The 65,405-nt window shown below is 40.4% G+C and overlaps 1 protein-coding gene across 2 annotated transcripts; it reads left to right on the forward strand.

The window, feature by feature from the left end:
• The first annotated feature begins 17,936 nt into the window (after positions 1–17,936).
• USP32 (ubiquitin specific peptidase 32) lies at positions 17,937–60,585 on the forward strand. 2 transcript variants are annotated; one of them, XM_033518874.1, is made up of 33 exons: positions 17,937–18,107; positions 21,699–21,804; positions 22,317–22,435; positions 25,330–25,489; positions 32,788–32,919; positions 34,241–34,348; positions 35,105–35,220; positions 35,604–35,666; positions 37,217–37,300; positions 39,599–39,660; positions 39,770–39,872; positions 41,180–41,372; positions 42,459–42,634; positions 43,347–43,487; positions 45,155–45,314; positions 47,495–47,649; positions 47,906–47,987; positions 48,468–48,542; positions 49,033–49,171; positions 49,429–49,534; positions 49,934–50,107; positions 50,588–50,762; positions 51,357–51,508; positions 52,083–52,194; positions 52,396–52,607; positions 52,939–53,123; positions 53,480–53,566; positions 54,489–54,609; positions 55,286–55,477; positions 56,025–56,316; positions 56,744–57,147; positions 57,447–57,539; positions 58,202–60,585. In XM_033518874.1, the coding sequence occupies exons 1-33, from the start codon at positions 17,952–17,954 to the stop codon at positions 58,373–58,375; spliced, it is 4,809 nt and encodes a 1,602-aa protein (XP_033374765.1). In that variant the 5' UTR covers positions 17,937–17,951; the 3' UTR covers positions 58,376–60,585. The 2 variants fall into 2 exon arrangements, with proteins under 2 accessions (XP_033374765.1, XP_033374767.1); XM_033518876.1 differs by having other exon boundaries at positions 45,155–45,272.
• Positions 60,586–65,405: the final 4,820 nt, after the last annotated feature.

A 65,405-nucleotide genomic window follows, 5' to 3' on the forward strand; every position in this document is an offset into this window, starting at 1 on the left:
ATGTATATTCCAAAGTTCCTAAAGAAGAAAAAAGAAGTGTTGTGAATTTTAAAGTTAAACAGTCACACTGCTTCAAAATCAAGGAAGTTGATTTGGGTGCTTCATAATTAATAAGATTGATTTCTTCTTAATAAGAAATTGTTTCTGTGCAGTGAATACAATACTTGCCTTTGTTATTTTTTTTTGGATGTTTTTCTTCTCTATATGAGACCTTCAATACTGTTTTTCTGTAGGAGACGAGAAAGGTTGTTTTAGGCACTCTGTTATAAATTGGTGTTTTGCTAAATAACTATGTTGTTTACTTAACCAGTGAATCACTGTATGTATAAAACAGTCCAGTTATCAAAACATTATTTTTTAGACCATTCTTACTTCTACAGAACCTTGTTGGTACTTGTGGCGTTTCTGTGGATGCAAACAGAGATAATGGACAAACTTAAACATTAAGAAAAGAAAGCCAAATATATTAATCTCCAATTAGATCAACCTTCTCTAATGTTGTTTCCTGGTTGTTAAATGTCGAGAAAGTTTTGTATTAGGTGCTATTTGTACAAATTTTTCAACTGGGAATTCTTCATGAGTGATCAGTAGTGGTTACCTGTACTTGTGGTAATCATTCAGAATGCTGTGATCATATTTTTGAGTCACCCATTTGAATTTCAGTTGTTCAGAAAAATGCTGCTTCTGTCAGCTTCAGAAAATAGGGCTGACTTTTAAGCAAATTCGTTTATTGCAATTCCATTTTGGTAGTAGCCAAAGGTTGTGAAGGTGAGGGGGGTTGTGGTTAAAGGCTCACAATATAAATAACTGTAGCTAAAATGTAACTTCTGTTCAAGGAGATGAAAGTGCCAGTGCAGGCTGGTGCTGATGGCCTTTTCCACCCTTGAACAGGAGACAGTCCTGCTGTTTTATTTTCCTCCTTTTCCTTGGCACAGGCAGCTGACACTGCTGTGGTGACGTGGCTGTGTGGATGGGTGAAGTTGTCCTGTGTCCACCAGTGCAGGTCACAGGAGTCTCATCAGCCTCCCTGAGATCTGGGTCTGCCTCTGCAGCCTGACTGTGGAAAGCAAGGGATGCTATTTTGGACATCTCTTTTTATGAATTTCGCCAATTGTGGTCATCTTATTTATAGTAGCCAGAGGCACAAAGTAGTATTGCTGTGGAAAAGGTATGAGAAGTGAGGAGAGCTATTCCTGACCCCACAGACCTCCTTCCGAGGATGGATTCTTTGTGAGGAGATGAAATCCTTGGGCAGGTCATTAGAGGTGAAGTCAGAAGTGCTTTGTTCCAAACTGAGCATAAAATTGTCAGTTATTTTATCAAACTAAATTTGTGGTGGCATGAACTGGTACTGTGGCTCTTGAGCTCGTTGCTCTTTTCTTAGGCCTAAACTCCAGCAGCAATTTTCTTCCTAGAGCAGTGCTGCAAATCAGCCAGTGTCCTGTTTTGGTGGATTTTCCAATGTTTGTCTCTGATTTCCCACTCCTCTCCTACCACTGTGTCCATCAGGCTGTCTGGGTGCTCTGGCCTTGCCAAGGAGTTGGTGCTCTAAAGCCTGCTTTATCTCCTGCTTCCAGTCTTGACACCCAATTCCTCAAAGAGCTGTCTTTGGGCCTGTAAAACTTTATAAGAAGAACTTTTTATCACTATTGTATTAGCTCCAGCACAGCAGCTCCTGCACTGTCCTGTGTTGTTTATGGAATATTTTCATAAGTATTCTAGGAAAGAGATTCCTGTGTGATATTGGTGGCTGGTTTATTTCAGATCCCTATGGACTGTATTTTCCAGTGGCTGTTAATGTGTTCTGCTTCAGTAACTTTGAGAGGATAAACATAGACTGAGCATAAATTTATGTAGGTACTTGTGAATTATGAAATTGTAGAATCTGTAGTCAAAGTTTCTGCGGATGCTACTTAGAGCAGGTGTAATTCAGGCCATTTCCACCTGAATTATCTATGCTAAATATTGACTCAGGGAACCATTTAAAATAAATGCTGGTGAATAGTCATTGATCTGTCAAATTTGGGCCAGAGAGGAAGGCAGAGTTTTCCTTCTGCTCAAAGCAAGGTAAAATTTTTGTTTCATGAGTGCAGGGTGGAAGAAGGGGAGCTGCCACAACATCAGCACGGTCAGTGAGCGTAGAATTTGGAGAAATGAGTGACTGCTGATAAATCCATTTAATTGTGTTTGGTCCTGTGCTCAGTGATCTCTGAGAAAAAGAACAAAATGAAATAGTGCTGCTGTTGGGAAAATGTACATATAGTTAAAATGCCAGCTAACAGCAAGGCAAAACTTGCAGGTGTATGAATTCCACAGGTTTTGCCTCTGGAGAGCTCATGGAATAGTGGTTTTTAAAGGCAGTTTTCTTCCCTGGTTATGTGTCCCTGAGATGGTACCAACTGGGGAACACCAAGCCCATCAAAGTAACAAAAACCCGCTCTAACCCACAAGGAGGTTGGTGAGTGTGTGCCAGTAATGACTAATGTTGTGTGATGGGCAGAGGATAAATCTTGCTAATGACCTTTTGTGTCTTGATTGAATTTGAAAAATAGCTACATTTGTTTTATTTAAATCAAGGCAAATATATCTAGTGTCTGATCATTAACATCCTCAAGCGTACAGATGTCATAAATCTGACAAAAGGATGATGGAAAACTTGTGCAAATATATAATCATCTAGTTGAGGCTGTCGATCTCAGCTTGGTGACAAATCCATGGACTCAGCCCTTGGGCCCATGGAAAACTGCTTTTTATTATTCCAGATTATGAAATTAACTTTTTAAATCCCAAACATCTTTTTAGGAAAAATGATCAGGGAGCCATTTTAGTGGCTTATTCTTTCTGTATTCCACGAAGGGGATTGTTCTGCTTTATTTTCTCTCACAGCTGAAAACCAGAGCTTGACCATGATAGCGAGGTGAAGGTTCTTCAGGATATGTTATTTTCTAAGGGTATAAACCTGTGCTTTTGTGAGCCTTGAGTTTCAGAGGCATGTGGTGAAAATGCCTAGAAGTCTCTCAGCCTTTTTTTTTTGAGCTATCAGAATGAATAGAATCCACTGTGGAGACAGTCTAGATTCTACAGTGAGGCTTGTTATGTCAGCCAGTATTTGATGGCTTCAGGGCTCTGTCATATGATGAAAGCAGGTATGAATGCAGAGCTTCACACTTCCTGTTTATAAAGCTGCAGAGCTGCAAGTGGCCGCTCAAATTCACAGAGCAGTAATTATTTCACAACTCTGGCATTCAGTTGTGGTGCTTGTTTGGGAGGGCACCTCAGTAGTCTCTGCTGAATGTGTATTTCAAAGGCAGGAGTGACTGCTGAAACTTCCATGAACTGATGAGAAGATGTTTCTTAGAATCATGGACTGGTTTGGGTTGGAGGGGACCTCAAAGCTCATCTTGTCCCACGCCCCTGCCATGGACACTTTCCATGAGAAGGTTGCTCCAACCTGGCCTTGGACACTTCCAGGGATGGGGCAGCTTCTCTGAGCAACCAGTGCCAGGGCCTCACGACCCTCACAGGGAAGATTTTCTTCCTAATAGCCAATATAATCCACTCTCTGTCGGTGTGAAGCCATTCCCTCTTGTCCTGGCACTCCAGCCCCTTGTAAAAAGTTTCTCTCTGTGTTTCTTGTTTAGGTACTGCAGGGCACCCTAAAGCTTCTCTTCTCCAGGCTGAACAATCCCAATTCCCTCACCCATTGCTCCCAGCAGGGCTGCTTCATCCCTCATCCAATCATCCTGGTGCCTTCTCTGGACTCGCTCCAGCAGCTCCAAGTTCTTCTAGAGTTGCACCTCAGGGCTGGGGGCAGCTCTGCAGGTGGGATCTCACCTGAGGGGCAGAGGGGCAGAATCCCTCATTTGCTGCTGCCCACGCTGTGGGGTCAGCCCAGGACACAGGACATGTCCAGCCCCTCCCAGCAGCACTCCCAAACCCTTCTCCATACAGCTACACTTGATCTGTTGGAAGAGAGTCAGTTTTTAATCTGTAATTCTTCAGCTGCTAAATTGCAGCCACCACTTTCTCCTTTACCTCAGGTTCCAAGTTCAGGGAAGTGAGCCCAAGGGGTTTCAGCCTCTTGCTTAGAACTACCCAAATTATTTCCTATTGGAAATGAGGAACATTGGTGAAGTTAAGTCAGCTAACGGTAAATTTCCTTTCCTGAAATACCTTTTGTGGTTTTTAGAGGCTCTTTACCAGTGAAAACTTTCAAATTAGGGATGAATATTGCCTCCTTCTTAGGATGCTGTAAGTTCTGTGGTTCTGTGGGAGCTGATTGCATCCTTTTAGGAGGTTTTTGGTAATTCTTAGATGATCTAAGTTCCCAAGCACGGCAGAAACTTGGTGATTGCTCAAGTGTTGAATGTACAGAGAGTGATGCAAGTCAGAGAAAAGAGGATTTAAGAACATAGGTGTTTCATAAATAAGAAAAAGTTGATCATCTTAAAGGAGAAAACCCTCAAAAAGTTGAATTATGATTCAGTAAACATTGGGAATCCTCTGGTTTCTCACGTCTCAGGTGAATCATGTCTCTAAATACGAGCAGGCTCACAATATTAGCTGCAGTTTTGTCCTGTCAGCGTGTTACTGGAGATTCCAATCAAAGCAGTCAGGAAAGCTGCCAGGGGAGTTTAAATAGATATCATTCCAGCCATAGGGCTGGAGGTCACAGGATAAGCTGAACAAATCCTCATTTTGAGTGCTAAATATCTTGATATAAGTGAAAAGACCACTATCAGGGTATTCTATATGTAATACATTTTCTTATCTTGTTGTAGACTGAAACTGAGTCCTCAAAACATTTCTTTGGATTATAGATTTTATATATATGTATGTGTATATATATATGTAATAGACTATATGTCTATGTATCTCACAGGTCTTAAACCTTTATTTCTTGCATTTTAATCAATGACATCAGTTCTTTTATGGTTTCTAATCAGATTCTAGTTTTTCCTCCTGTAACATCAGGCTTTTTTTAAAATATACATGCTCAGAGAAAGTTGTTGAACTTTCATCCTTAGAGATTTCCAAGCTCTGCCTGGACAAAACCCTTCAGAAGCTGGTTTTGAGCTCAGCCTTGACCCAGTTTCAAGCACAAGGGTGAACCAAGTGACCTCCTGAGATACTTTCCAACCTGATAGATTCTATAAAATATTTCTGTTCAGGATGAATTTTGTAAAGTCTTGTTCTGATGAAGCCCTAAATCTACCTGACAGTATCCTACAGAAGAAAAAAAAAAAAAAGGACAAAAATAGAAACTAGGAAGTTGTTCAGTGTGAGATGAAGCATCTCTAATGAAACGTGAAAGTAAAAAAAAATAAGAGGGGACTACTTTGAATCCTGTTTACTTGACTTGTAACAGTTTCAGGCTTTCTGGCTGCTGGCACTGTGGTAGGAATGAGTAAAACAACCCTCACCCCTTTGCTCTGCTCAAGGGAACTCGGCCCACTGTCTCCTTTCATAAAATAAGTAAGGCATTCAGTTCTTTAGTACTCAAGAAAATGAAATCAGATTCAAAAATGGGCCTCTGAAGGGATGACAAGCCTGTGAGAATGAAAAAGAACATAGCATTAACAAGTAATGTGATGAGGTGAGGCATGAAGTGTCTATTGAATTCTGTAAATTAGGATTATTGTATGACTCCTGCTTTGAGGTAGGACTGGTTAGGATTTTTCTGTATTTAAAACACCAGGTGTTACTAATATCTGTCATTCAAAAAGTGTCACTATCTTCTGAAAATTGAGTGTATCCTTGGTTAGGTTGTGAAGCCATACATTGGTATAGATCATTTGGTATGTGGGAGGTTAAATGAGTCTTGAGCTCTTATGACATCTGTATGACTTCAGTTATTAATTATTATTAAAATAATCCTGCTCTGTTCCAAGAAGTTCCAAATACTGTGAGCATATGGAAAGCTGATGGAGGAAGGATAGGATGAGTGTGGCATTTTCAAATCACAGAGTTGTTTCTGTCCACTGACTTTAGTTATTTCCAAGCCTGATGTAAACCAGAACTGCCCAGTTGGGGGTTTCTAGGGTCTCCTACAGGCCTCTTTTAGGACTCTTCTTTGTCTGATGGGTTCCTAGTTTGAGTTTCTGTATAGAAAAGAAAGTTCTGTGGGTTAATTCTAATTAAGACTTTCAATTTTCAGTCATTTAAAAACAAGTTATTTCTTAATTTGTTCCATTCCTTGAAGCAGGTGCTTTTTCTATAAGTTGTACTTAGTCTGAATTATTGTGAATGTCCATGTGATATTTGCAGTATTGAAGAGCTACAAAAAGCATCTTTAACATTTAATTTTCATATGAAAAGGTCATTTACATAATGAGACAATGCAGCCTTTGGGCAAAGATGAATGTAGAAGAAAAATCCATTAAGGTAGATTCTGCCTAACAATTTGAAAGGGCCTAATTCACCAAACTTTGAATGCTGGATTATTTCTAGCACAAAATTCCCTGCTTGCCTAAAAAAAGTGGCAAAATCCTAATGCACATTTTCTTTTGTGATTTCTTCAGGGACACTGTACCTTTTTGTTAGTGATGACTCCATATCTCATAGGCTCTGTAGCTTTAATGTTTGCAGCTGAGCTGTGTAATAGTAGTTTTCATTTCTTTTTTTTTTTCCATAATGAATTTTAACACCTCTGAGAAATGGGGATTTTTATGGGGTTGTATTTACAACTGAGCAGGGCTGACCTGGCCCCTACAGGTGAGGCTTATTTGGAAAGTGCATCACTTTGAAATGCTGCCTTATTAAACTGATGTAAAATCTCTTCTGCATTTCTGATTTTTAATGGCTATAAACTGAGTTCAGATCTTGGTTTGACACTAAATTTGTCTGCATATGGGCTTTGTAGTAGTTCACCAAACCTGCTTAAAAACCGGTGCGAGTTAGTCTGATGTTAGTCTATGTTAAGGTATTAATTCATTAGAATGGCAATTAAAAGAAACTCCTTAATTATTTTAGCATATTACTGGCATGTGCCTAAATCCCAGAGATGTGAGACTCTTGGTTTAATAATCTAAAAGTTTACCAGAACCATTTTTCTTATAAAAATATGGTAACATTTGCAACAGGACCTTTATTTGGTGTAGAATAAAACGAGATGGCTGAGAAAGGTTTGGACAAGGGCTAATCAGGCAGTTTGTAGTGACCAGGGTTTATGTTCCACTGTATAAATGTTATTTAATGTGGGACTGGTGCAAGCCCTGAAATAGTTGCTCCCTGAGTCACTGGAGTGCTCAGCTGTCACAGGTAGGGTGACTTGGCAGATCCAGTGACATGCCCTGATCTCCAGGGTGCTTAAATCCTCCTTTTAACCAGTCACAGCCCAGGACAAGCCTCTCCCATCCCATGGAAATGTGGTTTGGAGGCGACCTGTGCTTCCCATGGGCTGTGTTTGGGGCAAAACAAGGTATTATTGGTGGTGGTGCTGAACTGCACAGGGACATGTGCACACCAAGGAGTTCTCTCCAAACCAGAGTTCCTGGGACAGGGATGCTCTTGAAAAACCAGCAGGGCCTTCTGGTGGGAAGCACTGAGATGGGCAGAAAGAACGTCTGGCTTTGTCAGACACTGCAGTTCTGACTTTTGGAGTGGTTTTAAATAGGCACTGAGACAGTCTGTACCTTAAAAAGAGATCTGACTTCCTCCTGGTCAGGCTGTGCTGCCACAGGCCCAGGCAGTGGGAGCTGCTCTGAGCCAGGCACTGCTTCCAGCCAGCAGCTACAAAGGCAAAAGGAATTGCTAACCTTTATTTTGATGATTTTTTTTTTAATGTCCAAATCCTTTGAAGCTGTTTCACTTAGTTTAGAGTCTGAATTGGGCCCACAAGCGATGAGAGGCAATGTCACCAGGCTGAAATAAGAGAGAATTGCATTCTATATAAAAATGTAGGCTTTATCCTTTCCAAATAAAACCTACTACAAGCCCTTTGGACTTCTTCCTCAAAACCAGTGATTTTATTCACATTGTATCTGTCTTTTTGTTAGCTGGTCTTTCAGTTGTCATCCGATCACATTTTAATTTCACATTAAGTATTTAATATAGAATGGATACTTATGTTTCTTTTGTGTTTTGAATGGATGTTCCTTATCTCAAATCTGGTGATAATGGCAGCGCTCAGGATTTGTGACAGACTCCAGAACTGAAATATTTTAACAGGAATTTCTGTCTAAGAAATAGATATTCTAAGGAATATCTGATCTAAGCTTGCCCTCTTCCAGTTTGAACCCATTGCTACCACTACAGTTCCTGATGAAGAGTCCTCCTCCAGCTTCCTTGTAAGCTCCCTTCAGATGCTGGAATTGTTTCAAGTGATTAATTTTACTCGATTAGTTTGCAAAATTTCTTCTTTTCAAATTCTGAGACCTTGAATGAAATAAAAAAGTGGAAGAAACACAGAGCCCTAAGCAGAACAGGAAGTACCAGATTGAATAAGTCTGTGGATGTGGGGGAAAAAGAACTGAAAGTATTGGGATAGTAATTATGAGAACTTGAGTTTTGCAGATTGAATTTGTTCTAAAAATGAACTTGAATGTGGCATCATGAATGTATTTTGGGCTGAAGAAGCACTTCTTTTCAATCCCTGTTTCTAGCTGTTAGGTGTTATCCAGAAGCAAAATCTTACTCTGGAAATTTCCTCGTCTTGTCAAGATTTCTTGCACGTTTTCCCTCATGATGTGATACAGTTAAATCCTGGATTTTAGTTTAAAAATTGAGAAAGTGGATTTGCACTTTGTACAGCTGAAGCAGGAGTGCTTTAGGATGAATGAGCAGCAGTTGGTGCAGTCAGGGCAGCCTGGATTTTGTGCCAGGATCTTAGGGAGGGTTGTTAGCAGTGGAAGAGTAGAGAAGTTTTTGGTCCCTGTTTTCCAATCCTGCAGCTAACAACATGATTTGTCTTTGCCAAAAGAATTATAATTGATCTTTTTGCCATTAACTAATTCCCCACTTTTTTTGTTGCCTGCAATTCAGTGTTGTCTTCTAATCACCTTGGTGAAAGAATTGTGGTGTAAATGTGTTGTGAGAACTAACGTTATTTTTAAAATAATGAGTAGATTGTGATGTTGATAGGGCAGAGCAGGAAGAAACCCCAACATGCACTAATTCCAGTGCAGAACACAGGATAAATATCTGCAGAGGCCACAGTGTTACAGAGATAGAGGTTGAAAAGCAGAATAGAAAATATTTGATAAATATAGAATCATAAAATGTTCATAATTTATTATGTAAATGTACTGCTGCTAATAGAGACTGTAATGTCCTTGAGGATATCTTGTGAGTCTCTCCAGGGATTCAGGGAGAGATTCCAGCTGCTGCCTCTGTTCAGGGCACTGGGGCTCTTTGGTGTAAAGTCATTCTGACACCTTTTCTGCTGCTGTGGAACAATGGGCAGTGTGTTTGTATGAATCTCTGGAATTGGAGCCATCCCATCCATCCGAGCTGCTCAGTGGCACTGGAATGACTGGGAGCTGCTTTCCCATGCAGCTGTTCCAGGGTGGATCTAAAGATGCTGTTTCATCCTTCCCCATGGAGAGCCTTAGGAATCATGTACATCTAATGCTGAATATCTTCAGTGAGAAATTCTGTAATGTAAAATTAGTATGGCATCTTTCAGGGTAATCCTAAATATGAATCCTGGGTTGTTAATTGAGGAATCTCTTAACAGGAGATGCAGCAGTGGAGATTTGAAATAGTAATGCTAATTGTTTCCTATTGTCTGTTAAAAAATAAAGCTCTGATTCAGTTCTTGGTGTTCTACCAAATATATGTAATGGGGTCCCAGAAATAAGCACATGGTGGTTTTTATTTTATTTCTTCACTCCCTAGTCTAGTGTCTGTATTTGTGATTTTGCTGGTATTTTTCAGCCTCTCACAGGTTGTATATCAAGCTTGTCATTATGTGTTTGTAACAGTGTGACAGGAGACAGAAATTTAGGATCTGACAGTAAAATATTCCCTTTACATCTGAGTTTGAGATGATATTTTAGACAGATGTGTCCCCAAGAGCTGGGAATAGGAAGGCTGGAAGCAGAGAGCCTTCTCTTGGCCATGTGAATACACACATGTGGAGTGGTTGTGCCAGAACACCTGACTTGCAAGTGAGTCATATTTTTCCTCTGACTTTAGAAATGAAGATGTAGCGATGTATAAATATTACTTGAATCTTTTATTCTTTGTGTCATAGTATGTAAGTACTGTGCTTTACTAGAGTTGGCTCTATTAGCTGCTAGAGGCCAACACTGGAGTGAATATTTGATCAAAACTATGCCAGCAATCCCAAATTAGAACGCCTTCCTTGCCTCTCATCCTCCCTGAAGGTGATGGGAAACTCTGCCTTCCTATGTAGAAGCTGTAGCTTCTGTTTAACTTTCAGGCTTAGACTATAATTTTTTATTTAAAGAACAATTCATATTACAGCTGCATTTAGTATCTTTGGCACTGTTGGGAGACAGGATATGAAATATTTGTTATATTACAATTTATTTTGTAGCACGGTCCTTATGTGGTGTTTGCATTTACATAGTTGGCAGTTGCCTTTCATTTTAACAGGGTGTTTATTTCTTGGAAATGAGTTCTATATTGTAATTTTGTGAATCTTAACAAGCGTAAATGTCTCAATGATTTTCATGGTGGCAATAAAACAGAAGCAGCTTTTTTGAAGCTGCTCTGCTCACCTATAACAACACAAACTTTCAGAGTGTTTGCCAGGAACACTGATGAAGGGACAGCTCAGAAAAGCAGGGTTTAGTTTCTAATCTAAACAGGACTAAATATTAATTCTAAATGCTGGAAAGATTGAGAGGTAAAACATTCACCTGGGAAATCTTGTGCAAACCACAACTATGAAGGTGCATCAGTGGAAAGGGAAAGCAAATATTGGGAATTTGGGTGAAGATGGGCATCCCAGACTCCTGATTAGTTTAGCCCATGTTATCTTTTGGAGGCTAGTTCAGGGTTCTCAGTGCTACTCTTCAAGATGATGTGTGTTCTCTTTAAAACCATTTGAAAACCATTTAAAACTTGTTCCCCTTTTGGCCCTTTTCCCAGCCAGCAGTGGACAGGGAAAGGTTCCCTGGGTGGGAAAGGTGACATCCTGGGTTGATCCAGGGCTAGGAATTGCTCCTGGAGAATGAGCTTACCAATTCTTTACTTGATAACAGGAACCACTTTTTGTCCCTAATACATCATATTGCAGTTTATTGTGCTTAAATTTGCAGTTGTAGAAATGGTAAAATAGATTTTACTGATCTGCAAAATGTTGTGAATTTTCAGATTTGCCCCTTGGCTCATATGGTTGGACCAGGATGCTCCTTTAATTCCTGAGGGTCTGAAATATGGCCAATAAGATTTCCATGCTCAGATAGTGGGAGTATTATTATTATTATTATTATTATTATTATTATTATTATTATTATTGTGTGGTTTGGTTTTTTTTCCACTGGCTGTTATGCATCAGTTCCTCTCCACACTGGTCTTACTGGGAGAGTTAATCCAAACGGCAACGTGCCCTGATGGAGATAGAGGGATAAAACAGACTGGGAATGCTGGCATTCTTTTGGGGACAGGACTGTGAGGAATAAGCTCTTTGAAGATTAAAAACATCACTTAAATGCTAAGTGTTCATGTTACAGAAAATTGGCAAATCCTATTGTAATGACTAAATCTCCTTGCACTCCCTGCACAGGAGATGTTAAACCTTTGATATGCACTGGGGGAAGGTCTGATAGAACCAGGGAAAGCTCCATCCACAGGATGAGCCACTGCTACCAAAACCAAGGAAAAAGTACAGCTGAATTGAATAATTCCTTTTTTTAAATACCCAAACCATGGTGGTGTTATCCTTAAATTCCTGTTATTGCTAAATCTTGTGTGAAGCCTTTATGGAGGTGCCCTGTGTAAATTGAGTAGAGCCATTTCTGATATTCCAGTTATGGAAGATTCCTTAGGAGTGGATTCATTTTTCCATTAGGGAAGGCAGGAATTTTTAGTCTGTGTTTTCTCCCCAAATATTCCCAAATGGATTCCTTTTTAGCAAGGATGTGTGGGTGTGAAGGTTGACTTTTTAGTCATAGCTGGTTCATTTATCTCAATTGTATTTTGCAGTTGGTTCCTCCAATTTGGGGTTGTTCCCAAACACTCTTTACTTTCACTTGCACATTTTACCTCTTTGAAGCTTTTTAGTAATTGCTTTGGTTCTTGACAACTTCATAACCACAGCCATTAAGTCACAATAAAGACTAATGAAAAAAGTAATAAAATTTCCATGTATAACTAGGATGAAGATTCCTAAGGGAAATATTGAGCGAGTGATTACAGGGAAGATAATTGTCTGGTTAGAGAATTATATGCCCTGTGAGTTTGATATTGAACCTCTAAAATTGTCACTTAAAAATCAAAATATTAGAATTATGAGAAAAACCTGAGCTGGAAGTGAGGAAGAACTTGAGACAGGTGAATTTTTCTTGCTTTCTGAAGGATGAGCAAGTTGTCAGTTTTATTAGAATTCAGGTTTGGTTATTTTTGGTAAAGAATAAATGCAGTGTTCTGCTGATGGCTGCAAATCATTGCTTGCTTTGTGTACTTGTGATGTGCAGGGCTGGTGAGACTTTTTTTAGTGCATTGACTTAGCAAGCTGCTTTTCACCTGTTAGTGACATTGGAAATTCAGATTTCAGGGTGTGTTTGGAGAGTATTGAGGGCATTTTGGTGCTTGTGTTTCTGGGGAAATACTTCAGTCAGTCAGATGAGCTGGAAAGATTCTTGACCCTTCACCTTGACTGACCTTTTTATCCTGGGTTTTCTCTTCCTGCTTATGCAATATTTTGTTTCCTGTTTTGACTTTCAGCATTGTTGATACCTCGTGGTTTTTCTCCCTTGGATGGGCTGGTTTGGGTTTTGTGCTGGGAACCTGTGAACCAGAATAAATCCTTTATTTTCACATGGTCATATGAAGTATTTCAGGCTTTTGGGACAAAGATCAGCTTTTTGGTGTGGTCACTGCTACTCCTCCTAATGGCAATGATGATTTGCATGGAGCTTTTGTGATTCTGGAGGTGTTTCTGTGTCCAATTAGTTCTACCTGATGTTAATTGGTCAGTTTATAGTAGCCAGGACAGATTAATTCCACCTTCCTCTCAGTTAAACGCTTGGAATTCTGCCCTTTTCACTGATTAAATCAGCTTTTTATAGTGCTTTTACACAATATCTTAGCTCATTTATCACACATCTGTCTGATGCAAGCTGGAATTTATATCCATTTCAGTGCTGAGACAAGACAGGGAGAGGTTAAGTGTCTCTTGCCTGGATGTCTCAGGCAGTATTAAGAGTTCAGATGCTTTTATTCATTCACCTTTGCTCCATCAGACAAGTGGCTGCTTTGGAAAGCTGCTTTTTTTTTTTTTTACATCAGGGTGCTTTCATTTTGAAGGGTGGGGGGAAAAGCCTAGTAAGGGAAGGTGTTTTTGTGGCTGGCCTGACTTTGCAAATAAATATTAAATAGGAATTTTAAACACGTTTATTGTGTTTGCTCTTGATGCATTTATCACAGGGAAGATATATAATAATTTTTTTCTAAGCTGTAATAACTCCACTAGGCTTGGCCAGCCACTCCTTTCAACCTTTAAGCAGAGACTGTAGTGTGTGGCAGTTCTTATATTCCTTATGTTCAATAGTTACATCATCAAAAATATCTATAATTAAGGAAGATTTTTAATTCCTTCATACAGTATTTGAATAAAACACTTTATTGAGGTAATTTTTGCAAACCTTAGCTCAGATGCAGAGGCCTCTGAGGAAGTACCACAGAATATGCAGTGCAGGTACTTTGAGTAGTGAGGAATTGGCTTTGATAAAACCATTTTCTCCTCTCTTTTTCCAATGCAGGACATGAACAAGTAAAAATATCAATATTACTTGTATTTAGCCATGCAGTTATATTTTTATGATGACTCTTAATAATTTTCACTAGCAGCCTGGTAACAGCAGAGCAGATTTTGCTGAGGCAGGTATTTGCTGCCCAGTTTTTGTTGTCAAAATTGTCCTTTCAGTGTGAGTTTTGGAGGGGACAAAGGTGGTGCCATACCCCAATCCCTACATTTCTCACAGGGTATTTTAGAACCTTCCCAGAAGGTGGGGGTGGGATTACAGGATCCTACAGGATGTGGAAAGGAAAAAAAAAAATCTCCAGTGAACAGAGATTCTAAAATGAATGGAGAATGTGGCAGCAGAACTTGCAAAGCTCCACTGGAAGGGTTGATTTCCTGCAGCTCAGTTTGAACACTTTTATAGGGGTGACAAAACAAGCTTTAAGTCTAGAGTTGGACTTGCATAATCTGAGTTTCAGATACAGTTTTAGTCCAAAATGAAAACTCCAGGATGGCTTGGTGACAAATACGAGAAAGCAGAGCAGAACCAGGTGGTTTCCAGCACGGGTCAGTTTTGGAAGGCACTACACATTCCATTACCTGGATAGATGGGAATTAAAACAAAAAACGTGGAATAGTACATCCATATAAACAGCCTGAAGTTTTAAGTAACACTAGGAAACTAAAAATACCCTCGGCAGTTGGTGAGCTGAAGGTTTGTTACAATTACTTTAAGCAGGGTGACATTTTTAGCTGAGGTTGCGTGGTTTCATTTAAACTTTATTAAACAAACTGGAGCTGGAATATTCCCTGGAGAGTTGGATGGAGCACTAATCTCCTGTAAAACTGTCTGCAGCTTTACTGGAAACCCTCCAGCTGAGGTGGCACAGGAGCTTTGTGTTAGCAAAGTTAACATACACACAGTGACAGCCTGGGACTTGGTGGCTTTTGGAAGCTGGCAGATAGATTTTTAAGAATTATCACATAATATCTAATTATTGAAACTTGGTTTTGTTACCTTGAATCAACCTCACAGTCAAAAGGCCACTTGTGTGGTCTGGGGGGTGAAAAGGATTTAAATGAGCAGCTCCAATTGAGTTGCTTTCCCTGCAATAATATTGAGGTTGTGCCACCTGTTATTGGCAGGTGGGATGTGAAGATGGTTTTTGCTGTGTTCACTACCACAAACTCATCCTGGGAAGTTGTCAGTGGCTGTTTTCCCTGTCAGGCTGTGAATACAGCCAGGGTGCACCCCTTCCTGTAGTGTCTGTCTCCTGTGTCTAATGACAGCAGCTCTTCTCAGAAGTGTTTGTAGACAACTGGCTCCTGGAAGTGTTTGGAGAATCTGTGCCTTTGGAAAAAGTGAATATTCCTAATGAAAGGATTTCAGTCAGTAGGAAACAGGTTTGTCAACTACACTGCTGTCTAAAGGCAGGGTGAAAAACCCCTCTGTGTTCTGTGATGCTTCCTGTGTGTTGGGCTTGTGGAATTGAGAGAAAAAAGGCAGCTTCTGGGGATGAGAGCGTTCTAATTTCTAATATTATTATAGAAATAGATGTATTGCTTCTAGAAATGTTCCTTTAATAATTGAAGACTTAGTTTTATTTCCTCTCAACACGCCATCATGTTCTATCTCTGTTGAATAATTGGTGCTTTGGTGTTGGGATTTTGTATTCAAATATTTTGCCTTCCAGACTCGTAGTAAACATTGATAATATCTTTGATTTATACTCTGCTCATTTCAGTTGTACTTTCATGTGCATGGATCTAAATGTATAATGAACTTATCTTGACAAAGCTTTGCAGATTATTTTAAATGGCCAGCATCAGTCATTTTAATGGCTCCTGGGGAAGGGATGGAAGTAATTACCTTTCCTGTTATTCCATGACCTTTTTCGTAGTTTATGCATGCAAACAATAATACTGAGTGGGCTCTGGCAATAATAACTTGCATTTTGAAATGTAACATGGGCTGGCAGTATCAACTTATCACTCCTGTTAAATACACTGATAGTGCAGGGGCTTTTTTAAGATCTTAGGAGTATTGCTTGACAAGTCTTCTTCCCAACCTTCTCTTCACCTTGGCTGGCACTCCAGTCTCCACTCTCATGGGTTATGGGAGATACCTTTATATATTGGTTTTTCCTACTCCTGAGCACTGCCTGGAGTGACTCTGGGCAGTCAGGGCTGCTGTAAGCATCAGCTTAGCAAATGCTGTGTTTGTATAGAAACTTCTGCCAAAAAACCTCAAACCAGATTGGATTAAATGGTGGGGAGATCAAAAAATTAACAGAGAGGGAGAAGAAACCAAAGCACAGAGTTTATTTTTGTTAAAGATACATGTGTATGTGCAGGTATATAAAAACTGCAATAAATGAGAATATTTTCATTCCAGAACTGTTGTTTGGTTTAGTCTAGGATCCAAGTTGTTTGCTTTGCTTTGCCAAAATTACAAAGCCAGTAGCTTCCCCTTTCCATGATCCCAGCACTCATTAAATGTGGGGAGTTGGCCCTGCTGGCTGAAGATTTGTTGTGTTTAAAGGTGATAGGAGGTGAAGCACTTCTCTTCATTTCCTCCTTGTTGGAGTGTTCATTAAAACATCACCTGTAAAGGCACACAGTGACTCTGGGTAGATGTTAATGTGGAATAATGGAATTTAAACACCTTGTAAGCCAGGTAACAGTGTGAGACCAGCATTCTTCTGCCATGTAATTAAAGCAGGCTCGTTTTAGTAAAACAAGATATGTGCTAATGATAATCACCACTGTGCTAATTGATAGCTTTGGTGTGTGTGGGTCACACTTGAGGTTTATCTCTTAAATACTTTGTTTTTGATTTTTTTTTTTTCCTTTATGGTTAGAAGTACCCAGTCTCTGTAATGAAATTGGAGAAGAAACATAACCCAATTTCTGTTTTTACACAATTGTTCAGTGGAGCTAACATCTGTTTCAGTGTTGACTCGGATTAAAATTAGGGAGGAATGTTTTAATGTGATTTACTTTTAAGGATTGATTTTTGCTTTTGATGAATGAATTAACTGAAAAGTAGACATTTTACTGAGTGCTGGATTAAGCCCTTAAGTGCTCTGTTTTATTTTGGCTGACAAAAAGCTCAACAAGCCTTTGGCCATGGCAGTGTTGTTTCTGTCTGGCTTGTGATAGCAGGGTAAGGAAAATGCCTTGCTATAAATACAGTGACCCAGCTCCTGTGTGCAGCATCATTTCCCTGGGCTTCTGCATGGTAAATTGCTTTTTCTGCACCACTCAGGAACTTCCAGGGGATCCTGTGCCATTCCCTGCAGCTTGGCTTTAGACAGAGGGCTTGTTTTGTTCCACGAGATCCTTCCCATCTTAAACACTTTCTTAGAAAGTTGCTCTGTGCTTGTAAAATCTGAGTGCAGCACTGCTTTCCAGGGAGCTCCCAGGCCAGGATGAGTGGAATGTCATCACATTTTCCACCTTTACAGTTGTGAACAAGTTTGTACAGGTGTAGCTGGCAAGCAGATTTTGCCTGTGCAAGGGAATCTTGGGTGAAGAATTACATGTAGTCCAACATTTTATTCCTATTAAGTCAAACCTCACTGCACTGTCTCATGAAGTTGTAGTGGTGATAAAGTATTTTATTTGTTTTAGTACAGAAAAGCAGACTGATTCATAGATGAAACAGCTTGAAAGATGCTGTTGGAGCTGCTCTTAATAATAATCACCATTGTTAGTTGCAGATAATTTCCCTGGCTTACATGCAATGCAAAATTGATCATAAAGCAGCCTTATTTTCCTTTGTGTGACAAGAATGGTGCTGAATTTAGAACAAATTACAATCCACTATTGTAGTTAGAAAACTTAGGCAGTGAGCTGTTGTTCACATTGATGGTAACCACGGGTCTGCTTCCCTTCTCTCTTTTCAAGCAAGATGAGATGATTAGATCTCATTTTCCCCAGTCACGTTTTCCCACTCTTTAGGGGAAATCATGCATTTAATTTCTTTGTGTCTTCTTATTGTAAAGGTAAACCTAAGGAGCAGAGGATTTTGAGATTCCTTAAGCTATTACCTGTCTGTAATGTCTTTATTGACCAAATGTGTTTTTTCTTTCCTCTGTTCTCAGTTACAGACATAGAACTGAAGAGGCTCAAAGATGCTTTCAAGAGAACTTGTGGCCTCTCCTATTACATGACTCAGCAGTGCTTCATCAGGGAAGTTCTGGGTGATGGGGTCCCTCCCAAAGTTGCCGAGGTGAGCTGTGAATTGCTGTTTTCCTGGGAAGCCAAAAGCAGTGGATCAGGGGCAGCTGGATGCTGCTGTACTCACACAAATGTTTATGGGGTTGGTTGAATTGCTTCCCATTTTTTAGTGCAACATCACAATGCACATTCTCTGCCTGAAAATGGTTTTCCAGACTTGGATCGTGGCTGCTCAGGGATGTGCTGGGCTCAGAGCTACTCCCAACCCTATTCATTCCTGACTTTGAAGTAAACCCAAATATCCACATGTAAATTTGGGCAGTTAAAAGGTTGGGAATTTGTAACAAGACCATAATAACAGATTTTATTTACTCCAGAGATGCACTTGCCGTTGATTTCTTTGAGATTCCATTGGCTGTTACTTTGTTTTCTAAAGATGAATCTTTATAAGCTCTTAAAAATAAATTTGTTCATAATCAATGTATAAATGAGCTGAAAAATACCCAGAATCAACATTTACTACATGGATATAAACATATATCCATATGTATACATCTAAAAAAAATAGTAATACCATCCCACACACTTGCATGTTTACAAAGTTCTTTTCTTTTATAAAGTTACCCCTTTCTTGAGAGAGATACCAAAATATTATTGGTAGTGAGACAAAGATGAGGCAGACCTTTCAAATGATCTCTTGCTCCATGTCATTTCTAGTCACAGCTTCTATTTTTGGCATCCTCAGAGCTGTTGACCTCAGAGGCAGGGTGCAAGTCTCCCAGTTTTATTTAGATAATGTGAGTGCTGAAGTGTTGCATTGCTGAAGATTTTACACTCTGGCAGAGTTCCTTTTCCTGAGCTAAATCTTTCCTCATTCTTTTTTTTTCCCCCTGTTTCTCCTAAGTGTTGGCAAAGAGAATGATACTACTTTACCTCTGTAAACAGTTGGCTTTTCATGTGGGTGTTTAAGGCTTAGCAGGAAAATTTGCAGTGGAAAAGGAGGGGTCTGATTTGCCCAGAGCTTAAATTCTGTCTTCAGTATGAATTTTTGGGTGTTTTCTGGATGCTTTGAGCGTTGGTAACCCTGATGATTAAACAAAAAGTGTATCTTTCACAATGTATGATTGGTTTGAAATAGCATAAAATATTGATAATTTTATGTTCTGTGTTAACTTTACTTTTATATCTCTGTTATTTTAAGGATAGTATTAAGGATTAAATTACTGATTTAGTCACAAATAGAGATTTTGGGGTTTGAAATGTCTGCTTGCTGGTTTTTATTTTATTTTTTAAAAAAATCTGTCCTTAAAGACAAAATTTTGGTGATGATTATCTCTTTTAACACTCATGACGGTTACAGAGCAGTTCTTGGTTTCCAGGTGGTGAAATAAAATTAATGGAAGACTCCTAATTGGTTTTTGATGGCTTCTCATCAGAACTCATCTCAAAATTTGAGTACAAATTATGATGTACTTGTAGCATTCATACTCAGGCAGTGCAGTATCAAATCTGAGGGCTTGAAAACTGTAAATTGGGCCAAAATTGGGATTTGAGTCAAGGGATGCTTTGTAATTCCTGGCTTCAGAATGGGCAGAGGCAGGCAAAGTCATTAGGCAGCTGAAAACTCTGAATTTTCAGCCTTCCAGTTGCTAAAACAGATCATTTGGAGCCTCAGGTTGCTGGGCTGTGTACTCTGCATGTTGTGAAAATGACTTTTCATATCTGAGGAGTGAGAGACCTTCAGGAATTTTTTCAATTAAAAACACAGGAGTTTTAAATGACACATAAAGCAGAGAACTGAAACCAGTGGAACTTTGCTCCAAAAATTTGGGTGATGGTCTTGCACATTTTTTAAATGTTCAGAACAGTAATGTTCTGGGAGGATCTCCTGGGAGAATGGATTTGAAGATATTAATAAAAGGAAATGTAGAGATGTGTCTGTAAACTGCAGGAAAGCTGCTCAGGTGGTGGGAAGCATGAGCACAGCTTTGATTTTTAAATCTTGTTATACTCTTCAGTTGCCCATGAAACAGAATGTGTCAGGCTTTAATTTAATTTTTTAAAAGTACTATTATATTTACTATAATGATAGTAAATTTTACATTCTGAAATGCAAATTGCTGTGATTCTGCCTGGGTGTGGCTGTTTTAAGTAAAGCTGCAACAGCATTAAATCATTTTGGAAAACACAAAATTGCATTACATTTTGATGGTGTATGTTATTAGAAGTTTTCCAAATGCCACACCAATGTGAAAAATGTGGAGTTCCTTCCTTAGAAATTGTCACATTACTCTTCAGTCTTTATAAACTCTTCCCAAGGAGTGATTAAGCAGCTAAACTCCAAGCAACACCAGCTGCCCGTGGTTGTAATTACATATATTAAATACTGATACATTGGACATTATCCATAGAATTCCTTTCCTCTGTTTATCTCATGAGCAATCCTTGTGTTGTGTTGAAATAATGTATAAGTGTAATATTTGGTGCTCATCTGGTCTTGCAGCTGAGATGTACAAAGTTCAGCAGAAGTGAGTGGAGAGTTGAGCTGCATATTTAAAAAAAGTAACAATTCCAGTGTAATAGGAAGGTAAATTGCTCACATGGGCAGTGTAGCCTTGAAGGCATCTGGTGAGGACAGAAGGATTAGACATAAAAAGTGTGGAATTCAAATCTCTGCCTCAAAGTCTCTACAATTGTTGTGTCCAAATAAAGCACAAATTCAGTTTTAATAATTCATCCCTTCAAGCATTTGTAAATGGATTAAAGTTTAGTAACAGAAGAGGCTGATCTGATCCCCCTGAGGAAATTAAAGTATTTGGGTAATGCTGTGTCTCAGAGTGGGATGGAGGTGAGGTTCAGGATGTTTTGTGGAGAATTAGATCTTGCTGTACATTGATTGACATTGCCATGCCTGCAGACAGATTTTGGATGGAGGGATGGGTGGGTGAGTGGATGGAGGGATGGGTGGATGGATGGACAGACAGACAAGGAGAGGATTTCTGCAGGTCACACAGCACTGTTGAGGTGTGTGCAGCCAGGCTGCAGGAGCAGCAGGAAATCTGGTGTAGCCACCCTCATCCTGCCACCACAGCACTGTGTGGCTTGGCCAGGTTTAACCTTGCCAGGCCCAGGACTGGTTTTGTTTGGGCACTCCCAGTCCTGGCTTAATTTTGACTTGCAGTTGAAACCACCCCGTGATGGTGCAGTGACTCACGGGGCTCTGGTGTTCCCATCTCTGCTGCCAGCCTGGTCTTGCCTGCTGCATCCCCTTGATTCCTTTGGGATTATCAGAACCCAGTTTGGAGGAGATTTCAGCCCTAATAAAGAAATTTGGGGAAACAACCCCACAAGCAAGTGAGAAGTGTCTTCACTGGATGGTTCTAACCTGGAGTTTATATATTGCTGTTCATGACTTGTACCTGTGTTTCATCAAGTAAAGGCTGCTTATAGGTACCAAAAGAGCTACAAAAAGCAAACACAATTAATAATTCAAGTGTGTTGAGCTGAATGTGAGGTGAGGAGCCTAAAACCCATGTAAGATGGAGCCTCAGTATAAGCTGCTGTTTTTATTTCTGACATCTCTTTGCCCTGGTTCTGGTTAACTTCTCTATTTTTGGTTGACTTCTCTATTTTATTCTTCTAGGTTATCTACTGTTCATTTGGAGGAATATCCAAAGGGCTGCACTTCAATAACTTGATAGTTGGATTAGTTCTACTCACAAGAGGCAGAGAGGAGGAGAAAACAAAATGTAAGTGATGTAACTTAAAACAGTAACAACAAGACAGCAGATTGTGAGTGTAAAATGTGACTGTTTCACAGTGAAGACAGAACTTTTTTAAGCATTTTTAGCTGTCTTTTTTGAAACAAAATGCATCTTTGTTTTCTATATTCATCAAAACGAAATATTTGCCAAGTCATCATGAATGTCAGTGTTGGGATCCTACAGAAAGCCTGATGGTCTCTGTGTGTGGGCAGAGGAAGGAGGATGGCATTGATATTTGTCCAAAAAAAAGCATCTGCCCACTGACTACTGTTGTTTTGTCTTCTCTGTTAATCTGACTTGATAATACTCATTTTCCTTTTGATTACAATGGTAAAAGATCTTGACTTAAACCTTGTGGACCTATATTGAACTTGGATCAACCCAAATTTTTAATCTTTTAGTTGTTGCACAGCCACTGACATTCTCAGCCATTATGAACTTTAAATTTGAAAAAATGTCACTGCCATAGATGTTTACACATATTTCTATTTCCTCAGATATTTTCAGCCTCTTCTCTAATGAATCTGGGAGTTATGTTGTCCGTGAAGAGATGGAGAAAATGCTGCATGTGGTTGATGGGAAAGTCCCAGAGTCACTCAAGAAATGCTTCTCTGAGGTATGTCACTCACCTTTTCTCCTGTAGCATTTACCAAAATGTCAAGATTACATTAAGTAGCTTCTTTTTCATACTCATGCACTTATGGGAACAAACTGACCTTGTTTAAACGGGGTAAAAGCTCATGTTTTTTTGTGTTGTGGTATTGCATGTAATTTCTATCGATGGGAACAGTGTTTGGTGTATAAATGCAGGCATTCTCTGTGCTCCTGTATTCACTGGGCTGCTTGGAAAGAGATCATTTCCCAATGGTAATCATGTCAGCAGGTAAATTTAAATACTAATACTGCTGGTGGGAACTTAGTCATTAGTGTGAACATTTTATTGCAATCAGGGAAGAAATCTAGAACACAGAGCTGAGAAGAAAGAAAATCTGCTCCCTGGATTTAAAAATGCCTGACAGCAATGGTTACTTCAAAATAATAGTTTTATATTATTGCTTTTGTACCATTATTCCTGGCAGGAGCTACAACATTTAATTATGCTTTAGGTTGTTTGAGAGATGTAATCTTTATGGAGCTTGCTGAAGTCCTTCTCCAAACCAGGGCATTGGTGCTTTGCTGTATTCTCATAGATGATTCTTTGACTCCAGGGATCCTGATGAATTTTCAGGGTTTTTTGCTTGGTTTGTTGTCAGAGGACTACGACCAGGAAAATGAGACATCATTGTACCCTCCTCTGGCAAAAGGATTGACCAGATTGTCTGGAGGCTTTATTTGTGGCTATCAGGTTACTTAATTACTTTAGATTTTTATTGTTCTGTGTTGGAGATAAGTGTGGTTGTGGGCATTGCCTGAGCCAGACTCTGATCTGGTCCTGGTGTCCTGTTGGCTTTGGAGGCAGTGATTGCATTCCTGAGTCCTGGCTGGCATCATAAATCCTGAGTCCACTGCAGTCCAGCTTTGGAGCTGACCCATGGTGCCATTTCCTATTTATAATTTCCCATCAGTGTGGTGTGATGAATTGCACCCTACAAGTTAATTGCATGCTGTCCAAGAAATCCAGAAATACTTTATGAAGCCTTGCAGGAAGATGAGTATCAATCTGAGCTTCAGAGCATTTTCCTGTTCAAGAAAATGCTGCATATTGATTTTTCTTTTAAAATGAAAATAGTGTAATAACCCACTCAGCAGGATTTACTGGGCTCTTAATCATCCTTGGTCATTGCTGGAGAGTGAGAAAGTTTAATGTTCCTGCTGTGGGCCTTCCTGTCTGCCTTATGGAGGATGGGTTTGATTTCAAGGATGATGTTTATAGGTACTTCTGTTCATCAGAATTATTGCATGTACTCAGCTGGAAGTAGAAGCTTTAGAATATATCTTAGTTTCCCTTTTGTTTCTGAAATACAGGGAAAAAAATTCAGTGATAACTGCATTGCTCAAGTTCTGTCTAGTTCAGCTGTAATCGTTGCTTGCTTCAGATGCTTTCTTCCTCCTGTGCACATTTTTTCTGTCCCTCTTCATTGTCCTTCCAGGGAAAATTGGAGTTTTAATGATTCAGGTCTTGCTGCCTTTATAAAAAGTAGAGGGAAAGGGTGGAACAAGGGTGAGAAAATGTTCTTTTCCCTTGATCCAAAGTATTGGAGAAATGAAAGAAAAAGAAATCAAGGTGAGGGTGGGCAGGCCCTGGCACAGGGTGCCCAGAGCAGCTGGGGCTGTCCCTGGATCCCTGGCAGTGCCCAAGGCCAGGCTGGACAGGGCTTGGAGCAGCCTGGGACAGGGGAAGGTGTCCCTGCCATGGCAGGGGTGGCACTGGATGGGCTTTAAGGTCCCTTCCAGCCCAAACCATTCTGGGATTTGTTGGATGAAAATATAAAACTCTTTAGTCTAGAGAAAGAGGCATAAGAAGAATGAATATCTGGAACTGAAACAATCCCCTGCAATGGGAATAGGAAGCAAATGTTTCAGCAGTGCTGGTGATGAACCATTGGAGCAGCCTGGCAAAGGGAATATAGTGAATTTTCAATTTTCTGCACTTGGCAGTTGCAGATAGTCCATGGCCAAATGCAAATTGTTGGATTCTGTAGAGATGTAATTCAATGAAGTTTAATGGTCTGTGATATGAGGGGAGTTTAAATAATCAATGACTTGAAACCTCTTCCACTTTGCAGACCCCTGTTTATTTCCCCTGGAGATGAGAATCTCCATATAATGAGTTTGTCTACTGATAATGGGTTTGCTTTTATTTGAGGTAGTTTTGTAGGTCCTGTAGAAATTAGTCTGCTGATCCCTATGATTTCATGGCCACAGCTTGGCAAGAATTCAAATAAATGGTTTAAACAGCACTGAAATTCTGTGAATGTTTAGTTTTTATGTATTCCTGAACAGGAAGCTCCAGGAGACATGGAGTGAGGTGATCCTGGCAATGTCATGTTCACATTTATGTGTAGGTTTTGGTCAGTAGAGGCAAAAGCATCTCCACATGTTCCTGCAGTAATTAATCACAGCATTAGTTATTCCCAAACCTGATTTTTCTGTGTTGTTTGTATACCTGCACAGATAGAACAGAATGTTTATAATTTTATAGCACCTGTTTTTTGGTGCGGCAGAGCTGGTATCTATAATAATACATTTAAATTAATCAAAATAACCTCTGCTGTTTTGAATTGCAAATAACCATTTTTCTTTTCATCCCTTTCACCTGAGGTTCAGGGTAAATGAGTTTCCAAAGGCCACATTGAGTAGGTGGCTGAAATGCAGAGAGAGCTGAAAGTTAATTTCCCTCCCATTGCCGTTTCAAAAGGAAAGGGAAAACCAGGCATGGCTCCAAGCAGAAAAATTACATTAGCACTTATTTTTCTAGGAGATTGTCCCAATTTTTTGTTCATACAGCTGGATGGTTCCTGTTTACTGGCAGTGAGAAAAACAGCTCCCATTTTCTATTTTTTCTTGCAGGGTGAGAAAGTGAACTATGAGAAGTTCAGGGTTTGGCTGCTGCACAACAAAGACGCTTTCACCTTCTCGCGGTGGCTGCTCTCAGGAGGGGTGTATGTGACCCTCACTGATGACAGTGACACCCCAACCTTCTACCAGACCCTGGCTGGAGTCACACACTGTGAGTAAAGGTGCTTCTTGTCCTGCACACCTTGAAAAAACCTGCCAGAGTTCTCAGGCAGAATCGTTGTTTGTTGAATCTCCCTGCTCCGCCACGTTCGGTTCAGTGAGAGAAATTCCTTCTCTGAGCTCATTTGTTCTCTGCTTTCTGTGCTGTGATGTAAAATGTTGTGTACAAGGACACTGGGTTGTTATTTTTAAGAGATAATAATGCTGAGGCTACAACACTTCTACAGAAGTTTGCTACTGAGCAAGCTAAAAAAAAATATCTTCTGAAGTGTCTGGCTGGTAATACTGAGTTTATTTTTGGTCTTTATAGTGGGTTGCAAAACTACTGAGAGAGTTGAGAAAATAATATTTGTTTCAAAAATAAGTGTTACCTCTTAGTTTGCTTCTCCAGTAAAATAAATAATATTCCTGGCATGTGGTAGAATTAACTAAAGAGAAACATCCTCAGGAATTGCCTCCAGAGAAGTGCTTCCTTATGTCTATGTTACCGTAAAAGAAGGAACAGCTGGATTTGAAATTAAATCTAAAAACAAAAGGCTGATAAATGACACTTGATGTAGCAGTGTAATGCAAGCATCCATTCCATCCCTGAGGATCCCTGGGAGAAGGGAGTTGGTTGTGGAGGTGTAGGGATTTGAGCAGTCTGGTTGTGTTTTATGTGCTCTCGTGGATTTTCCTCACTGGTGACAGTGTGGCATTTAATCCTCAAAAGGGTGAGTTACTTGACTAAAGCAACATGGCCTTTTTATCTTCTTGGTTTTAAATGTGGGCATTCAGACTCTTTTCTGACCATCTGAAATGAGAATGCATAATGAAGTCAGGGGTTTATGAACAGGTAATTTATTTGCATTACGTGGAAGGCTGCAGGAGACATTGAGGTTACAGAAAACCACTGAATACATTCTGAGGTCTCACAGACATGGTAGAGAAAGAGGAATGTGAAAAATACCCCAACCCTCTGAGTGTTTTGGAGTTCAGCTCTGGGAAAGACCTTGACCTGTATCAAATTGAGATCTGCTCTTTTTTATACTTCAAAACTGAGACTTTTTTACTTTTTTTTACAGTTTTTTACTGGGCTTTTCACAGAAAGTTTATTTATACTGAAACTGAGGTTTGGAATTATAAAAAAAAACATTTAAATTTAACAGCTACTGTTTTAATAGATTTTATTTCATATTTATTTATCACTTCTAGTTTTGATATCCCTGTCAATGGTACCATCATGTCAAAGCTGGGATTGAGCTTCTCAGTGAATTCCAGAAATACATGTAGGTGATGTGATTGTCCACAGAATTGGAAGATTCATGTGACAATTATGTTTGGACCTCTAGATAAAATTAAATTTTACTGAATTCCCTTGTGATTTACAGCAGTGTAGGCACCTCATCCAACAGATTAAAAACTTGCACTTGGAAGTAATTTCAGCCTAATCAGGTCACTCCAAAGAGTAAGAAATTCAGTACAGAAGTATTTTAAATACAGCTGAATGTGTAAAACACTGAGAGCTGTTGAAGGCTTGTTCTTAATATTTTTCCTGGGAGAATGCTTGCCTTTGGGAGGACCAGGAATTGAGATAATGTTTGGTAAACTGAGACAAACACCATAATACAGAGAGAGAGAAAGCCTTTGTTGCCACTTTCTTCTGTTGTGAAATGCAAGTGAAATCTGTGCCACTCCTGGTGCAATCAGGAATTTCTCAGCCCTGCTGGGTGTCCTGGCACAGCCTCAGAGCCCTCCCCAGCCTTACCTCACAGCTCTGCTTCCCATCCAACTTCTTGGACAATATGTCAGAGCCATAAAAAATGGCACTGATAAAAACAGGGAAACTTATTCCCTTTGATTTAGAAACAGCCCCCATTTCACTGCAAAGCATCAGTGACTCCATTTAAATTTGCTTAATGAGCCAGGCTATCAGGGAAACAAAGGAATACTAATTTTTCATTTGTAAGTAACATTTGTTTTGGTGTGCAGATGACTTTAATTACATTTCTCAACACATAATTAGAAATGAAATTTTAAAGTTACAGGAAGTTGCACACGCTGCTTTTAATCAAATTTTGTTCCGTTTCACTTTAATCAGAAATATGAATAATTTTATTTGAAAGCTGCCAAAACATCTAGCCTATGTTCCTAAAATACAGTTTCAGGGGTATGAATTGGTCTTACACCTGAGGAGTGACCAGTAGCAGTAGTTTGGATTTTCTCATGTCTGTAGTGTGATCATATGCATTTAAATTTATTTTATATATATATGTATTGAAGCCATCACATTGAACAATCTGTAAATCCCACATTTTTGTCACACTGACTCAAGGGACACCTCACTGATTTCCTTCATTTAAGCTGGAAATGTTTTTTCTGCTGCAACATAGGTGCTGGTTGCCTTTTTCATGTGTCATTTTGGTGTGACTCAGTGTTGTGTAATGGGCTTAGATACTCAGGTTTTCAACCCTTTCCATGGGGAAAATAATTCTGTTCATCAGGTTGCTGGTTTTGAGCTGACAGAATGTTTAATTCGTACTTCTTTGTCACCCAGTTCTTGTGTCACTGAGTTCTGATTAAATAACATCCAAATTCCCCTTTGAATGGAAGAGACTCCTCTGTTGTCAGAAAAATTCATCCTGTTCTTTCTGACAGCTCTCACCCACTGAGGTGCAGTTATGACTGCAATCAGGACAAATAATTCTATTTTAGAATGTACATTTATCACTCATTGAGTGCCAGAAATGAGAAGAGCCCTGGATAACCAGGCAGGGTGGTCAGAATGGAAGAATCAGGTTTTGAAGCAGCACAAAATCGAAGCTGAGCGTTGTGGAAGGAACAACTTGTGTCAGATTGTCAACTCTGTGGGAGGATGAAGATGGGAGGCTGAAAGGAAAGTGCAGCGAGGGGATCCCTTCACTTTGCTGGCATTAAAAGGCTGTGTGTTAAATACATGTTCTGCAGCTGGGGCACCCACTCTGGGAACAGGGATGTGTGGAAGCTTCTAGAAGACAGTCCTGAAGATTTTGGCTTTATGAAAGCTGCTTTTAAGGGCTCGTTTCATCCTGTGCTGCCTTTCCCAAGTGTGAATGAACACTTGTGCTGTGAGAGGAGCTGTGCTGCTGACACCTCCCTGTTCCCACCTTGAGGCACTGATAATCCATATTCCACTGGATGAGCACCTGGATGGTCACATCTGACACACACAAAACCTCTCTTGGCCGAGGTTTTAATATTCCCTTCCCTGTGTGTTTGTTTTTAATCAGGAAAAGCACAAAGATGAAAGTCTGACAGCAGCCCAGGCCAGTAAGTAAAAGCCTCGGTGTCACTTAATCTGTATTTTGCCACTTGTTATCCTCTTAGTTCCAGGCTATTTTATGTCCTGCAAAGCAGCTCTCAGTGCCAGAGTCTTCTGGGGGTTAATTTGAAAGCCACAAAGGAGAGTTTTTAGTGAGAACCAGTATTTGGGCTCCTGCCTGGCCATGAAGAGCCCTCCCTGCCAGCAAGGCCTGGGGTCTGCCTGGAGCACATCATGGTGAACAGGGAAACAATCCAAGTCCTGGTAAAATGTTGGGAATATGGTATGTTTCTGCTGCTGTGAGCCAGAGAGGATTGTACCCATAGGTGGGTAAATATTGAAGTTTTGTCAGCTATTGGAATACTTGGTGAATTCTGATTGTATAAAGAATTGTGATAAGCAGTGGTTGAAATGAAAACATGCTTTTAAATTAGTTTTCAAAGGCAGAAGATAATTCATGGCTTGGTATCTATGGAATATTGTAGAGGGGCATTTTGTGGGAATAGCATTAAAGTGTAACGTGGGGGTTTTGTGCTTATCACTACCATGCACCTGCCTGTTGATCAACATTCTAAATTAACTCATTTTTTAGTAGTTTTACAGTTTTAGGTGATATTTTGATTGAAAATGTTTATTTGTTCTTCCTTTACAAGAAGATTCTGCTTCAGTTGTACTTATTATCATCCCTCTGATCATATTGGTCTAATTCTTAGAGAATGGAGCCAAAGAAAAGCATTCATGGTGTTACAGATCTGGAAGTTTTTTGTATTTCTAATGGGCAAGTGATGAGGGAGACATAAATCAGCATGTGGTGGTAAACTGCTTAAATTTCTCAGGTGTATCTTGTCTGTGTGACCTCAAATAATCATATCATGTATTGAATTACCAAAATGAATATTTACTTGGCCTGTGTGTCCTGGGGTTTTGGCCTATATTGTGTATATAAAATACATCTTTTTAAGTAATCTGAATGAAAGCCTACTTTAGACTTTGATGTGATTTGAAAAGACATTAAGGAAAAAAGCTTATATTCTGAAAAGATAAAATCTTTTATGTGTACAAAAGCTCTGTAGAATATGGTGTTTTGTCATGCACATTGGTATGTTTGGGTATTAAGTGTACTGTGCCTTTCCCATGCTTCATTTAACTTCAGTAACAAATATGATTATGTGTATAATCATAAATAGCCAGAGATTTCTTTTAGTTTGCACTCATGGAGGAATAGATGGTGCACTGCATATCCTGAGACTGATTTACAAGATTATGTGCAAAAAATCACTCTGGAGAAATCAAATTACGCAACAGCTGCTGCTCAGCTGCAGTTAAACTTCCCTTGTGCTGCAATCCAATAAATAAATCCTGCTCCCTTTTATTCACTGGAGCTGCTGCACTGGGCTATAATTTGTTATAACTGTGAATGAGAAACATTCTTTTGTCACATTTTTACTGGTGGTTAACCTGATTTGTGTAAGGCTAATCAGTGCTAAGAATGTTATTTACTACTTGGTTTTACTTTCTAAAGTAAAAAAAGTAAAGTGGTTCTTGTGTAGAAAGTCAGCACACTGGGGCTAGAATAAAAATATAACACTTGTGCTAACACTTATCAGCTGTTCTTTTAAAGGTGATTATTTGAAAATTCTCTGAGTGACCATGATGTCAGTTCAGCCTCCTGTTTCTGTGAACAGAAACACAGACAAGATGCTTTCTGATAACCTTTCTTTTCTGAGATGAAAGAATAAAAAAATGGAGTTAGCACTGTAGAAACATCTGTGAAGTACAATAAAAAAATCAGAATACAACTAACTTCTACTGTAGGTATTTGAGAGAGGTTTTCTGGCAAAATATAACATTTTTCAGTTCTTAATTAAATATAATTGAAGATAAATATTGCACCTACATAATAAGGTTTCTGCAGATTTACTCTTCAGTGAGGACAATTTGAGCTTCCTGCTGGCTTTTGAATATTCTGTGTTGTATCACTTGAAGAATGAAGTGTAGCTCCCACATTTGTTATTCTTCCTACTTAGAGAGGTGGATTAAAAGGAAGCAAAGTGATTTACATGGTCATGCACAAGAGAACATAAATAATGCTTTTGTGTTTGTTAATGAGAGCAGTAACGTGGAAGTGGAATTCCTGTAAATGGCAGCACAACCTCTCCTCTCCCATTGTTTGGGAAGGGGAAGAGCCCTGGGATTCATTCTCCTCACATCTGTGATATTTCTGCATGCTGATCTCCTAAAGACATAACTCCTCTATTCCTCTTTCTTGATTTCCAGTGGAATCATATTCCTATAAATTTGGATTGCTGCTTCCTCATGTATTGGGGGCAGACTTTCAGTAGTGGTGATAGGTTAGGGGCTAATGGGTTTGAACTAAGAGTAGATGTGAGGGAGAAAGTTTTTGTGATGAGGTGCTGGATTCCTCATCCCTGGAAATGTTCCAGACCAGGTTGGATGGAGGAGGATGGGGTGACCTTTAAAGATCCCTTCCAACCCAAAGAACTTTGTGATTACACCCCAGCCAAGAGCCAGGGGATGGTAAAACAGAGCAGGGGATTGATCCATCTGGGAAGGAGGGTGAGAGGAGAGAGGAAATGATTTTTTCTTCTGGATCAGCTCTTCTCTCCCTGTGTAAATGCACAGGAGCTGGGAATGATGCCCTGAGGAACTGGGGAGGCAGGGCTGGGGTTGTCACCTGTGTGACTGCTCTGAAGACACACAGGAAAGGGACATTTGTCACTGATGTCACTTCTCCAGCTGGGCTGTCTAAAAACACCTTACAGGAAAATGCAAACCCCTTCCACTCCTCCAGCTCCAGATACTTTATTCAGATTTTTCCACTCTCCTGCTGCTGAGGGTAAGGAGTTGTGTAAGTTTTGGTGCATCATATGATGCTCCTGCTGGGTAGTTACAACTACTTCATGCTCATTGCAGGTTACCTAAGTTACTATTTTAAGTAAATTACCGCCACTAATGACAGAAACGAGGAAAGTAATCAATAAAATTTCAATTTGACACAACATTTTAGGTGGAGCCCTTCTGTTCTTAAGCCTTACAGGATTATTATTGTTTCTGTGGACTAAACCAGGCCAAATAGCTCAAGTTAAACCTATTAGAAAACTGGCATGGATTTAAAGGCTCAGAACCATCTGGGAATGAGATCACACGTAGTGGTTCTTAATATAGACAGCTTTGTCATTATGGATCTATTTGAGAACCAATTAATTGGCACTGACCTAAAGCACTGTTGTGACACACTTGCATATGTAAAAAGGTTAAAAGTATTGTTGGGCAGAAATTTAATCTTGTTTTTATATATATATATATATATTTAATTTCAAGGATAAAGCATAAAGAGAACATTTGTATAGAATGCTTTGAAGGAAAACACAAGCTCTTCCTTTGGCTATTTTTATCCACACTTGTTTAGCACCTTCTTTTATTTCTTGGGTTTGGGGTTTCTTCCCCTTTTTAAATTGCTTTTTAAGTTTCTCTGTATTGTAGGTTTGTGTAACCACTCCCCAGAGTTTACTGGGATTGTAAATAATTCTGTAGTATCAATAATAACATCAAACAAGCTATTTTATGTTTGGGAAAAAAAGAGCTGACTTAAAATCTTTAAATGGCACATTAAAATTTAGCCTTATTAATTTATCCTTCTTACTGTATCAAAAAGCTAAAAATTTCAAATAGGAGTTAAGAGCAGCCAAGTACTACATAATTTTCATAAAAGACCTGTTTGTTTTTTTTAATGCTACTTCACATCTTTTTTGAGGATTTAAATACTGAATACCCTGGGAAAATAAGACACTGCACATATAATCTGCCTGTTCAAATCACCAGAAAGAAACAGGTGAAAAATGAAGGGGCTCTCACATGGGAAAAGTTAATTTCTGTGTTTCTGCACACTTGTGATGGTGTTACTGACGGTGAACTCCTCGATGGCAAATGGGTAAGAAGATTCTGTGGACAAAGAAGGTAATTTTGGTTTATTTTTGTTGATTATGCAGTGGAAGAATCCGACATCATCGACCTGGAGAAGCGATACTGGCTGCTAAAAGCTCAGTCAAGAACTGGACGCTTTGATTTGGAAACATTTGCCCCCTTAGTGTCCCCCCCAATCCATCAATCTCTGAGTGAAGGTATGGAACGAGATCAGTGAGGAACCTCTGCTGCTCTGCTGACTTACAACTGTGATGGCTTTAAAAGTGTCTGTTCTGAAATGCCCTTTAAGCTTGAAGGACAGAATAGCTTCACTGAGTTCTGAAAAATGGGAGAAGAGGCCTGAGAAACCTCTGTTTATTGGGAAATCTGGAATGCTGAAGGAGGTGTTGCATTCTTAAAAGTTGGCAGGAGATGTGTCAGATTTTCTGTAGAAGTTGCCCTGTAGTTTCTTAAATTTATTTCTTAAGATTCTGTAAAGACAAAATAAACTGCTGGCCCTGAATGAGAGAAAATGGAGCATTTTTAAACTGACAAATGAGAGTTTCATCTATGAAGTGCCAACTCAGTGTGCAAGTCAGCTGTTGTATCATGCAGCCAATGAAACACTCCTCCCTAACAGTGGAAATTAAGGAAGATTTTTTTTCAGGAGACTCAGTCAGGAGATTTGTGGGTTGTTATTTCTACTGACAACCAAACTGGTCTGTCCAGTTGAAGCCACTCTGGTAAGAACTGGAGGTTGCAGTTGTCCAGTTGCCATTTGCTGCACGACATGAGGACATTCAGGGACATCCCACTTGAGCTCCAGCTCTGCTCTGCAGTCCTGGAGTGACAATTATTTTATTACCAAAAGGTTGGCTGTGCTGATAAGTGGCAGCAGTAAGTAACAAATGGGAAAGTTATGTGCACTGGTAAAAAAATCAGAATTTATGTCCAGTTCTGCAGGGACGTGTCCCCACATCCTTTTGTTTTTGAGTCTTTTGTCTTCTTAGTGATTAAAACTTAGAGAGCTGCTGTGAGGAAACATGAATGATTTCTGGTCATTCTTTGCCTTCTGTAGAGTCAGTGCTGCTAAAAAAAAAAAATAAATTATGGCATAAATAATGCTGAATGATTTGAACTATTAAACACTTTGAAGACTGGTAGCTACAGCTCTTAACTTGGGGCCAAATTTGCAATGAAATTCAGTGATTTCCATAGGAATTTCTGTCAGGCACGTTGGAATTTCTGGCCATACTGGTTCAGCTCCACTCCAAATCAGTCATTACAAGGAGGGTGTGAGGACCAGGCAGCTGTTCAGAATTCTTGATTCTCTCCCCACCCCTGGCTGGATCAGCCATCCCTGAGAGATCTCATTCACCTTTAAATGGTCTTAGTAGTGCTTAATTACCTTTATTACACTTAATGAGAAGAAATGACAAGTGTTTGTACTTCTCCTTGCCCATGTTCCCCATTAACCCCTCGTGGAGGTGCTGGGTGGCTCTCAGGTGCTGTAACAGGAGATGCTTTTGTGGTTTGCAGGTTTGTTTAATGCTTTTGATGAAAACCGAGACAATCACATAGATTTTAAAGAAATTTCCTGTGGGCTCTCAGCATGTTGCAGGGGACCCTTGGCAGAGAGACAGAAGTGTAAGTATGCAAAATTTAACTGTTAATTTGGGAGGAGTTTTCCAGTTTGAACAATGAGATTTAGTTGTTTTCACCTTTTGAGATTCTTTTCCCACTGAACAAATCTGTGAAAGGCGACTTTAGAAGTTAAAAAAACATATAGAGGAATTTTAAATATTAAGGTTTCCTTTTATAAAGGATGATTAAACCTAATTCCATGTATTTTACAGCTTATCAGTAGTTTCATGTAAATTATCTAACTGGGAAAAACTACATTTCAGAAGTTATTTTGGCAGTGTTCTGCATTTTGAGGCAGAAGTGTGTATCTCAATACAGAAAGTGCAAACACTTAGCTACTCATTATCTGTAACAGAAAACAAATGTCCTATTTGATTGTCTTGTGGTAAATAGCATGTTGTGGCTTTTCACTGCCCAGTTCCCAGCTGGCTCCCTGCAAGGTTCCTGTGTTTTGAAACACTTTTTTGTTCCCTTACTTCTCCAAAACCACGTTGTTGCAACTTCCAAGCTGTAATTCCCTGGAAATTTCTGGATGCACATATGTTCCCTGCTACATCCCCTCAGCAAACACAGCAGAGGATTGCAGGAATCGGGGTCTGAGTTTATTAAACACAGCTGCTCCTTTCCTCACCTCCACACGTCAGAACTGTCAGCACTACATCAGCTGCTGGGGGCTCTGCAGGATTAGGGGCTGTGAGGAATAAAGGAGAAAGAGTTGTGGAATGGTTCTAACAGCAAAGTCATTCCCTTTTCCCTCAGTTTGCTTCAAGGTGTTTGACGTGGACCGGGATGGGGTCTTGTCTCGCACCGAGCTCAAGGACATGGTGGTGGCACTTTTAGAGGTCTGGAAAGACAACAGGACAGACAAAATACCTGTGAGTGCTGTGTGGGGGTTGATTTCCTTCTGTTTCCTGAGCCATCTTTCCAAAGGAGGAACGTCCATGATGTCTGGGTGGGGGTCAGGGGGGTGCAGGCTCCCCTGAGATGGGGACAAGTGGCTGTCCCTTGCCTTGCAGAGCTGTCACCTGCCCCAGGCACAAGGTGTGATTAGAATGTGTTCCTGACCTGCCCAAAGCTCAGTGGTTTGTCTCTAATGTGTGTTCTTTCATATAAAGACAGGTACAAAAGCACAGCTTTTTGTCTGGGAGCCCTTGGTTTGAATTACTGAGAGCTTCCAGCATCTCCTATGGTTTTATTTTTATTCTGAGCACATCCTGCTGGGAGACTTTAACTCTGATTTCTAATCCTTTTGTTGAAGGAGTTGGACATGGGTTTGTCTGAAATCGTGGAAGATATTTTACATGTGCATGATAACACAAAGGTAGGAATTTGCTGTTCTTTCCTTGTCATTTTTATACTCCGGTATCTTCAGTTTATTTATGAGAAAGTGCTTTCTTTAGAGCACAGATGTGTCAATAAAAGATTCTTTTTCAAGAAATGTCAGTTTTCCATTAAAATTTACCACGTTGTTCTGTGAAAGAAGGAACTTGTTTGAATTTTATAAGCCATTTTAATACATGAAGCGAAAACCAAAATGCATAACCAGATGAAATTAATTGGAAGCCTGCACTGTTTGCAAGGCTCTGCTGTGCATAACTAACACCAGTTTTAAATCTGCTGCTTGACTTCTGGGGAAACTGTTCTTTGTTTCCTGTTAAAATTGATCTTAAGAGAGAGTGCAGAAGTTTATCTTATATTTTATGCTGTGTCAAGACACATTATCCTCCTATGGAGGCATCTGTCATGACACAACAAAAAGTCTGGGTAGTTTATATTGTGCTTTAAATGTATCTGAGTGTAAATCTGTAATTATCTCTACTTCTCCTTGCTCTTTGGAAATAGGAAATTTGGAGATCTCCACAAAAAATATTGTGGAAGTTGCTTCCATTATTTCATCCTTTGCTTCACTAATTGGGAAGAGTGTCTGGAAATTATAAATAATTTATGAAAAACTATAAAGAATGTCTAGAAATGCTTAATTATGTGTTTGAATAGTTGTCTTGCCTGCTTGTATTCCAACAAAGTGGTGGGCAAATACTTCATTGTAATTCTTTAATTGCCAAACCTGTGGAAATTGTGGCTTCTTTCAGTTTCATCTTTTGAGGTTTTTATTGTTTGGCTTCTTGAAAAAAAGGGTAGTTTGTAATCAAGTGTACAGCAGTCCTGATTCCACAAAGAGTTAAAAAAGAAGATTTCAGTCTTCAGAATATTTTTGTAGTGGCATCATCAGTGTAGTGCTGGAAAGAGCTGATGGTGCAGTAATTACATAAATTATTTAACCTCTTTTTGTGTGTTAGCTTTGACCTGGGCGAGCTCTGGAGAAAATGGTCTGTAAGGAGGGGCAGAGTAACTGCCAGTGCTGTAAAATTGGCTCTGAATTATATTGCCAGATAAAAAAAACTGATTGATCCCTTCACTGAATCAGAGATCCCTCTGCCATGGTCAGTGTTACAGCACTGTGACTTGGCAGGTGATGAAGAATTAATGGGATTTGTGTTGTTAGGTGAGATCACAAGGGCTTGGTGACCCAAACTGGTTTTTCCCAAGCCTCAGAGGAGGATGGTGGGTGTGTGAGTGGGTGCAGGTGATGGACACTGGATGTGAGTGATGGAGAGGTTCCACACTGAGCACTGTTCACCCTCTGTTCTCTCAGAGCTGTTCAGTTCTCTAGGTTGCCTGTATTATGCTAAAACTGGATTTTTTTTTTTCTTTCACTAGATCAAATTTTATTGAAAAAGTGGTAGATGCCAATTTTTATGAAACCCCTGGTTTTGTCATGACTTGTATGAGGCAGGCAAAGTGAGCATTTTGTCAGAACCAGGTTCATGTTTTGATGGTTTTTCCTTCCCCTTTCCTTCTCCTCCCTTCCAGCTTGGACACCTCACTCTGGAGGACTACCAGATATGGAGTGTGAAGAGTGCTCTTGCCAATGAATTTTTAAATCTGCTTTTTCAGGTATGTTTAGGGGAAACCTAAGGCTGTAATTTACAGTAATTAACTGCTGAGCTTTCTGCTTGGCCACGAAGTGCAGCATCAGCATTTGTGTGCACAGGAGGGGATGTGGCTTTGCAGCTCTGGGCTGCCTTGGCAGAATGATTCTCTCTTTGATTTGTTCCTTGCAGTGCATGGAGATGCCTAAAGCCTCATCTGTTCAAGAGGAACCTGGTGCACTGTTCAGAAAATGAAATTTCGAGTGTATCAGCAATTATATTTTCCATTAGACAAAGGCTGTGTTTGAAATGATTTTTGTGGCAAATCTTTGCCAAGAAAGTAACCCAGGGAATGAGGAAAAAAAAAAAATCTCTGATTCTTTCCCTTTACATTTTACAACCAGTTTCCCTTTACATTTTCTGTTAAGGCCCTCTAAGGTACCTCTCATTGCTTCCTTAATGAAGCAGTCCTGGAAAGCTGGGATATCCTATCACTGTTCACTTGCAGAAGCTGAGGATTAAGTATGTGCTGAATTGGGTTTTAATTGAGCTTGAATTGGATTTTTCTAAATCCTTGAAAGCCATATTTTAGCTCTGGCTCACTTTGTGCAGACAATAACCTCAAAGAGTATTTTCATCCTCTGCAGTTTGTTCCTTACCTGCTTTCCTTTGAGGTTGATACTTGGAGTTTAAATAATAATAATAATAATAATAATAATAACTGGCCTGTGACTACTCCATAAATTACATTTTCAATGATGCTTTCCCAAGAGCCTTGGGGTGACTGAGTGAGAGTATCCCCAGGCCAGCAGCTACACCACAGCTGGAAAGAGTAACACCAGAAAGTTCTTCAAATTCATTTTATCTCTAATTACATCAGGTTTGCTGAAGTTGCAACCTTCTCCAGAAGGGCTGTCTTTATTTTTGGCCTGTCTGGCATCAAATATCCCCTCATAACTAAATATTGATGAACTAACAAATATCCCTGCAATCTTGACAAAGAATGAATGAAGATATAATAAATCTGTCTTAATGCTGATTACACATCACCAGTGTTGCACATTCCTCACTGGAAGTCTCATTTACAATGTTTTTTTTCCTCCTGGCATAGCTGCTGTATTTTCATTTTAGATTTTAATTTTATTTTTTTTTAATAACTTTATGTAAAGCACAGGGCAGATTCTGCCATTGATTTATCTGGGTATTTATTTGAGGTGTCATGTGCCTCATCTGCAGACAGAAGAGCCAAATATTCTGAGTGGAAAGCTTGTCAACAAATGGGTTTGTTTGCAGAGGGGTTGGTTTATCTGAAGAATCTCATTTTAGCTCAATGCTACACAAATTTAAAAAAGAAACACCAGACCCAGCTGTGTTGTGTGTGCTGGAAATCTGTTGCTTCCCCCTGGCTAATGGCCTTTGTTTCATTCCAAATGTGATATGGTCTCTCTCCCTGTAATATAAATTTAAATAAGACATCTTAGCAGCGATTAGAAATCTCCAGCTGAGATACAAATTGATAGCATCAAAAGAGACATAAGGACAAGGCTGTAAATCATGGGGTGAGCAGCAAAACCATCTGGGAGGGTCGAGAGCTGCCCCTGCTCCCTGGAAGGCTCCCGAGGAGCTCTTCCCTCCTCTCCTCCCTCCCTGTCCAGCTTTACTGGAAAAGGAGGGAAAGAGGAGCCATCTGACACTGGCTTGTACTGGGAATAAAACCCCACCCAGGCCAGGAGATGGGGCCTTTTCCTTCTGGGTTCAGTTCAAAACTAAATAAAAAGAAAATAAAACCAGCTCCAGACATCCAGAGAATGGCCTGCACTCTGCAGAGTGGTTTTGGCTGTGGTTTGGGTTGGTTGCTCTGCTTTGAACTTCTTCCCCAGCCTCTCCAGTGCTTGTTTCGCTTTCAATCCCATCTAGAACCACTCATCCCCACTTTGCTCCCTTTCAATTCTTTTTAACTTTTAGTTCACCCTCTTCCAACCACCTGCCCTCTCCCAGTTCCTCATTCCCCCTCTCCAGCACACCCAGACATCCTAATTTGTGCATCTGATCCACCTCAGTCCTGTGATCTGCCACAGCCTGGAAATAATGAAAACTGCTTTTTTTCTTCACCTTAATATTCGACTTGGGGCGTTTGACATTCTTGGTGCTTTTATCTTAACAGTGGGAACAAGTTGGGAATCTCACAGCTCAAAAGACTTTTTTATTAGAGTTTTATCAATTTAAAGTAATCTTACTCCATTATGAAATGATGAAAAGTCTCATTTGAGTTGTTTTTTTGGCTTTCATTTGCCTGTTAATAAGAATTTCTTTCTTTCACCAGGTGTGTCACATAGTTTTGGGACTGCGACCTGCCACTCCAGAGGAGGAAGGACAGATTATTAGGTGTGTGCTTTGCTCAGAAGCTTAAATGGCTTTCAGATCCACTTTTTAGTGTTTACAAAAGAATGAAAATGCCCTGCTTGAGCTAAAAATTCCCATTCTCTCTGTGCAGAGGCTGGTTGGAAAGGGAGAGCAGGTATGGCCTCCAGCCAGGGCACAACTGGTTTCTCATTGCTATGCCCTGGTGGCACCAGTGGAAAGAATATGTCAAATATGTAAGTAGAGTAATAATAATAATAATAATCATAATCTATACTTAGTGATTTCTTGTCTTTCTGAATGTGTTGATGAAAAAACCAGAGTGGAGAAAACGGCTGCTTGAACCAATAATGCTCAGAATTGAGCATCTCCTGTCTCTTGGTGGGAAATAATTGTTCTGCTGAATCATTGTTATGTGGGGAGCTTTGCGCTGTAATTTCATTAAATTCTCATCTCTTTCATCATTCCTGCATCTCAGAATATTTTTTGAATAAAATCCTTGCTCACAGGAGCATTTCTTTCACATTTTCTGATCCATTTGATAATAAAGCTGCCCACTTTGGCTTGGGCCATAAATACACTCAGAATGTTCTGGACAAAGGAGGAAACTGGTATAATTTGCTTTAGAGGCAATGACAAAAAATAGTCTAATACCCAATCAAAGGAGTCCTACTAAAACTTTATGGACACAGGGTGCACTTTAATACCCTTTAACTAAAATATTTAGGCTAAAGCACCACTGAATTGTACAAAATACAGAATGTCTAATAAATTTAATAATCTTTAATTGGAGATAAATATTTGCAGGGTAAACAAGTGAAATAAACCTCTCAGAAGAGTTTTTATACCCTCATAAGTAATCATATAAGTACGTGATTTGTTTTATAAAAACAAATAGCTGAAAGTACTCAGAAAAATGCAGTGTGTGCACTAACTAACCTTGTAAGGACCATTATTCTTTGTGCACAATGAATTGGCCAAATGAGGGTTTAAATACCAGAAATGCCAGGTAATTTGATCCTTACCCTGGTGTGAGTGCTCAGATGTGCTCAGGATTTCATCCCTAATCTTTTGCATAAAGGCACAAGGCAATTACTTACTGCACTTCTCAAGCAGAAATCAAAAATCAGCAGAATTTCTGTGAAAATGCTGCAGGTTGAGGAAAAAATGTGGTTTTTGTTGTTGTGTTTGTTTTCTCATTTAACCACATGAACTTCAAGTCTTCAAATATTTACAGTCTGTAATTACAGCTGTTTAAAACCAGGTAGATATTTTTATGTATCTAGGTAAGGAAAATAATTTTGGAATTCTGACTCTGCAGCATGGTTTATTTGATTGTTTTAACAATTTTGGGTGTTTATTTCTGCTGGTTTTTTTTTTTTTTGTTTGTTTGTTGGTACATGTAGAAAGCATTTTTTCTTCAGCAAATCTTGCCATGTGCAAAAGTTGTCACAGAATTTTTGTGAATTTTTGGTGGCAGGTTTAACTGCAGTGTCTTTGATCTTGGCTCATCATTAACTTTTCTATTTCTTCCCAACTCTAGGATGCAAACCCAGTTGTGATAGAGCCTTCATCTGTCTTGAGTGGAGGTAAGAATCCCCTCGTAGCTGCTGCAGCCAATACCCCAGAACAGGGAGAAGACAAAATGGGAGGTCTTAATGACTTCAGTGCACCAGAAGAAAAGTTTTCAGATAATATTTCCACTGCCTCAGAAGCCTCAGAGTCCACCAGCAGCAGTAAGCATCTTATTTCCTTGGAGGTTTAATACAGAACAGCTTTTGGGAAAACTGCCCACTGCATGGACCCCTCCAGCCAGAGAGATAACACAGCTTGGATTGCAGGATTTTTAACATTTTTTTAGGATTTTTTAGTCTGTGGTGGCTAAACACAAAATCTGGTTTAACAGCAATTCATCTGTTATGCTGGGATTCACTTCCAGAATTATTTTCAAAGTATTTTTTGTCCTATTGTTTATTTTCTGAGGGGATATTTTCCCCCCACTTTCTCATTAAGTTATTTTAAGCTGGTCAATCCCATATTCTGCCATGCAATGATAGTAAAAAGAGGGAAGAAACAGCAAAAAACCATGAGGAAAAGCATAGTTGTAGTTCAGCAGGGCATGTGATTTAAATTGGAATGAGTTTGTGCAGATCCTAAGAGCTATCTTTGTGAAAGAAGAGATTTTAGTCCAGATTTTCAATGAGTTCTTGTGAGAATTGGAGATTTTTTTTCTTGTAAGGCAGCTGAAGGTTGCATCTGATACTTTAAAATCTTAACTTTGATTGAAATTAGGTAAATTACTGTGATTTTTTTTTTTTTGAGTATAGGGGTTGGGGGAAACAAAAGGCAGAGAGACAGAGGTTCTTTCTTTTTATTTTTATTTTAATTGAAATTTCCATTTAGCTCTGCATGACCAAAGCAGCTTCTGTAAGAATAAAACCATTTACCTTTTCAAGGAAAAATAAAACAAGGCATTATTGGATGTATCTTCAGTTCTGTATATGAGTTTTTTAAGGAGTTTGATATTCAAGCATCCAGATTACAACTAAATGCTCACCACATCTGCTCATGCAAAGCTGGTTAGGCTGTTTCAGTGCTGTGTTTGTGTAATCATGATATAAAATATAAAGTCCTAAGTCCCTTTCTGAGAGCTGATAGATTTATCCCTCTGGAGGTGGAAGAGTTGCATGTTTCACTGCAGGATGAAGGACAGCAAACTTAATATTTTTTAAAACAAGGATGCAAGAGTGTAAGTCATTCCTTTGTGGTTTATGGGATCAGGAACTGAATGATTTCTGTTTTTTCTCTCTCTCTGTGCTCAGATACTCTGTACCCTGGCACGCCAGGCTCTGAGGTGAGCTTTGCAAGGCAGCACAACACTTCAGACAATAACAACCAGTGTTTCCTTGGCTCCAATGGGAGTGCTCTGCTCCAGCTGAACCCCCAGAAACCAGGGGCTATTGACAACCAGCCCCTGGTGACACAGGAACCAGTGAAGGTAAAGGCAGCTAAGGCATGGCAGTAGAGGAAAAGCATATTTTAGCTGTATTTTATCACAGCTTTTTTATGTTGTTCTTTTCAGCTTAATTCTGAGTTAACATTGCTCTATCATACAGCAAAATTAAGATTTCTTACTCTTATTTGAAGAGGGAAAAATTGTGTTCTGCTTCTCCAGCTATTCTTGTGTCTTGTGAGACAAGAAACATTCAAAATATTCTTACAGTTGGAGAGGTATTTATGAAAAGACAGCTTGCAGCATTAAATGTAAAATACTTTGATAATCAAACACTTCAGCGTTTCCATCTAAATATGAATTTACTGCTGTTGCATAACAATATTGTAAAACAAAACTGATAGCTTTTGCAGTGTGAGTGCAAACTGAACATGAAACACAGAGCAGCAGCATCAGTGCTGAGCAGAGAGGGGATTTTCCTGTTCAGAGTTGTTGGAGTAGGTGACACAAGAGCAAAACACATGAATTTTGTACTGCACAAGCTTTTAGAGAAACAGTAAATAATGAGACTTGAACGTTAATTACTGTTACATTTAACTACCAGCTCTCAGTGTGAATAGCAGCTGCTAATTGTTACTTAGAAGTCTTTTAATAATTAAAGAGTATTCTGTGTTCATGAACTGAAATCATTGTGGCCATGTACTAATTTCCACACTTGAGATGTGACAAAACCCATTTTGTTTTGTTTTTAAAAAAGGCTGCATCATTAACTATGGAGGGTGGAAGGTTAAAGAGATCTCCACAGCTGGTGGAAGGAAAGGACTATGTCATGGTGCCAGAACCAGTTTGGAGAGCACTTTACCACTGGTATGGAGCAAACCTGTCCTTGCCCAGGCCGGTGAGTTGTGATTTTGGACACTTTTTTAACAACCAAATTTATCTAGCAGCACAATTAACCTCTGATAGTCATCTCCCACTTCATCCTGTGTCTTGAAGAGCAAAGTGTTAAAAAGCAGCCTCCAGACTGGCCCTGGATGGGAAGTTGTGGCTGTTAACTGGAGGTTTGCAGCAGAGCAGAAGTGCTGCTCAGCTGCTGGTGTTTGCTAAAGCACACAAAAGTAAACCTGAGGTCAGCTTAAAAGGCTTGGCATCAAAACTCTCATCTTTAAAAACTGAGATACAATTAAAAAGCTATAAAATGAAAAGTGGAACACCTGCAGCTCTGGAAACCTGTTCCTTCTCTCTGACAATTGCATGAAGTAGGGGGAAGGCAATAATTGCTCTTTCAGCTTCAGCATCACAGAAACACAGCGTGCAGAGTTTGGGGAAGAGCTCAAAAGCAGCTGGCAATAGGTGAGTCCAGGAGAGAGAACAGACCAAGGCTCCTCTCTGTCAGAATGGCTGCTCAGACCCCTGGGAGCTGGAGCTGAGTTTCTGCTCACTGGGAAACCTTGGGAACTTTTTCTCCAATTTCCCTGCAGTGTATTTATTCCACAGAGAGGTTGGAATGTTCTCTGTCAGGTAGTCTCTTGTAGGAGAGATGCACTTAAAAAAAGGCTATGAGGGGATTTTTGTGCTGGTAGCAATAGATTTTTGGTGGTTGGTGTACAAACATTCAGTGTCACAGATGGGAGAGGATCATCTCTATGATTTTTGACAATTTGGTCTGTTGGCTCTAGTGCAGACAATTATTTTACAGGGAAAAATCACTGGCTTCTTACCTCCTCCCACACATTCTCCATGGAAACAAACACCTTTCATGATCCAGAAAAGGCCACATCACTTTATACACAAAGTAATGTGCTTTTTTATTCTCAGAAAATGTCATCACTATTGTTTTTGTTGTAGCTGAAGTTGAATACTGTGGCACTTCAGTGTGGTACGTTCCTTCTCACAGCTTGAGCTGTTTTCTTCTGCTTCACGTGGTCACAAAAAGACTGAACATTCCTTCCATTTCTGGTTGTATATTTGGGCAGATCTAGGTGGTAAAATCTTTGTAGAAATGGCGGCTGAAACGCTGCAAAATATGTTTTGGGGTAATTTCAGCTTTTTCTGTCAATGCAGCAAAATGCAACAAAAGCAGGTTGCAGCCTGTTTGTACAATATGAAGGTTTTAAGTCAATCCTGTGGTTCCCAAAATTCAAACCAAATGTCTTATCCTGCATTTGTCAGTTCTTTCAACAGTTGTGAAAGATTTACATGGAAGTGTTATACACTGAGTGGAATTAATGAGGTTCATTGTGGATTCACACACATTCCAGGAATTACAAAAATATTCTCTCCATGGTGTGGTGCTGAGAGTGATGCTGCACTAAATAAGGTGTTTGCTTTTGACAACCTGCAGCTAATAAGCTCCAAAAAGTGCTTAGGAATCAGGAAATTGTCATTCCTGGGGATATTTGCCTAAAACCCCATGAGAAGTTCAGGTTTTTTCTCTCCTCATAACAGAGTTGGTTTTTTTAATAATTTAATCAGTTTTTAATGATTGAATCCCTCCTGTTCCTACTGCTATTTCCTCCACACTTGCAAGGTGAGTCCCTAAAATGTTCCAAACATGTTTTGCAGGTGATCAAGAACAGCAAGACCAACGTGCCGGAGCTGGAGCTGTTCCCTCGGTACCTGCTGTTCCTGCGGCAGCAGCCGGCCACGCGCACCCAGCAGTCCAACGTCTGGGTCAATATGGGTATGATGAGCCTCAGAATGTTCCCTCAGCACTTGCCCAGAGGTAACTTAAGAATGCAGCAAGAACCACCACCCCCTGTGCAGTTTCTAGGCCAGCCCAGGCTGGGGGAGCTTCCTGCTCTGCGTTTGTGCTCCAGCTCGATCGCCCTGCGGCACCATCGGCGCTCAGGAGCGGCCAGGGGCTTCCCCCTGCTCCCCACTCAAAGGAAAAGGCAGCAGGGAGCATTTGCAGGGCTTTCCCCTGCACCCTCTCCTCAAGGGAAGAGGCAGCAGGGAGCATTTGCAGGGAAATGAGTTGATTGCCACTGTTATGGGTGAGTTGGGAGTGAGAAATGAGCACTGCAGAAGCTGAGCTGATCAGAAGATCCAGAGCTGAGCATTCCTGTTCTGGGAGGGATTCCTGTAGCCATGGAATAGGTGCCTCTGTGCTTCTCTGATAGTGCAGTGGCACAATAAATTCAATTAATGCTCAGCCAACTGCTTCTGAGTTACTTGGGAAGCTGGGCTTTGATGCCCAGAATTATTTAATGCTCTTTAGAGAGCGATGAAATGAATAGAATAAAGACTATTATTTGATGTAGTTCAAAAAGACAATTAAATACAAACACCCAGCTAAAATCTATTTGTCATAATTGTGGTGGAAATGCTCACCAAAAGATTGTCCAAGAGTAATCTTCAGGTTGTGGCTTCACATTTCAGCTGAGGTGTTGCAGGATTTGTCTCCAGTTCCCAGTTTGCCTCACACAAGAGGCTGCAAGGAATTCCTGTGTCACATTTGGACACACATTTGCATCCACAGTACCATGTCCAAAAATGGCCTCACCTGTCTGCTGAAAATTCAGTCCTTCAGCCTTGCTCATGTCAGAATGTGGGTAAAACTGATGCAGATGCTCAGTTTTTCACTGCTTTGGTAGGATCTCAAGCCTCTGTGTAGCCTGTGCCATCGAGTTGTGCTGCACAAACTGCCTCTGCCCAAATTCAGCTTTCCTGCCTGACCTAATCCAATGGAAACTGCTTTGTCTGGACATCCTAAAATGCCCAAATTCCAATGGACAGAATCTTTTCATGGGCCAAATTTCATCTTGATTTGGAATTACTTTGCACTGCACTAATTTGATTGTCCAATCTATTATTAATCTTGTGGAGTTCTCAGATGTGCTTTCTTGCTGTAATCTTACAACTAATCCTCTGATCCCTAATCTCAGAAAATGTTGTTTTCTTTTAAAAAAAACTGAGTACTTTGCTTGGTACACTGAAACCAGACTGATGCTTTGCTGATTTATAAGGTATCATTTACTCTCTTGTCAAATTGCATGTGATCATGTAATTCTGCACCTCTTCATGTTGTTCTGTTCATTTTATTGTAGTCTTTTAATGGTGAACAGGCTACTTAAGTATTGCAGTTGTCCAGTTTGGCTTTGGCTGGATAATAAAAGCTTTTCATGTTTGTAAGGAGTGGGGAACTTGTGAATTTTAAACAAAAAAAAAACCTCCTCTTTAAAGTTGGTCTCGTCTCTAGTGCAAAAGTTTTATTGTAAGATGAGCTCCCATTAGAAAGATGGGATTTTAATTAATTTTAACCAATTTAATTAATTTTGACCAATTAATTTGTTGTTGCAAATGTGAGCTTGTTGAGAAATTTTGGTGGAAATCTCAGGTGTCTTCACAGAATGATTTGAAGAATTTAGTTTTTAAGAAATTTTGTTATTAAGAGTACTTCTATTTATTTTGAGCTGCCAGGCTGATTTCATGTGCATAGATCAGCATTCAGCCCCACAGAAGAGCTGAAGCAAAGTCATGCTACTCCCAAAAATAGTCAAACTGTTTTTTTTTTTAATCTTATATTTTACTTACAATATTCTCTCAAAAAAGAAATCCTTGTGAACTTTTGAAGTCCTTTATTTTGAAAATTTTTGCCTCTCATACTGTGTCTTCAAGAAACAAAAAGAACTGTGAAAACTTGTAAAACTTCACTGAATTTTTTTATTTCCTATGAGAATCTCAGAGAAGCAATTTTCTCATAGGTTTTCCTAAGAAGGGAGGTATTTTATCTGCTTTGTGACAGCAGATTTGTTGTCCCAAAGGCTCAGTGACAACCAGATTTCCACCTAACTCATAAACACAAGCACTACAAGTGTATAATACTTCTTGCAGAAAGTATATTCAGTATATAATTATTGGGTGAATCCATTCTCTTTTCCCCTTCTCCCACTGTGAATCCAGGCAATGTCCCTTCCCCAAATGCTCCTTTAAAAAGGGTTTTGGCTTACACTGGCTGCTTCAGTCGGATGCAAACCATCAAAGAGATCCACGAGTATCTGTCCCAGAGGCTGCGGATAAAGGAGGAGGACATGCGCCTCTGGCTCTACAACAGTGAGGTAATCTTGCTCCTTTTCCTTCCTTTTTTATTTGGGTTTTTTTATATTATTTGTTTTATTCCTTTCCAGAATATATTAACTACACATGCCCAGAAAAATGAGTGTGGCCCTAAAGATTCTTCACAGTTAAAGAGCCTTGCTGTTTATTTTTCAGAGATTTTTGTGCTTTAATTTCTGTGTTTTGAGGTGAAAGGATCCTCAGAAGGTTGTACATGTAGAATTCTAATTCTGTGGGGTGGTTTTTCTTCCCTTGCAGAACTATCTCACTTTGCTGGATGATGAAGATCACAGACTGGAATACCTTAAAATCCAAGATGAGCAGCATTTAGTAATAGAAGGTATAAAAAGTATCATTGACTATACTTCTAAAAACAGAGATTTCCAGAGGGAATCTATGGGGAGGTGATGGCAAAGCTAATTTAGGAAAGTTTGCATGTATTTTGAAATACATTTGGATCTTTTGTTGGTTTGCAGCAACAAAAAAATATTCATGATGGCTCATGAACTGATTTGTTCAGACCTGGTGGATCTTTATTGAGAATTAGAATAAACACTGAAAAATTTGCTATTCAACAGCAAAAGCAATCCCAAGGCTGCTTCCTCAAGATGTTACTGGTGTGGTTGGAGGGATGCCAGTGTTAGAATGAGTTCCAATAATGATTAGAAACATTGAAATGAAAACTAGCAAAAATAATAGCTAGAAGTAAGCACATTTTTAATCCCAAATATTAGAAAATTTTAATTAAACCTCTTCAGCTGTGTAAGCTCTCTGGAGTAAGTAACAATTTTTAAAAGTCCCTTTTCATGTCCTTTTCTAGTTCGAAACAAAGACATGAGCTGGCCAGAAGAGATGTCTTTTATAGCAAACAGCAGTAAAATAGACAGACACAAAGGTGAGTCTTCCACAAGGTCACTGGATTAAGATGAGAAGAAAAAAATCAAAAAAACCCAGTCAAAATGTTGAAACAGTTTTTTAAACACAAGTCCTGTTAACACTGGGTGAGGTCTTTTAGGCTGCTTTGCTTGGCCTTTATATTAACTTAAATGCTGGGAGGGTGGGATTTTTTGTTTATTACCTTGGATTTTGTTAAAGCAAGGAATAATTAAGATTTTAACAAATGAACCCAGAATTTTCACTACCATAATTATCTGTAAATATTCTGTATGGATTGCACTGCTGTCTGTAGTAGGTCAGATCAACAAAATACCTCAATTTCTGTGAAGCAGAGTTGAGAGAGCAGATATTTTAAACATCTGCTGCATCCGTGTAATGTCATAATTGGGAGCAGGTTCAATTAAATTAGTTACTGTGAGAAGATGCTGCTACAACATTCTGAATTTTCTCATTTGCACAACTGCTAAAATGATGGTTTTTTTGCTCAGTTCCTACTGAGAAGGGTGCTACAGGCCTGAGCAATCTGGGGAACACGTGCTTCATGAACTCCAGCATCCAGTGTGTCAGCAACACCCAGCCCCTGACGCGCTACTTCATCTCAGGGAGGCATCTCTACGAGCTGAACAGGTAATTCCTGTGGGGGAACAGTGGCATTTGGGGTGCTGGAACATTTATTCAGGGCTGTCTGCTTCTGCAAGCTGAAATTCAGTGTAAAGGAATGATTTGAATTCAGTGTTACCAGCTCTGCAGCAGATACTATGTTAGAGGCATGGAAATACAACCTCTTATTTCTGGGAGCAGGAGCCTTTCTGCTTTCTTCTACATCTCCAGGCTTGAGCTGTGGTTTAATTTTAATCAGGTATTAATTCCTTTGTGATTTCTAGGACAAATCCCATAGGAATGAAAGGCCACATGGCCAAGTGCTATGGGGATTTGGTCCAGGAGCTGTGGAGTGGCACCCAGAAGAACATAGCCCCCTTAAAGCTGAGGGTGAGTTATTCTGGGGTGGAAAACAAGGATTGCTTGGAAAAGCAGAAATTCAGTGCACTTTGTCCTGGTGTTACCTGTATTGTAGCAGTTTGGAGACTCAGTCTTCCCTAGAAGGAGCCAGTGTTCATCAGACCTGGTGGAATTTGTGGTTAAAAGGCCAAAGGAGTTATGTGGTGTGACATAGGTTATGTTATAAGAAGTGGCTTTTATGGCCTTTTTTAGGTACAAAGGATGATACATTTATCTGTAAATGAGCTTTTGTTCTGAAAGAAAAGGGGCTCCCTTCAGCTCTTGGCAATTAAATTTGTGTTCATTGACAGCACATGTCTTGTCTACAATATTTTGATTTCTTTTTACATCTTTTACACAATATTAAATAAGTATCTGATTTTTTTATAGTGGACAATAGCGAAATACGCTCCAAGATTTAATGGCTTTCAACAGCAAGACTCACAGGAGCTTCTGGCTTTTCTTCTGGATGGGCTTCATGAGGATTTGAACAGAGTTCATGATAAGCCATATGTGGAACTGAAGGACAGTGATGGTCGGCCTGACTGGGAAGTAGCAGCAGAGGTGAGGCTTCAAATCCTTGGCTTTGGGGTGGTTTTCTGTGTTTTTTCTCTTCTTACAGTAATAAGCTGAGAAATTGTTGATTAGGCTGCCTGTGGCAACACCTTTGTGACTGTAGCACCTTTTGGATATTGTCAGAGCTGTGATTTACAGGGATAATTTCACCTTTGAGCTGAAAATTAATTTTAATTGTAATAAATTTATGAAGGTGATACTTCACAACAATTTGTAACAATGCAAAATTAGGGAGTATCAAAATATTTCAAGATGCCTGATAATCCCTTCAGAAATATTTTAAATTATGTCACACCTTGATTATTGTGTTGAGAACTTTACTTGTGCTAAATACTTCCTATTTATTATAAATTAGGGAACAACTTTTGTGGAAATAATTTGACTCACACAGGCCAATGAAACTTTGGAGAGCAATGAAGTAGTCTCAAGTTTCTAACTTTGTTTTATATTTTTTGTGCTTCATTTCAGGCCTGGGAAAACCATCTGAGAAGAAACAGATCCATTGTTGTAGATTTATTTCATGGGCAGCTGAAGTCACAAGTGAAATGTAAAACTTGTGGGCATATAAGTGTTAGGTTTGACCCTTTTAATTTTTTATCCTTGCCTTTGCCAATGGACAGCTACATGCACCTAGAAATTACAGGTGAGTGGTGTAAATGTGTTGTTCCTAAAATAAAATCTGTATAAGTGGAACAGCTGTAAAACATCATATTTTGCTTGTGTTACTACTTATTAAGAATAATACAGTCATTTTAATATAATAGAGTGCAAGAAGTTTCACTGGAATATGGTTAAACCAAGATAAAATGTTTAGAAACAGGATGGCCCATTTTCAGTCTTGATTGCAGGATTTAATACAAAACCTTTTTAAAATGGAGATTTTGAGAACTCTCCTTCTGTTCCCTCTCTTGTGGAGGTTGTCTTAAATCTACCCAGAGGAAAAACAAGGGCTGGGGGAAAAATACAATATGGATCATGAACTGTGCTCTGAAGGAGCTGTGGATTGCTGGAAAAAAGTGAAGCAAATTTTGAAACCATTTTTTCCTGCTTGTGCAGCAAGAGATTTTCTGACTTTGTGACATTGCCTGCAGACCTTGAAAATTGACTGGGAAAATAAAATAATCATCCATTCAAGTTATGAAAAAAATATTTTCCAGTAACTGGGGAGCTGTAATGTATTATTGTCATTAAAACTTGCCTGGGTTGCTGACAAGGGTGTTTCTTTTCCCCTTTAAAGTAATTAAATTAGATGGTACCACTCCTGTTCGATATGGGCTGAGATTGAACATGGATGAGAAGTACACAGGCTTGAAAAAACAACTCAGTGAACTCTGTGGCCTCAAACCAGAGCAGATTCTGCTTGCAGAGGTGCACAGCTCCAATATAAAGGTAAAAAGAAAAAGAGATTCATTATTGCTGCAACATGCTTTGCGTGTTTTTCTTATTTCTTTATTATTTTTAACATTTAAACTCTTACAGGAGCTGTGAAATAATTTAACTAAAAGTATGATAAAAAATCAGCTCAGTTATCTCTCTATATGAACTTTTATTTCATTCTTAAACAGTAATTTGGCTTGCTGTAAATAGATTAAAATTGATTGCTAAGGATATTTTTAGGAAAAGAAAAACATCTTGAGGTAATAAATCTCAAGTTAAGGTGCTGTGATGAGTTTAAACACTGTCAAGACATCAGGACCATAAGTAATGACTGGCTTACAGTGTGTATGGATATTTCCAGGTGGATTTTTTTGCTGTAGATTAAAAGTGCTTGAAATGAGCTGCTCTTGGTGTGTTTAGAGAGCCACTGAGAGCTCCTGCAGAGGGCTTGGGCTCCTTTATTCTTCTGGAAAGGTGTAAGGAGGCAGGTGGGAGGGAGAGAGGAGTGCTGAACGCAGTTTGCAGAGGAGCAGAACACGTTTTGGTGCCAGATAAAGGTACTGAGTGCTTTCCCTCCCTCCTGAAGAACTTCCCTCAGGACAACCAGAAGGTCCGGCTGTCCGTGAGCGGCTTCCTGTGCGCGTTTGAGATCCCCATCCCCGGCTCCCCCACGTCAGCATCCAGCCCTGTGCAGACAGGTGAGAGACAACTCTGCTTTTCCTGCTTATTTAAACTGCACGGTGTTGAGGAGCTCAGGACTAAACTTTATCGTTAAGCCAGGATTAAAGAAAGGACAAGTGCGGGTTGCGCTCGGTATCCGCAGGGAACGGGAAGGATAAAAACCCTGGGATCAGCTGTGCTCGCTGTGGATAATTGATAATTTAATTTTCTGCCTTCAGAGATCCCAACTGGGCCATCAGCCAACGGAGCCCCCACCATCCTGATGAACGGGGACATTGCCAAGCCAAGCCTCATTCCCAATGGGATGCCAAACACCGTGGTGCCGTGCGGGACGGAGCGCAGCCCGCCCAGCTGGACCCTCAACGGCCACGTGCCCTCGCTGTGTGACAGCCCCTGCACAGGCTACATCATTGCAGTGCACAGGAAAATGGTCAGTGGCCTTGCACACTTAGCAGCTCTTGAAAGAAATTTTAAAAAAATTACAAAGATTTTTTTTTTTTATTGTCCACATGATAATTATACACATTTACTTTTGATGTGGTCAGATAATCTCACCATAATATCATGAAATAGAAATGTTTTTCAGATCAGTGATCAAAATTTACAGTATTTAATATTGGAATTAGAGTAGTTTTAATATCATTATTGATTAATTTTAATTGCCAAGGCCTGAAATAAGTCACAAGGCCAACAACCCAGGTGATTATTGTACTGTGAGTTAATGCACCCTCACATCTGACTCCTCCTTTTGCTTCCCACAGATGAGGACAGAGCTGTATTTTCTCTCATCTCAGAAGAATCGGCCCAGTCTCTTTGGAATGCCCTTGATTGTTCCCTGCACAGTTCACACACGGAAAAGGGACCTCTATGATGCTGTGTGGATCCAGGTCTCCAGGCTGGCCAGCCCCCTTCCCCCTCAGGAAGCCAGTAACCATGCCCAGGACTGGTGAGTTAGGCACCTCAGCCTTGGATCTGAGTTAGAATACAGTGCCTTACCACTTGCTTGCAAGATTTAAAATTGTGTTCATTTGATTTATCATAATAATGGCAGTAATTAAAATTAAATCCTATTTAGTACAGTTAAATGTAGCTGCACTTAAAAGTTGGCTTCAGTCTTATCCAGTGATTGATAATTATTTATATCTGACAAATTTAAGCCATGGAAAGGCAGCTTTTAATAGTAAATTGTAACCAGAATCATCATTTTGAGGGTTTTCTTTAAGTAATCATAACAAGCCCAGTGAAGGGAGGTAATTGCAGTGAGAGTGCTGCTGTTTGATGTTGTGTTCTCCTCTATTTCAGTGATGACAGCATGGGGTATCAGTACCCCTTCACCCTCAGGGTAGTTCAGAAGGATGGAAATTCTTGTGCTTGGTGTCCATGGTACAGGTAAATTGTCCTTTTTTCCATTTTCAGCAGGGAATCAGTCCAGCAGAAAGGTAATTTATGGTAATGGATCTGTGGTACATTTCAGACTTCAGAGGTAATATCAAACAATAAGAATCCAGAATGTAATTTCACCAGAACTCTCTCTAGGCAGACTTGCACTGCAGCACAGCTTTTATGACTTGCAGAGCTGAAAGTTCTGCTGCCACAGAAACTTTAAATTAGGAGACAGAAATGAAATTATCCAAAACCTGTTAACCCCTTACAATATTCTATGTCTGTGTGCAGCCTCGTGTGTCCACAGACTTGTGTGGTTTGGGGGGGTTCACACAACCCCAAATTTTTAGATGTAATTCATCTATCCCTATGAGTTCCTTGTCATTTGAAGGGTAAGATCAAAAATGGGCAATAAGAAATTCACCCTGGAAGGATGCTTGGACTTTTCCACAAACAAAGACTTGCTAATGAAAATTCCAGACCCTTGCTGGAAGGTATTCAGGCCATAAACTAATTTGTATAAAAGTGTTTTATAGCTCTTAGAATTATCTATCATAACAAAAATGACTTGTGGAGACAGAGCAGTGGAGTTTTTGGGGTTGTAGCTGGGCTTGGTCAGCACTGGATCAGACTGCAGTGGAAGGGACCTTAAAGATCATCCCATTCCAGCCTCCTTCCATGGGCAGGGCACCTTCCACTGGATCATGTGCAGGCAGGTGGTGGAGCTCACCCAGCTGCTTCCATTTCTCACTCTGGTAAGGTTTTGCAGTAAAAACACAACCCTGAGCACTGCTGCATAAAAATGTCTCACACTGAAGGCAAGGCCGGGAGCTTGGAGGGTGCAGATGCTACAAAACGAGGAGCAGAAGTGAACAAATGTAGAAATGATTGGCCACTTCACTGACCACATCCAACCTTTCTGATTCAGATTCTGCCGTGGCTGTAAGATTGAGTGCACAGAGGACAGGGCTTGTGTGGGCAATGCCTACATTGCTGTGGACTGGGACCCCACCGCGCTCCACCTGCGCTACCAGACCTCGCAGGAACGGGTAAAACACCAACAGAAACTCTTTGCTCTTTGGTAGCACCTCTGAAACACCACCCATTGCAGCCTTTTGATTTATTTGATGTTTCTTTTGTCTGTTTTCTGTTAAACCAAAGGCAGCAATCATGGGGCAGTGTATTCTGGATAAATCGATGTCTTGATGTTAGACCTCTTATGTGGTCTAATGGTGTGGAAGGGAAGCTTTTAAAGAACCACAGCAGTGCATTTGCTGTCTGTTGTGAATTGCTTTTAAGCTAGTCAAGATATATAATACTATATTACATAATACATTACAAAATATCTTAATTTGAGACATTTTCCCTAACTATAAACAGTTATGCACGTGAGTAAACCTGTTTCCTCATTAAGCCAACAAAACACATCTGAAGGTAAGCCTGTAGCTGGGTTAATCTAGAATAACCTGTTCCAGTTTGTGGGCTTTATCTATAAAGTTCTGCTTTATGGATAATTTATAAGCAGAACCCAAGTATAAGAACAGTGAATTTTTATCTGCCTCTTCATAACTGAAAGAAAATTCCTGCTGAAACTTATCACATCTCGTTTTTATCTTTAATTCTGAACAACCCAGTGAAGTTATTTGTGTGATATTGTGAGGAGAGCCCTCCTCTGAGCAATGTGTGTTCCATTTCCAAGTCAGAGACAGTTTTCTCTCCTTTCAGATCGTGGAAGAACATGAAAGTGTTGAACAAAGCCGCCGAGCCCAGGCAGAGCCCATCAACCTGGACAGTTGTCTGAGAGCCTTCACCAGCGAGGAGGAGCTGGGGGAGGATGAGATGTATTACTGCTCCAAGTGCAAGACTCACTGTCTGGCCACCAAAAAACTGGATCTGTGGAGACTTCCCCCTATCTTGGTAGGATCTTGTGTCACTTTCCTCCTCAGCAGCAAACCCAGCACACGTTGTTCCCAAATCTGCCAAGTCATCTTGCTCTGAATAAGATGATTTGCTTTGTTCATGCTCTCAGGTGGGGCACTTGACTGAGTTTGCAGGCAAATAAAGCAAATCTCAAATCCTTTTGAATGTTTTTAGGTACTGCCTTGCAGGAAATGGTGGTTTGTGCTCAGTGTCAGCTGCTCTGACACAGCTCATGCTCCGATGGTGACACAATCTCCTCTCTGGTTGGGGAACACCTGCAGTTCTTTTTTTTTTTCACATTTGGGAGCTTATTCAAAACAGACAGTACTGATCACTGAATTGAAGCAACCTTTGCCATCATTTCCACATGAAATTATTAGCCTCATATTTTATCAGCTCAATCCCAAAATCCAATTGTCACACAGAGCATTATTTTTACTAGCATAGAATAAAGTGTGTATGGTTTGGGGAAAACTCTCTAAGATTACTCACTGGGATGCCATTTCCCCCCTTTAATAATTTTCTCTACTGTGTTTCCCCTTAGATCATTCACCTGAAAAGATTTCAGTTCGTTAACGGCCGCTGGATAAAATCCCAGAAAATTGTTAAATTTCCCAGAGAAAATTTTGACCCAAGTGCCTTTTTGGTACAAAGGGATCCAAGTCATTTCCAAAGGAAGCAGCTCACCCTGCAGGTTGAGAGCCTTCCTGAGGCACGGGCTGGCCAAGGGGACAGCAGGAAAACAGATGTGCAGATCACTGGTACAGCAGGAGAAGGGGACACACTGAACAGGAGTCCATCCTCCCTAAACACTACTGTCCTCAATAACGTCAAAGGTAGGGAATGCTTGGGAAAAATTCCACTCAGTGCTGGCATTTGGAGGGGAAAAATGTTATCATGTACAACATTTTAATGTTTGGAAGGTTTTTTTTGCCAAAGCACTACGCTTGGAAACATTTCTTAGTGAAGCTTTAGCATAAAAAATGAAAGAAAGTGTAAGAAGTTGCTCAGTGACAACAGATATTGGTACTTGTGTAAGTGGGCTGGAATTAATGAGGGATGTGCTCCTGCATAAAAGAATTAAATTTCAGTTTTTAGGTGTGTGGATGTGTGTGCACAAAGATGGGGATTTATTTCTGTATATTACTTGAGCTGCATTGAAACAGTGGGGTTTAATATTTGGTTATTTAAAAAAATCACTTTAAAAAGAAATCTAGACTGTGTTTGTATTCTTCTTAGTAATCTCTGTGCTTTCTGTCCCAGCATCTCCATCTTTGGGGAGGAAAAGTGGAACCAGCTGCCCTTCAAGTAAGAACAGCAGCCCCAACAGCAGCCCAAGGACTTTGGGGAGAGGCAAAGGGCGCCTGCGGCTGCCCCAGCTGGGGAAAAACAAACTGTCCAGCAGCAAGGAAAACCTGGCTGCAAACAGGGAGAACGGTGCTGAGCACGAGCAGGGGGATACTCTGACTAAAGGACAGGCTCTGGGGGGCAGCCAGAGCGAGCTGTACCCCGGGCAGGACAGCGAGGGGGCTCTGGCCAACGGGTACCTGTGGGATCAGAGCTCACTCAGCAACGGGCAGGGCGAGAACCACAGCGAGGACGACACCGCCGACGACCAAAGAGACGACATCTGGGTCAACCCCATCTACAACCTATATGCAATCTCGGTAGGTGGCTGCTCCCCTGGCAGAACTGCCTCCCTGGGACACTGCTGGAACCAAAAGCCCTTTGCTGGGGTCATGCCAGCACAGGGATCTGTAGGGAAGGAGAGCAAAAGTCAGCACAATTAATTCGCCGTAAAACTGGGTATGAATTAAGTCTCTGCTAATTTGTTCTCCTTGTGTGTGTAAAGTTAATCAGCTCCAGCTGTCTAGATTGTCATGATGCCTTACTCACAGATAATGAATTTGGGAATCATTTGTTGGATGTTTGATCCAGCATTTCTTTTCTTCTTCGTTTTCCTCAGTGCCATTCAGGAATTATGGGAGGGGGTCATTACGTCACTTATGCCAAAAACCCAAACAACAAGTGGTACTGCTACAATGACAGCAGCTGCAAGGTAAAGCACTTCTTCTCCTCATTATTTGACATCATTATTCGAATTATTTCAAGTAATTTTTGCCTTGGTTACCCAGAGCTAAAGAAATTTAGAGTCAGAAATTCTAGCTAAAGAAATTTTAGAATCACAGAATGATTTGGCTTGGAAAGAACCTTAAAATTCATCCCATTCCACCCCCCTGCCATGGGCAGGGACACCTTCCACTAAATCAAACATTTGTGGAGAGCTGCTGTTTGAAATCTGGTGCATCTCCAAAGCAGCATCAGATAAATATTAAATTTATTAACTGAAGTTGTACGTGAGGTTTTTTCCAAGGTAACATCTGTTCATCAGCTGCTCCCACAGTCAAGGAAGATGCTTATTTCATACAAAGATGGAAAAATTACTAAGAATGGAAAGCCAGGAATACATTTCCATGATGGCAGCAGTTTGTATTCAATTGGTGAATAACTCTGTTCTGACACTTCTAAGTACTTGCATTCATCACTGTAAAATTGTCAGAGTTCCCAACTAATTCATGGAGTGAGATGATAAAGAGGGGAGACAAAAACGGGATTCCTTGTGTTACACCCAGTTAAAAATACACTTCTTGGGGCAGTAGCATGTGTTTGAAGTGCAGCAGTTACACCATGGGCTTTTTCCGGGTGTTTTCCCTGTGTCAGGAGCTGCACCCGGACGAGATCGACACGGACTCTGCCTACATTCTGTTCTACGAGCAGCAGGGGGTGGACTATGCCCAGTTCCTGCCCAAGATCGATGGCAAGAAGATGGCAGACACGAGCAGCATGGACGAGGACTTCGAGTCCGACTACAAGAAATACTGCGTGCTGCAGTGAGCCTGGGCTGCCACGGGCTGAGGGACAAACCCTGGCATGTGCCCTTGGGGAAGGCGAGACTGAGGCAGAGAACAGCTTGTGGTTGTCATTGTCCCCTGTGAGCTGAAAGCACAAAAAGAACCCCCTGGTTAAGCAGTTAATATCCAGTAGTATCGTTTTGTTCTGTTTTCTCACTACATGCTCGAAACGTTTCTGATGTTGGACATCTGAGACTGCCACTGGCCTTTAAATCCAATGGTTTGAGAAAAGCCGACTAGGACCAAATAAGAGCTAAATTAAACATCCAAATAAGAGCTAAACAGAGTAGTGTAGAGTTTACCAACTGTTCTAACACCCCCCGAGGCTCTCGTTAGGTTTAAGGTAACGGGGAAAAACAATTTGTAGTGTTGTCTTTGGACAACATGATATTGCTACCTCCTTTTTCCTGCAGTTTTATTGCATTTTATTGGCAAAACAGGGAAGGCAAGAGAAGGAAAAGTGCACAAATGGAAACAAATTATTGTCATGGGGAAGAGAAGTTTCCAGTTTTGCCACCACTAATGTGTGTCAGTTGCTTTCTTTCTGTATGTTGGGAGCACAACCAAATCATCATTTGAGAAGAGATTAATTTCTACGCTTGAATGGTTTATTATACTTGTGTTTTCTCCACGTGTTGGCTGTGCAGATCAACATGTTTCAGGAATGGCTTTTCTGCCTGAAGAGTGCTGGCTCAAACTTTTTTGAGCTGCCTCAAGAAGAAACTTCAGGTTGGAGAGAGTAGTTGTGATTACACTCACGGTGTCTTAAAACGTGCACATTGCACAAAACGTTCCCAGCTTTTGGAAGGAGAGATGCTTGAGCTTATGTTTCATGACTGGTGTTGCTTTTGAAATTTGCACTTTTGAAAATGCATCTGATTCAATTGAAACCCATGGTTTGTTTGGTTGTGTTGTTGTTGTTGTAAGGGCTCTGGAGTGAATGGCTGTGAATATCCACTGTGTATTTCAAAGGAAGAAGCTGTGGCTGTCAGGTAGCTGTCGTAGCATTCATGGATGGAGGTGGTTTTTTTTTTTTTTACTGGTTTCCTAACTCAGTTTCTTGTTTTCAAAATTTGGTTGGTTGCCTTTTCAAGTTATCTTTTTGTTTGTTTGTTACACCAGGTTATGCAAATTCTTGCAATTAAACCAGATTTGCTTTCCATGCCCTTGCAACACGCTCTGTAATTCAAGGGGCATCTTGCATGACAGGAAGTGTGAACTGGAAAAAAAGAGGGTTGGTTTTTTTTGAGCAGGCATTTCTTTAAACGTTTTCAGTGTTAAATTGTTTGCATATCTGAATGAAGATAAAAATTTTCACTCTTTTGGCCTTTTGTTCTTCAGCTGAGCTTAAGCAGCTTATTAATTTTGTCGTACATCATCTTCCCAGTTCTCTAGATTTTTGTACCTTCGCTAACAAAACTGTTACTCACGTGGTTCTCTGCAATTCATGTTTGGATTCACTTTGGGGAGTTTGACAAGAATGCCAAACCTTCAGTGAATTTATCATTTCCAGGAGGATCTGGGGTTTATCCATTGAAGAAATGGTATCAGCTGGTCTGGCTGTGTTTGCTCAGGCAGAGCCCTCCCAGCCTTTGGAGGTTGTGCCTCTTTGGGGACAGCAGATCTGTTCCAAATACGAGTCTTGTCTTACCTGTCAGGTGTTGCTCCTTATCCTCTATGGTCTTTTATCTTTAAAGTGGTCTGAACATTGAGCCTAAAGAAAAGCAAACATGACGTGTGAATTTCTAGGTTAGAAGCTTTTTCAACGCCCACTTGTCTACTCCTCCCTCCGCAAACTCCATGAAAAGTGAAAGATTTTCAACTGATTTACTTTAAAATGTTTTATTTAAGCAGGTAGCACAATCTACTAATGTTATTTGATCTTCTGTGTTTGTTACATTGGTTGTAATTAATTTTTTAAATTAAATTAATTCAAGAATTAGTAGTAAATTTATTAAGTTAACTATTAACTACGTTCACTTTGTAAATTATTGTATAAAACTTATTGACAATGCACTGACTTTAGAAAGATGTTAATGTACATAAATGCCTTGTAAATAAAATAGTGTTGATGTACTGGAATATGAGCTGTATTAAAACAAAGGTATTGGTAATTGTATATGGAGTGAACCTGTTTATCTGTAACTATATTATTCAAACAAATTAAATACTGTGGATGCAGATGAAGTGTCACTTCTTGTCAGATAATTTTTAATAACTATTTTCCTGCTTTGAAGTGTCTGTGCTGCTTCCATGAAGCTTAAATGCCTTTGTCAATCCAAAAGCCGAAGCGTGGGCGTGCATCCAGCAATTCTTTGCAGCTTCTTCATTGTTTACAAAAGGTAAGTTGGGTATTTTATTGGTGATAATAACACTTATTAGTTGAAAGCAATCCATGTCAGCAGTGAAGTGATCCCTCAGGTACAGGAAGGCTTTGCTGTGGTGTCCTTGGACAGGATCTGCAGGTACCTGATGTGCAGTCCTGGTGCCTGCGGTGTCCCTGCTGCAGCCAGGGCTGTTTGCCCACGGAGCTGGTGATGGCAGACAGTGCTGGACACTTCCCAGGGCAGGCAGGGATGGGAGAGCCCTGCTGCACTCACAGCCCTGCTTTTCTCCAAGCAGGAAATGGATCTGGTTGAGTTGGCAACCAGACCAAAGTCTGCACAGAGCTGATGTCAGGAGCACGCATCACCTCGGTTCTCGAGCGTTTCCAAAAGCACCGTGCTGATGTTTAGCTGGAAATGAACCATTGTTCTTATTTTCTGGCCCTTGAAGGTGCTCAGTGGGTATTTATCCCAGGATTAGTATGGCTCCAGCATCCCCAGAGTGTCTCTGGAAGTGAAGCCATCTCTGGCTGGGCTGGGAGTGTTGGTGCAGCACTGAGTGGTGACACTTTCCTGGTGATCAACTCTCAGAGCATTTGTCATTCTTACCAGGTGTGGTCACCCCACGGTGTCATTGGAGTCACTTGGGCATTTTCAATGTTGAAAATTTAATTTCAATATAAAGAATATGGACTATAGTAGTTCCTGTCATGAATTTTCCTCTGTTAAGGCTTTGAGGTGTTGAAAGTGGAATTTAAAAGGATGAAAAACTCTAATTACCAAGGCTGTTCATACGTGCTGCTGTCAGTGGTAAAGCTTTTATTGATTCAGGAGTGCAGCAGGGGACATTGAAGAGATGAAGGCATCACATCCCTGCCCAACCTGCAGCTGTTTGCTGCTGCTGAATCCTTTTGACTTCCCAGATCAGAACTGCGCAGATCTCACAGGAGGGCTCAGAAATGAGCAGGGAGCAGTGGGAAATGAGCTGTGGATTTATTTTCCCTGGTCCCTTTGTGTGTGTGGAGTGCTGGAAGTGTGTCCTGCTTTTGGGGTGGGTGTCCTGCGGATCTGGGGTGGCTTTTGATGCTTCTCCTGGGAGGGAGGGGAAGGACACAGCAAGGGCAGCACCTCTTGTGCCAAACCCTCTTATCCCCCCAGAGAGAGGGGAGGGACAGATGCACTGACCCTGCAGAGCCCTGCCCTTCCCTAAATCCCAAATCCAAAGGCATCCTTACCCAAGTGCTGGATCCATTCTGGAGCTGCTGTTCAGCCAGAGTGCATCCCCCTGCTCCCTGTCCTCCCCTGGGCTGGCACAGGAGGCTCTGTCCCTGCTATTCCCTCTTGAAATATCAGAATATCCCAGATTGATCTGTGAGCTCTGATCATGTCCTGAGAACGTGCTGGGCTCCAGGCACAGCTGCTGGCCCGGGGCCTGGAGCATCCACGTAGATATTAATTATATTAATTATACCTTTTGTTACCCTTTTTCCCTCAGGTCCAGTAAATTGAAGCAAGAAGTGAGTAAAATGCAGTCATCCATGCTTGCTGATTTATCGTTTCAGGAAAATAAAAACCTGTCAGGAGCTGGGGAGATATTGTGCCTTTTGTTTGGGACAAGCCTCCAGCTTCCTCGATCGTGTGTAAAAGATTTCCTGTTTGTGAAAATGAAAAGCAATGTTTGATAAGGTCCCTTCAGCAAAATGAGTCACAAAGGACAAAATAGATTAAGGACGCTTCTAGATTTGACAGAAATTAAATTTTGCTAGGAGTTGTGAGCATAGAAAAGCAATGAGGAAAACTTACAGCAAAATACAGCTTTTATTTCTATTTAGGGTCATTTCAGACAGACCTGATGACTGAACCTCACCCAGTTTTTAGTAGTGCATATAAAACTCGTGGTGAGAGCACAGAGATGTCCCCAGGTAGGTCACAAGGTGCTTTGGGTGGTCAGAGTTCATGCACTTCCCTCCCCTGCAAAAGAAAATAAACAGCAGCAGATGCTTCAGAGTCTTTGTCAGTGTTTGTGTGAGCTGGCAATGCAGCACTCTGTACTCTGATATTTTTTATCTCAGTGCTGCTGAAATTTTTTTCAGCATTAGGTTTTTATTGGTTGCAAAGTCCAAATGAAGTGGCTGAGAGAGCTGAGGTGTGTGATGCCTTCTTTTGGGTTTTGGAAATACTGTCTCTAAACTGCTGTGAACACTCTCAGTGTTGTTTCTCAGCTCTGTGAGAGGTTAAAATCCTGTGTTTTCCCCTGATCCTGAACATGGGAAGCACAGGGAACTCCTGGGGCCCTTACCAAGGTATTATTTTGCATAGAACTATTGAATCCCAAGTTCTTTCTGACTCTTCTCCAGCTTCTTATTCCCTCAATTGTGTGCTTCTTATTCCCTCAGTTGTAAATCACTTTGTTTTTACACCATGAATTTGAGAGGTTTTGGTCAAACTGAGGTTGAAGAAAGGAACAAAACCAACAAATAAGTTGGAGAAGTGGTGGATTATATGCTATGTTTGGAACCAATGAAAAGGTTTGAGGCAACAGGTTTGGCTCAGTCTTTACATGATCCAGAAGTTTGTCGAGGAATTGCTGCATCTCTGGGTAATCTGGTTTAAAGATTGCTGAAATGTGATCTAGAAAGCAGAGTTTGAGGTTAAATCTCCTGTGTGTTTAGCATGCAATGAAATTGTGCCTTTACCTAATGCAAAATATTGATGTGTCTTATAAATAAACCTTGGCCTACCGAGGAGAAGCTTCAGGAAAGCTGGAACGTGGGTGTTGGTTGGGAGCTGGATAACAACAAAGGGAAGCTGCTGCTGCAGGGCCAGAAAAAGGATCCAACACCACCCCTGGCAAATCAAAACCCTTACAAATGGTGTTTGTACTGTGATGTTTGGAGTAGGGAGACAATGCAAGGAACAGGGTGATTACAGAGCTCAGCCCGGACATTGTGAGGCAGATCCCTCCTCCAGGGAGGGAGGACAGGGTGACAACTGTCCCGTGCTGCCTGTGGAGGGCAGAGGGTGTGAGGGGCTTGTCCAGAGCAGCTCTGGCTGCCCCTGGATCCCTGGAAGTGTGCAAGGGCAGCTTGGATGGGCTTGGAGCAGCCTGGGATGGTGGAAGGTGTCCCTGCCATGGCAGGGGTGGGATGAGGATGTTTAATGTCCCTCCCAACCCAAACCATCCTGGGATTCTGAGAGAGGGAGGAGGAGCTCAGCAGTGGGGCAGGTTCAACACACCCCAGTGTGGTGCAGATTCAAATATTCAGGAGTACTTGGGAGCAGAGCCATTAAATGTGGGCTGTGATGATCCCCCAGTTGAAACCAGCCCAGGGGAATTGCAGAGATCAGGGCTGAACTGGTGGAGTCAGAGCCCAGCAGTTCACTTGGGGATGATTTCAACCACGGCACGCTGCTGGAGGTTTGTGTTGAGAGCCCCCAGCAAGCAGAACAGAAAGGTGGAACAATTTTTTTTCCATGGTGCTTTCCTCCTGATACAAAATAAAAAACCCCTTTAAATCAAAGCCATTCCTGTTGTATCCCAGCACTCCTTGAAGGGGCAGGAAAGGATTCCACACAGGAAGGCCCTGGTGCTGCACACTGGCCATGAGCACACGCTCGTGTTTGTGACCTTGCTCAGGAGCTAATGCCTTGGAAATGTTTGCTTGCCATGTGGCCGTGCCTTTTTATCTGCAGGTTTGATTATATAAATGTTCCTGTTTAAAAGACACACGCCAGGGAATAAATCTCTGGGCCCACAGACTCTTTGAGCACAGGCAGCCCCAGCATTTAACTGGTAACAAAGAGACTTGGAGTGGAAGCTTTTTGATAAAGAGTTGGCAGCATATCAGAGGAGCAGCTTGGCCACGAGATGTGAGCAAGGATGTCATGCTGGGTGTTTAAACTTCTTACCTTTCCTTCCAATTCTTTTGTATTTTTTTTTTCTTTAAATGATTATGAATGAATGAATTATGAGAGAGAAGGTAATTATTTTCAGTGTGTATGTGTTCAAATAGTGGCTCAGTTAAAAAAGATTTTAAATTTGGATTTTAACGTGATCCATAAATCTGACTGGTCTAACTAACTGCAGTTTGAGTAGTAAGAATTAAGAGTGATCTGAAGAATGATCAGCTTTTAGCACAAAATCTCTTGTTTGACTGATTTAACTGGACTCAAACCTCTGGCTATAATTTAAAGTTTTTTTTCCACGAGAGTGGCAGTTGTTGCAACACAGCAAAAGCCAAGCTGAGTGTGATGAAGGGTAGAGTCCAAATAAACAAAATACACTAAGGAATGACTAAAGGGAGGTGAGGGATAGAACACAGATGTGAATTTCCCTTCTGAATATCTTTCCCTGCCTTTGGCTGCTGGGCTTTGATGTCACAGAGCACAAAGAGACTCCTCCTGTACCTGAGCTTTGTGTTCCAGGCAGAGCCCAGCCAGGTTATAAATCTGTAACGTTGCACTTCACCTTTTGTGTCTTGCTTAATGACCTTTTAAAAATAAATGCAGGATGGCTGAGGGGAACAGAATCAGTGGTGGAAAAGCTGACACGTCCGCAACCTGAGCTCTGATCCCTCTGATTGCTCCAGCCCGTTAAACAAAACTTCTTTTGCTTTGTGCTTAAAAAAAAAAAAAAAAAAAAAAAAAAAAAAAAAAAAAAAAAAAAAAAAAAAAAAAAAAAAAAAAAAA

The sequence above is a fragment of the Parus major genome, chromosome 19, assembly GCF_001522545.3.
Source record: "Parus major isolate Abel chromosome 19, Parus_major1.1, whole genome shotgun sequence".
Classification (NCBI taxonomy): Eukaryota; Metazoa; Chordata; class Aves; order Passeriformes; family Paridae; genus Parus; species Parus major.

Excerpts from the sequence above, each read along its gene's own strand:
- USP32 (XM_033518874.1), top strand. The coding sequence starts at position 17,952 with ATGTGTTTTTTCTTTCCTCTGTTCTCAGTTACAGACATAGAACTGAAG. Across the intron at positions 47,988-48,467 it reads GCAGCATTTAGTAATAGAAG|TTCGAAACAAAGACATGAGC; the intron begins GTATAAAAAGTA and ends GTCCTTTTCTAG. Across the intron at positions 52,608-52,938 it reads TTGCAGTGCACAGGAAAATG|ATGAGGACAGAGCTGTATTT; the intron begins GTCAGTGGCCTT and ends TGCTTCCCACAG.